Below are 70,563 nucleotides of genomic sequence, written 5' to 3'. Positions count from 1 at the left end.
TGACTTGGTCGATGACGAGCTGCGAGTCATCGCGAGCGTCGAGGCGTCGGACCCCTAGCTCGATGGCGATGCGCAACCCGTTGACCAGAGCCTCGTACTCAGCCACATTGTTGGACGTCGGGAAGTGGAGGCGTAGCACGTAGCGTAGGTGCTTCCCGAGGGGCGAGATGAAGAGCAGGCCCGCGCCTGCCCCTGTCTTCATCAGCGACCCGTCGAAAAACATGGTCCAGAGTTCTGGTTGGATCGGAGCTGTTGGGAGCTGGGTGTCGACCCATTCAGCCACAAAGTCCGCCAAGACTTGGGACTTGACGGCCTTCCGAGGGGCGAACGAGATTGTCTCGCCCATGATTTCCACTGCCCACTTTGCAATCCTACCCGAGGCCTCTCGGCACTGGATGATCTCCCCCAGGGGGAAGGATGACACCACAGTCACCGGATGAGACTCGAAGTAGTGTCGCAACTTCCGTCGCGTCAGGATCACCGCGTACAGCAGCTTCTGAATTTGTGGGTAGCGGATCTTGGTCTCGGACAGTACCTCACTGATGAAGTAGACCGGCCTCTGGACGGGCAATGCATGTCCCTCTTCTCGTCTCTCAACCACGATCGCGGCGCTGACCACCTGAGTGGTAGCGGCGACGTAGATCAAGAGGGCTTCTCCGGCCGCGGGGGGCACCAAGATGGGCGCGTTCGTTAGGAGCGCCTTCAAGTTCACGTGGGCTTCCTCGGCCTCGAGAGTCCAAGTGAAGCACTCGGCCTTTCTTAAGAGGCGGTACAGAGGCAGGCCTCTTTCGCCGAGGTGCGAGATGAAACGGCTCAGAGCCGCAAGGCATCCCGTGACCCTCTGTACGCCTTTCAAGTCTTTGATGGGCCCCATGTTGGTGATGGCCGTGATTTTCTCTGGGTTGGCCTCGATGCCCCGCTCGGAGACGATGAACCCCAAGAGCATGCCTCGGGGGACCCCGAAGACGCACTTCTCAGGATTGAGTTTTACGCCTTTCGCCTTGAGACACCGGAATGTCGCTTCAAGGTCGGAAAGGAGGTCGGAGGCTTTCATCGTCTTGACTACGATGTCATCGACGTAAGCCTCGACCGTTCGACCAATGTGTTCGCCGAACACGTGGTTCATGCACCTTTGGTATGTCGCACCCGCATTCCTCAAACCAAACGGCATGGTAACGTAGCAGTACATGCCAAATGGTGTGATGAAAGAAGTCGCGAGCTGATCGGACTCTTTCATCCTGATTTGGTGATACCCTGAGTAGGCATCGAGGAAAGACAGGGTTTCGCACCCAGCAGTGGAATCCACGATTTGATCGATGCGAGGCAGAGGGTAGGGAACTTTTGGACATGCTTTGTTTAGACCAGTGTAGTCTACACACATCCGTCATTTCCCTCCTTTCTTTCTCACAAGCACAGGGTTGGCAAGCCATTCGGGATGGAATACCTCTTTGATGAACCCTGTCGCCATTAGCTTGTGGATCTCCTCGCCTATGGCTCTGTGCTTTTCTTCGTCGAATCGGCACAGAGGCTGCTTCACGGGTCGGGCCCCAGCTCGGATATCCAGCAAGTGCTCGGCGACATCCCCCGGTATGACGGGCATGTCCGAGGGACTCCACGCGAAAATGTCGGCGTTTGCGCGGAGAAAGTCGACGAGCACTGCTTCCTATTTGGGATCGAGCTCGGAGCCGATCCGGATCTGCTTGGAGGTGTCGTTGCTGGGGTCGAGAGGGATGGACTTAACCGTCTCCGCTGGCTCGAAGTTGTCGGCATGGCGCTTCACGTCTGGCGCCTCCTTGGAGAGGCTCTCCAGGTCGGCGATGAGGGCCTTGGATTCGGCGAGGGCCTCGGCGTACTCCACGCACTCCATGTCGCATTCGTACGCGTGTCGGTACGTGGGGCCGACGGTGATGACCCCGTTGGGGCCCGACATCTTGAGCTTGAGGTAGGTGTAGTTGGGGACGACCATGAACTTGGCGTAGCATAGCCTCCCAAACACTGCGTGGTAGGTTCCTCGGAACCCGACCACCTCGAACGTGAGGGTTTCCCTTCAGAAGTTGGAGGGAGTCCCGAAGCAGACGGGTAGATCGAGTTGTCCGAGGGGCTAGACGCGTTTCCCGGGGATGATCCCGTGGAAAGGCTCCGCGCCTGCCCGGACCAAGGACAGATCGATCCGCAGGAGCCCGAGGGTCTTGGTGTAGATAATGTTGAGGCTGCTGCCTCCGTCCATGAGGACCTTGGTGAGCCTGACGTTGCCGACGACGGGGTCGACAACGAGCGGGTACTTCCCCGGGCTCGGCACGCGGTCGGGGTGGTCGCCCCGGTCGAAGGTGATGGGCTTGTCGGACTAGTCTAGGTAGACTGGCGCCGCCACCTTTACCGAGCAGACCTCCCGACGCTCTTGCTTGCGGCGCCGAGTCGAGGCGTTCGCCACTTGCCCACCGTAGATCATGAAGCAGTCGTGGACCTCGGGGAACTCTCCTGCCTTGTGATCCTCCTTCTTATCGTCGTCGCGGGCCCTACCACCCTCCGCAGGTGGCCCGGCCTTGTGAAAGTGGTGCCGAAGCATGGCGCACTCCTCAAGGGTGTGCTTGACGAGCCCCTGATGATAGGGGCACGGCTCCTTGAGCATCTTGTCGAAGAGGTTGGCACCTCCGGGAGGTTTCCGAGGGTTCTTGTACTCGGCGGCGGCGACAAGGTCCGCGTCGACGGCGTCGCGTTTTGCTTGCGACTTCTTCTTGCCTTTCTTCTTGGTGCCGCGCTAAGTGTACGCATCGGGGACATCTTCCGGCTGGCGGCCCTGGGGCTGCTTGTCCTTCCGGAAGATGGCCTCAACTGCCTCCTGGCCAGAGGCGAACTTGGTGGCGATGTCCATCAGCTCGCTCGCCCTGGTGGGGGTCTTGCGACCCAGCTTGCTCACCAGGTCACGGCAGGTGGTGCCGGCGAGGAACGCGCCGATGACATCTGAGTCGGTGACGTTGGGCAGCTCGGTGCGCTGCTTCGAGAATCGCCGGATGTAGTCCCGGAGATACTCTCCCGGCTGCTGGCGGTAGCTTCGGAGATCCCAGGAGTTCCCAGGTGAAAGGGAAATGTGCCCTTGGGCCATTTCTAAGTATTTTGGTGATTGAATGCAAACACAAGTGCTTAAATGTGAATCTATGCCCATGGATGAACAAAGTGCAAATCACAAGTAAAGGTATGTTTCTAAGCCTTAGTACATTGGTTTTGTGTACTAATATACTTATCTAAGTGCTAGAAACAGAAAGAAGAAAGAAGAGAAGAGTTGGTTGTTTCGGTCTGGGGCACCGGACAGTGTCCGGTGCGCCAGGCTGCCTCGGGCGAAGAGGCCGCTCTCGGGAATTTGCCGACGGCGTATGGCTATAATTCACCGGACTGTCCGGTGAGCCAACGGTCGGCCGCGCGATCTGCGCGAGACACGTGGCCGAGCCAACGGTCGGAATGGGGCACCGGACTGTCCGGTGTGCACCGGACATGTCCGGTGCGCCAACGGCTCCCAGATCTTCAACGGTCGGCAACGGTCAGCTGTGCTGTTTATGGAAATAAATCGGGCACCGGACAGTGTCCGGTGTGCACCGGACTGTCCGGTGCGCCCGACGACAGAAGGCAAGGATGGCCTTCCAGATTTGTTCTCAACGGCTCCTAGCTGCCTTGGGGCTATAAAAGGGACCCCTAGGCGCATGGAGGAGGACACCAAGCATTCCTACAACATTCCTAAGCACCAAGACATTGATCTCACGCATTCGTTTCATTGTGATAGCATATAGAGCCCTTGTGGAGTTGTGAACTCTTTGAGTTGTGTTGCGAGCTCTTGTTGCTGCTTGTGTGCGTGCTGTTGCTCTGATCTTTTGAAGTCTTGTGTGCGTTGCTCATTCCCTCCCTTACTCCGTATTTCTTTGTGAATCTCAAGTGTAAGGGCGAGAGACTCCAAGTTGTGGAGATTCCTCGCAGACGGGATATTGAAAGGCAAAACAAAACACCGTGGTATTCAAGTTGGTCTTTGGACCGCTTGAGAGGGGTTGATTGCAACCCTCATCCGTTGGGACGCCACAACGTGGAGTAGGCAAGCATTGGTCTTGGCCGAACCACGGGATAAACCACTGTGTCATCTCTGTGTTTGATCTCTTGTGGTATTGTGTTTTGTTGAGACTCCTTTCTAGCCACTTGGCAATTATTGTGCTAACACTTAACAAGTTTTTGTGGCTATAAGTTTAAGTTTTACAGGATCACCTATTCACCCCCCCTCTAGGTGCTCTCAATTGGTATCGGAGCCGTTCTCTTCAAGAAAGGGACTAACCGCCCGAAGAGATGGATCCTAAGGGAAAGGGAATCGTGATCAACGACAAGGAGAAGGAGTCCTTCGTCAACGAGCCCAAAGATGACAAGCCTACCGACTCCGGCTCGGGCCATAGACGGAAGGAAGGGAAGAAGAAGAAGACAAGGCGCATCAAGGAGATCGTCTACTACGACGACAGCGACGAATCTTCCTCTTCCCAAAAGGACAACGACAACCACGACTATGATAAACAAAAGACGGTTAACTCAAACTTTTCTTTTGATTATTCGCGTATTCCGCATAGCTCAAATGCTCATTTGCTCCCCATTCCACTTGGCAAGCCTCCTCACTTTGATGGAGAGGACTACGGATTTTGGAGTCACAAAATGCGTACTCACCTATTTTCTCTCCATCCAAGCATTTGGGAGATTGTGGAAAGTGGAATGAAATTTGATAGCTCGGATAGCCCTTCGTTTATTAATGAACAGATCCATAAAAATGCACAAGCTACTACTGTGTTGCTAGCCTCTTTGTGCAGGGACGAGTATCACAAGGTGAGCGGCTTGGACAATGCCAAACAGATTTGGGACACCCTCAAGATCTCTCATGAGGGGAATGATGTCACCTTACTCACCAAGATGGAGTTGGTGGAGGGCGAGCTCAGACGATTCGCGATGATAAGGGGCGAGGAGCCGACACAAACATACAACCGGCTCAAGATCCTTATCAACAAAATAAGGAGCTACGGAAGCACGCGATGGACGGATCACGACGTCGTCCGCCTAATGCTAAGGTCATTTACCGTTCTTGATCCTCACTTGGTGAACAATATTCGTGAAAATCCTAGGTACATCAAGATGTCGCCCGAAGAAATTCTTGGAAAATTTGTAAGCGGGCGAATGATGATCAAGGAGGCGAGGTACGTGGACGACGCGTTGAATGGCCCAATCCATGAGCCTCAACCCATTGCTCTCAAGGCAACAAGGAGCAAGGAGGCGCTACCCAGCAAGGTGGCACAAATTGAGGCGGTCGGTCTTAATAATGAAGAGATGGCCCTCATCATCAAAAGATTCAAGACGGCACTAAAGGGTCGCAAGGGACAGCCAAGCAAGACTAAGACCAAGGGAAAGCGATCATGCTTCAAATGCGGTAAGCTTGGTCATTTTATTGCTAACTGTCCCGACAATGATAGTGACCAGGAACACGGGAACAAGAGGGAAAAGAAGAAACATCACAAGAAGGCCAAGGGCGAGGCACATATCGGAAAGGAGTGGGATTCGGATTGCTCCTCCTCCGACTCCGACAATGAAGGACTCGCCGCCACTGCCTTCAACAAGTCATCCCTCTTCCCCAACAAGCGTCACACATGCCTTATGGCAAGGGAGAAGAAGGTATGTAATCAAAACAATGTCACTTATGATTCTTCCAGTGATGATGAGTCTAGTGATGATGAAATAGATTACTCTTAGAAAAACAAGAGGACCTTTTGTATGAAGAGCATGACAAATTTGTAGAGGCACAAAAATCTTATGCTTTAGAAGTTAAAAGAAATGAAGTGCTCTCTAGTGAACTATCTTCTTGTCATGAAACCATTGCTACTTTAAAAAGTGTTAATGATAACTTAAGTGCTAAACTAGAAGTAGCTAGTAAATCTAATTCTTGTGTAGAACATGTTGAGATTTGCACTAGGTGTAAAGATTTCGATGTTGATGCTTGTAGTGATCATTTAGTTTCAATTTCCAAATTAACTGAGGAATTGGCTAGTCTTAATGCCCAACTTAAGACTAGCAAAAATGAATTTGATAAACTAAAATTTGCAAGGGATGCCTACACGATCGGTAGACACCCCTCAATTAAGGATGGACTTGGCTTCAAGAGGGAAGCCAAGAACTTAACAAGCCATAAGGCTCCCATTCCCGCTAAGGAGAAAGGGAAGGCCCCTATGGCTACTAGTGCTAAAAAGAACCATGCCTTTTTGTATCATGATAGGAGACAAACTAGACATGCTTATAGGAGTTATCATGCTATGTTTGCTTCTAGTTCTTCATATGTGCATAATAGAAATGTTGGTAGAAGGGATGTTGTTCACAATTTGCCTAGGAGAGATGTTGTTAATATTCCTAGGAAAGTTAATGAGCCTTCTACAATATATCATGCTTTGAATGCTTCCTTTGCAATTTATAGAAAGGATAGAAAGGTAATTGCTAGGAAGTTAGGGGCAAGATGCAAGGGAGACAAAACTTGCATTTGGGTCCCTAAGAATATTTGTACTAACCTTGTAGGACCCAACATGAGTTGGGTACCTAAAACCCAAGCCTAAATTTGCCTTGCAGGTTTATGCATCCGGAGGTTCAAGCTGGATTATTGACAGCGGATGCACAAACCATATGACGGGGGAGAAGAAGATGTTCACCTCCTACGTCAAGAATAAGGATTCCCAAGATTCAATCACATTCGGTGATGGGAATCAAGGCAAGGTAAAAGGGTTAGGTAAAATTGCAATTTCTAATGAGCACTCTATCTCTAATGTGTTTTTAGTAGAGTCTCTAGGATATAATTTGCTATCGGTTAGTCAATTATGCAATATGGGATATAACTGTCTTTTTACAAATGTAGATGTGTCTGTCTTTAGAAGAAGTGATGGTTCACTAGCTTTTAAGGGTGTATTAGACGGCAAACTTTATTTAGTTGATTTTGCAAAAGAAGAAGCCGGTCTAGATGCATGCTTAATAGCTAAGACTAGCATGGGCTGGCTGTGGCATCGCCGCTTAGCACATGTGGGAATGAAGAACCTTCACAAGCTTCTAAAGGGAGAACACGTGATAGGTTTGACTAACGTTCAATTCGAAAAAGATAGACCTTGTGCAGCTTGTCAAGCAGGTAAACAAGTGGGAGGAGCACATCACAGCAAGAATGTGATGACCACTTCAAGACCTCTGGAGCTGCTGCATATGGACCTCTTCGGACCCGTCGCATATCTGAGCATAGGAGGAAGTAAGTATGGTCTAGTTATTGTTGATGACTTTTCCCGCTTCACTTGGGTGTTCTTCTTGCAGGATAAGTCTGAAACCCAAGGGACCCTCAAGCGCTTCCTCAGGAGAGCTCAAAATGAGTTTGAGCTCAAGGTGAAGAAGATAAGGAGCGACAACGGGTCCGAGTTCAAGAACCTTCAAGTGGAGGAGTTCCTTGAGGAGGAAGGGATCAAGCACGAGTTCTCCGCTCCCTACACACCACAGCAAAATGGTGTGGTAGAGAGGAAGAACAGGACGCTCATCGACATGGCGAGGACGATGCTAGGAGAGTTCAAGACCCCCGAGTGCTTTTGGACGGAAGCCGTGAATACGGCTTGCCACGCCATCAACAGGGTCTACCTTCATCGCCTCCTCAAGAAGACGTCGTATGAGCTACTAACCGGTAACAAACCCAATGTATCTTACTTTCGTGTATTTGGGAGCAAGTGCTACATTCTAGTGAAGAAGGGTAGAAATTCTAAATTTGCTCCCAAAGCTGTAGAAGGATTTTTGTTAGGTTATGACTCAAATACAAAGGCGTATAGAGTCTTCAACAAATCATCGGGTTTGGTTGATGTCTCTAGAGACGTTGTATTTGATGAGACTAATGGCTCTCCAAGAGAGCAAGTTTTTGATTGTGATGATGTAGATGAAGAAGATGTTCCAACGGCCGCTATACGAACCATGGCGATTGGAGAAGTTCGTCCACAGGAACAAGATGAACGAGATCAACCTTCTTCCTCAACTATGGTGTATCCCCCAACTCAAGACGATGAACAGGTTCATCAACAGGAGGCGTGTGATCAAGGGGGAGCACAAGATGATCATGTGATGGAGGAAGAAGCGGAACCGGCACCTCCAACCCAAGTTCGAGCAATGATTCAAAGGGATCATCCCGTCGACCAAATTCTGGGTGACATTAGCAAGGGAGTAACTACTCGGTCTCGATTAGTTAATTTTTGTGGACATTACTCTTTTGTCTCTTCTATTGAGCCTTTCAGGGTAGAAGAGGCCTTGCTAGATCCGGACTGGGTGTTGGCCATGCAAGAGGAGCTCAACAACTTCAAGAGGAATGAAGTTTGGACGCTGGTGCCTCGTCCCAAGCAGAATGTTGTGGGAACCAAGTGGGTGTTCCGCAACAAACAAGACGAGCACGGAGTGGTGACGAGAAACAAGGCTCGACTTGTGGCAAAAGGTTATGCCCAAGTCGCAGGTTTGGATTTCGAGGAGACTTTTGCTCCTGTGGCTAGGCTAGAATCAATTCGTATCTTGCTAGCATATGCCGCTCATCATTCTTTCAGGTTGTTCCAAATGGATGTGAAGAGCGCTTTCCTCAACGGGCCAATCAAGGAGGAGGTGTATGTGGAGCAACCCCCTGGTTTCGAGGATGAACGGTACCCCGACCACGTGTGTAAGCTCTCTAAGGCGCTCTATGGACTTAAGCAAGCCCCAAGAGCATGGTATGAATGCCTTAGAGACTTTCTAATTGCTAATGCTTTCAAGGTTGGGAAAGCCGATCCAACTCTTTTTACAAAGACATGTGATGGTGATTTGTTTGTGTGCCAAATTTATGTCGATGACATAATATTTGGTTCTACTAACCAAAAGTCTTGTGAAGAGTTTAGCAGGGTAATGACGCAGAAATTCGAGATGTCGATGATGGGTGAGTTGAACTACTTCCTTGGGTTCCAAGTGAAGCAACTCAAGGACGACACCTTCATCTCCCAAACGAAGTACACGCAAGATCTGCTAAAGCGGTTTGGGATGAAGGACGCCAAGCCCGCAAGGACTCCGATGGGAACCGACGGACACACCGACCTTAACAAAGGAGGTAAGTCCGTTGATCAAAAAGCATACCGGTCAATGATAGGGTCATTACTTTACTTATGTGCTAGTAGACCGGATATTATGCTTAGCGTATGCATGTGTGCTAGATTTCAATCCGATCCTAAGGAGTGTCACTTAGTGGCAGTGAAGTGAATCCTTAGATATTTAGTTGCTACGCCTTGCTTCGGGATCTGGTATCCAAAGGGGTCTACCTTTGACTTAATTGGATATTCAGATTCCGATTATGCTGGATGTAAGGTCGATATGAAGAGTACATCGGGGACGTGCCAATTCTTAGGAAGGTCCCTGGTGTCGTGGAACTCTAAGAAACAAACCTCCGTTGCCCTATCCACCGCTGAGGCCGAGTACGTTGCCGCAGGACAGTGTTGCGCGCAACTACTTTGGATGAGGCAAACCCTCAGGGACTTTGGCTACAATCTGAGCAAAGTCCCACTCCTATGTGATAATGAGAGTGCTATCCGCATGGCGGAAAATCCTGTTGAGCACAGCCGCACAAAGCACATAGACATCCGGCATCACTTTTTGAGAGACCACCAGCAAAAGGGAGATATCGAAGTGTTTCATGTTAGCACCGAGAACCAGCTAGCCGATATCTTTACCAAGCCTCTAGATGAGAAGACCTTTTGTAGGCTGCGTAGTGAGCTAAATGTCTTAGATTCGCGGAACTTGGATTGAATTGTAGCATACATGTGTTTATGCCTTTGATCATGTTCATTCTGCATTTCGTTGCTTATTGTGGTGCTCAAAGTTGTACAAACACTCCCTGGACCTCACAAGTCCGTTGCAAAGTGATGCACATGTTTAGGGGGAGATGTGTTACAACTTGACCCTTTTGAGACTAACCATATGCTTGAGTTTGCTTGATTTAGTCTCGAAAGAGAATTGAAAGGGAAAAGGTGGACTTGGACCATGAAAGACTTCCACTGCACTCCGATGAGAGGGTAACTTATTCCAAGTTCATCTCATGAACTCTTATTGCCATTTGCTCTTAATTGAAGATTTTGGTGAGGCAATGGGGTTATAGGGCCAAAATTGATCCCGTTTTGGTGCTTGATGCCAAAGGGGGAGAAAATAAAGGCCAAAGCAATAAATGGATCAGCTACCACTTGAGAGATTTGAAAATAGTAGAGTAGAGCTTTTGGTTTTGGTTTGTCAAAACTCTTTTATTGTCTCTCTTGTCAAAAGTTGGCTTCTTGTGGGGAGAAATAGCATTATGGGAAAAAGGGGGAGTTTTTGAAAAACTCTTTTATTGTCTCTCTTGTCAAAAGTTGGCTTCTTGTGGGGAGAAATAACATTATGGGAAAAAGGGGGAGTTTTTGAAATCTTTGATCAATCTCTTTTGGAATGACTCTCTTTATGCTTCAACATGTGTGTTTGACTTAGAGATAGAGATTTGAGTTTGATTTGCAAAAACAAACCAAGTGGTGGCAAAGGATGATCCATATATGCCAAAATTGAATAAAACTCAAATTGAGGTTTATTTGAAGTGATTTTGCACTTGTTCTAGTTGCTTTATGTTGTGTTGGCATAAATCACCAAAAAGGGGGAGATTGAAAGGGAAATGTGCCCTTGGGCCATTTCTAAGTATTTTGGTGATTGAATGCAAACACAAGTGCTTAAATGTGAATCTATGCCCATGGATGAACAAAGTGCAAATCACAAGTAAAGGTATGTTTCTAAGCCTTAGTACATTGGTTTTGTGTACTAATATACTTATCTAAGTGCTAGAAACAGAAAGAAGAAAGAAGAGAAGAGTTGGCTGTTTCGGTCTGGGGCACCGGACTGTCCGGTGGTGCACCGGACAGTGTCCGGTGCGCCAGGCTGCCTCGGGCGAAGAGGCCGCTCTCGGGAATTTGCCGACGGCGTATGGCTATAATTCACCGGACTGTCCGGTGTACACCGGACTGTCCGGTGAGCCAACGGTCGGCCGGGCCAACGGTCGGCCGCGCGATCTGCGCGAGACACGTGGCCGAGCCAACGGTCGGAATGGGGCACCGGACATGTCCGGTGCACACCGGACAGTCCGGTGCGCCAACGGCTCCCAGATCTTCAACGGTCGGCAACGGTCAGCTGTGCTGTTTATGGAAATAAATCGGGCACCGGACAGTGTCCGGTGTGCACCGGACTGTCCGGTGCGCCCGACGACAGAAGGCAAGGATGGCCTTCCAGATTTGTTCTCAACGGCTCCTAGCTGCCTTGGGGCTATAAAAGGGACCCCTAGGCGCATGGAGGAGGACACCAAGCATTCCTACAACATTCCTAAGCACCAAGACATTGATCTCACGCATTCGTTTCATTGTGATAGCATATAGAGCCCTTGTGGAGTTGTGAACTCTTTGAGTTGTGTTGCGAGCTCTTGTTGCTGCTTGTGTGCGTGCTGTTGCTCTGATCTTTTGAAGTCTTGTGTGCGTTGCTCATTCCCTCCCTTACTCCGTATTTCTTTGTGAATCTCAAGTGTAAGGGCGAGAGACTCCAAGTTGTGGAGATTCCTCGCAAACGGGATATTGAAAGGCAAAACAAAACACCGTGGTATTCAAGTTGGTCTTTGGACCGCTTGAGAGGGGTTGATTGCAACCCTCGTCCGTTGGGACGCCACAACGTGGAGTAGGCAAGCGTTGGTCTTGGCCGAACCACGGGATAAACCACTGTGTCATCTCTGTGTTTGATCTCTTGTGGTATTGTGTTTTGTTGAGACTCCTTTCTAGCCACTTGGCAATTATTGTTCTAACACTTAACAAGTTTTTGTGGCTATAAGTTTAAGTTTTACAGGATCACCTATTCACCCCCCCTCTAGGTGCTCTCACCAGGGCGCACGTACGTGCCCTGGAAGTTGCCGGCGAAGGCTTGGACCAGGTCGTCCCAGTTGGAGATCTGCCCCAGAGGCAGATGCTCCAGCCAGGCCCGAGCGGTTTCAGGGAGGAACAGGGAGAGGTTGCGGATGATGAGGTTGTCGTCATCCGTTCCACCCAGGTGGCAGGCCAGCCGGTAGTCCGCGAGCCACAGTTCTGGCCTCGTCTCCCCCGAGTACTTTGTGATAGTAGTCGGGGTTCGGAACTGGGTCGGGAACGACGCCCGTCGTATGGCCTGGCTAAAAGCCTGCGGACCGGGTGGTTCGGGCGAGGGGCTCCGATCTTCCCCGCTGTCATAGCGTCCCCCACGCCTGGGGTGGTAGCCTCGGCGCACCTTCTCGTCGAGGTGGGCTCGACGGTTGCGGTGATGGTGCTCGTTGCCGAGGCGACCCGGGGCCGCAGGCGCTGTGTTGCGCGTGCGCCCGGTGTGGACCGAGGCATCCCGCATGAATTGGGAAGTCGTGGTGCGATGTTCCGAGGGGTACCCCTGCCTTCGGGAGGTAGAGCTTTTGGCCCGCCGGACCGCGACATCCTCCAGGAGATTCTTGAGCTCTCCCTGGATACGCCGCCCCTCGATGGTTGATAGCTCCGGCATCACGCGGAGAAGTATTGCCGCTGCAGCCAGGTTCTGGCCGACCCCACTGGAAGCCGGTGGTGGCCTTGCCCTGACATCGTCGGCGATGCGGTGCTGGATGCCCTGGGGTAGATGACGCGTTTCTCCGGCCGGAGGTTGGCCTGCCCATTCCTGCCCAATGTCCCGGCGGAACGACTCAAGCGTTCCTGCTCCCTCGTCGAGCCTGGCCTGCATCTCACGGATTTGCTCGAGCTGTGAGTCCTAACCCCCCGCAGGGACTGGGACCACAGCTAGCTCCCGAAGCATGTCAACGCGAGGCGCAGGCCTAGGGGGATCACCGTTCTCCGGTATACCAAGATGGTTGCCTTCGCCGGGACCCCCTAGATCGACGTGGAAACATTCACGACTTGGGCCGCAGTCCTCGTCGTCGAAGCTGCAGCTACCGTCGGAACAATCGGAGAGGCAGTAGTCGCATGCGGTCATGAAGTCCCGCATGGCACTGGGGTTACCAAGTCCGGAGAAATCCCAACAAAAGTCAAACTCGTCATCTCCCTCGGAACCCGAGGGCCCGTAGGTCGAGACGGCTGTCAGCCGGTCCCAGGGTGACCGCATACCGTACCCCGGAGGGTTTGGACTCGCCTCTATGAAAGCGTCCACTGAAGCGAAGTTGCTTGGTGGGTCGAGGCTGAATCCAAAAGGCACGAGATGGGAATCGGTCGGTACCTCTTGGTCGACGGGCGGTGACGAAGTCACGTCAGGGGCAGACTGCACCGTCGTCTCAGGTACGGGGGTGACGCCCAGCAAGTCCTTTGCGAGCGTGTTGGCGCCGTCCGTCCACTTGGAGTTGGCGTGTTGCGGGGAAACGGCGCTCGTCTTCGTCTCAGACGTGAAGTCGATGCCCGACGTGTCCCCCGTTGGGGCGCCGGCGCCGTCGACTCGCTCGACAGCCGACGAGGTGCCGCCTCCCGCTTGGCCTTGGTTGCGCCGCCTCCTCCTCCGTCGGCGGGGGAGGTGACGGGACAAACCCAAATGTTGTTCTTCCGCCACGTGGGGAAGACGTCGTCGATTCCGCCGCCGGCGGGCGGGTTGTCGGTCGCCATTGTCGCTGTCGCGCGACGGGGGAAGGAGTATCATGTCGTAGCCGCCGTCGAGGGACATGAACTCAAGACTCCCGAAACAGAGCACCGTCCCGGGCTGGAAAGGTTGCTGGAGACTACCCATCTGGAGCTTGACGGGAAGCTGTTCGTCAACACGCAGCAGGCCCCTACCTGGCGCGCCAACTGTCGGCGTTTCAACCCCGAGGGGTCCCTGGACCGACGAGTAAATTGTCGCCGCGTGCCCCAGTCCAGATGGGTCGGCGCGAGACGGAGCGCGAAGGGGGGAGAAGCCGGAGGGAGATAGGCGTAAAAGGGGAAACCCACGACCTTCGTGTTTGTCCTGCGCCCAGGTCGGGTGCGCTTGCAGTAGGGGGTTACAAGCATCCGCGCGGGAGGGAGCGAGAGGCCTATGCGCGCGCCGTCCCGTCCTTCCCCGCGCGGCCAACTGATAGTCGCCTAGAGGGGGGGTGAATAGGGCGAAACTGAAATTTACAAATATAAACACAACTACAAGTCGGGTTAGCGTTAGAAATAAAAACGAGTCCGCGAGAGAGGGCACAAAACAAATCGCAAGCAAATGAAGAGTGTGACACGTGGATTTGTTTTACCGAGGTTCGGTTCTCGCAAACCTACTCCCCGTTGAGGAGGCCACAAAGGCCGGGTCTCTTTCAACCCTTCCCTCTCTCAAACGGTCCCTCGGACCGAGTGAGCTTCTCTTCTCTAATCAAAGTCGGGAACAAAACTTCCCCACAAGGGCCACCACACAATTGGTGCCTCTTGCCTTGATTACAATGGAGTTTTGATCACAAGAACAAGTGAGAAAGAAAAGAAGCAATCCAAGCGCAAGAGCTCAAAAAGAACACGGCAAATCTCTCTCTCTAATCACTAAAGCCTTTTGTGGAATTGGAGAGGATTTGATCTCTTTTGGTGTGTCTAGAATTGAATGCTAGAGCTCTTGTAGTGGTTGAGAAGTGGAAAACTTGGATGCAATGAATGGTGGGGTGGTTGGGGTATTTATAGCCCCAACCACCAAATGTGGCCGTTGGGAGGCTGTCTGTTCGATGGCGCACCGGACAGTCCGGTGCACACCGGACAGTCCGGTGCCCCTGCCACGTCATCACTGCCGTTGGATTCTGACCGTTGGAGCTTCTGTCTTGTGGGCCCGCCTGGGTGTCCGGTGCACACCGGACACGTACTGTTTGCTGTCCGGTGTGCCAGTATGGGCGCGCCCTGACCTCTGCGCGCGCAGAGCGCGCATTAAATGCGCGGCAGAGAGTCGTTGGCGCGGAGATAGCCGTTGCTCCGGAGTCGCACCGGACAGTCCGGTGCACACCGGACAGTCCGGTGAATTTTAGCGGACTAGCCGTTGGAGTTTTCCCGAAGCTGGCGAGTTCCTGAGGCTGACCTTCCTTGGCGCACCGGACACTGTCCGGTGTACACCGGACAGTCCGGTGAATTATAGCGGAGTTGCCTCTAGAAATTCCCGAAGGTAGCGAGTTCGTGTTGGAGTCCTCTGGTGCACCGGACATGTCCGGTGGTGCACCGGACACTGTCCGGTGTACACCGGACAGTCTGGTGCTCCCAGACCAGAGGGCCTTCGGTTCCCACTTTGCTCCTTTGTTGAATCCAAAACTTGGTCTTTTTATTGGCTGAGTGTGAACCTTTTACACCTGTGTAATCTGTACACTTGGGCAAACTTAGTTAGTCCAATTGTTTGTGTTGGGCAATTCAACCACCAAAATTATATAGGAACTAGGTGTAAGCCTAATTCCCTTTCACCAACCCTCTGTAAGAGGGCCCTGGACCTTCCTTTTATAGGCGTAAGGAGAGGGTCCAGGTGTACAATGGGAGGTGTAGCAGTGTGCTAACGTGTCTAGCAGAGAAGAGCTAGTGCCCTAAGTACATGCCGTCGTGACAGACGGAGAGGTTTTGGCACCCTGTTCATGTGGTGTCGTGGCCGTCGGAGGAGCGCTGGAGCCTGGCGGAAGGACAGCTGTCGGGGCTGTCGAGTCCTTGCTGACGTCTCCTTGCTTCCGTAAGGGGGCTGAGAGCCACCGTCGTCATGGAGCATGCGGGGCGCCATCATTACTTGTTTACCGGGGCGAGCCAGATGGGACGCCGGTCTTGTTCCCCGTAGCCTGAGTTAGCTTGGGGTAGGGTAATGATGGCGCCTCCTGTGACGTGGTCGGTCCGAGCCCTGGGTTGGGCGAGGCGGAGGCTCCTCCGAGGTCGAGGTCGAGTCTGTCTTCCGAGGCCGAGGTCGAGTCCGAGCCCCTAGGTCGGGCGATGCGGAGACCGTCGGCTGAGGCCAGGGCTGAGTCCGAGCCCTAGGGTCGGGCGAGGCGGAGTTCGTCGTCTTCCGGGGCCGAGCCTGAGTCCGAGCCCTGGGGTCGGGCGAGGCGGAGGTCGTCGTCTTCCGGGGCCGAGCCCGAGTCCGAGCCTTGGGGTCGGGCGAGGCGGAGTTCGTCGTCTTCCCGGGCCGAGCCCGAGTTCGAGCCCTAGGATCGGGCGAGGCGGAGTTCGTCGTCTTCCGGGGCTGAGCCCGAGTCCGAGCCCTGGGGTCGGGCGAGGCGGAGTTCGTCGTCTTCCGGGGCTGAGCCCGAGTCCGAGCCCTAGGGTCGGGTGAGGCGGAGCTTCCTATGGCGCCCGAGGCCGGACTTGGCCGCTGTCAGCCTCACTCTGTCGAGTGGCACAGCAGTCGGAGCGGCGTAGGCGGCGCTGTCCTCTTGTCAGGTCGGTCACTTCGGCTCTGTCGACTGAAGGGCGCGCGTCAGGATAAGGTGTCAGGCCATCCTTGCATTAAATGCCCCTGCGATACGGTCGGTCGTCGTGGCGATTTGGCCAAGGTTGCTTCTTGGCGAAGACTGGGCCTCGGGCGAGCCGAAGGTGTGTCCGTTGCTTGAGGGGGCCCTCGGGCGAGACGTGAATCCTCCGGGGTCGGCTGCCCTTGCCCGAGGCTGGGCTCGGGCCAGGCGAGATCGTGTCCCTTGAGCGGACCGAGCCTTGACTTAATCGCACCCATCAGGCCTTTGCAGCTTTGTGCTGATGGGGGTTACTAGCTGAGATTAGGAGTCTTGGGGGTACCCCTAATTATGGTCCCCGACAACTATTTTAGTAACATACCGAAAGTTTAAGGGACAATTCAATCAACTTAAATAAGTGGACCATTGGTGCATCTATTGAGAAGTTAAGAACATAGTGAAGGACTGCCACACGCGCGCGCCGCCGGGCGGGGCAAGGCCGTGGTCGTGGTAGATTAGAACTTGGTCTGAATATTCCTTCCTAACGGTTGCACATTTTGTCTGGAGTGATGATCGTCCATTACTTTCGTCGGTTACTGTTAGTTTCCTGTGTTATAGCTAGTAATGGACGGGTTGTAACCGTCCATTACTGTCGTCCGTTATTGTTAGTTTCCTGTGTTATGGCTAGTAACGGACGGGTTGTAATGGCTGTCAGCTATTAACAGACGTCACTGATGACATCAGTTTCTAGATGGCTGTAACGGTAGCTCTGATGGCAACAGTTACTGTATGTTCGCCTCCCTCTACGTGTGTACATATACGGAGGAGGGGAGGTTGCTTCTAGTTACAACACAGTGAACCGTCTCAGACGCGTTGCACACAGCCATTCTCGTCCCACCTTCTGCGAGCACAGAGAGTGTGGGAGAGCAGGCCTCCGAAATCACCGTCCGTAGAGCTACACTTGCATGGGTATGCGGACAATCAGGTTTTTGGGGAGCGTACTCGCGACTGCTCGCTCCGTTCGCTCGACCAACGATGATCCAGTTCTTCGTTGTCAGCGTCATTCGTGGGACCGCACTGCATACATCTACCTGCGTCGACTGCGTACGACTACATCGAACATACACATAAGATGTCTCGTGTGAATAGAGCCACTGATGTCTTGAGCATCGGCCCCTCCGCGGGGTACACTCTGTTCTTAGTATTTATGCATATTTTACTGTTGTTTACTACTCATGTGATTAGTGATACACATATGCACATACATGTAGTCACATCATTGTGGTTTTCTGAATTAAGTTAAAACTAAAAATGGCTATTTCTCTAACAACTATCGGAAACAAAAAAAATATGCTCACACTCACTATACATATACCTAATGGGTATACGAAATGACCATAACATACTGGTGAACATTAAAATTTGTCGTACCTATGGTTTATGGGTGTATTCAGCACCGTCATATCTCTCATTGATAGTCGCCTAGAGGGGGGGTGAATAGGGCGAAACTGAAATTTACAAAATTAATCACAACTACAAGCCGGGTTAGCGTTAGAAATATAATTGAGTCCGCGAGAGAGGGTGGAAAACAAATCGCAAGCAAATAAGAAGTGTGACACGTGGATTTGTTTTACCGAGGTTCGGTTCTCGCAAACCTACTCCCCGTTGAGGAGGCCACAAAGGCCGGGTCTCTTTCAACCCTTCCCTCTCTCAAACGGTCCCTCGGACCGAGTGAGCTCTCTTTTCACAATCACTTGGAACACAAAGTTCCTACAAGGATCACCAAAGGATTGGTGTCTCTTGCCTCAATTACAAGTGAGTTCGATCGCAATGAAAGAATCAAGAAAGCACGATTGAAAAATCCAAGCGACAAGAGCGACAAATAACACACGGATCACTTTCTCTCACAAGTCACTAATCACTAATGATCTCTTTTCTCAATTGTGAAACTTGGAGAAATGGAGGCTTTGAATGTGTCTTGGAATGGATTGCTAGCTCTTGTATTGAATGTTGAAGATTGGAATGCTTGGATGTGTTGAATGGAGGTGGTTGGGGTTGTATTTATAGCCACCAACCACTTCCTAGCCGTTGCACCATTCTGCCGAGCGCGGACGGTCCGCGAGCCAGGTCCGGACGGTCCGCCCCTGTAGATCAACGGCTGAAAACGCAACGGTCAGCAGTAACGGCTATATCAACGGCTATATTGCATTTAATGCGGCGTCAGATGTCAGATAGAGTCGGGCGCGGACGGTCCGGTCGTGCACCCCGGACGGTCCGCGCGGACGCTATAATTCATTTTTCCGAACCCGTCACCTTCGGGTTTTTTGGTTTCTTACCGATCGGACGGTCCGCGCCTGAGGCCGGACGGTCCGCGCGAGGGCTCAGACGGTCTTTGCTTTTCCTCCGGACAGTCTGTAGTGGAAACTTGTGTTTTTGCATTGGTTCTGTCCGAGGGTCATTCTTGTGTCGCGGACGGTCCGCCGCAGGGGCCCAGACGGTCCGCGCTTGGCCTGTTTTTCCAAAACCTTCTCCTGTCCGGAATAATCTACGGTATTCCGGTCAGTCGAATTAGTATAGTTGTAGATGAACCTTTGGCACCTGTAGAACATACAATCTAGAGCAAACTAGTTAGTCCAATTATTTGTGTTGGGCAATTCAACCACCAAAATTATTTAGGAACTAGGTCTAATTCCCTTTCACTCATCATATCTTATATTTTAAATTTTATTCTATAAATTATGCAGTCTATGTCACACCCGAGTTTCGGGGCACCAAGACCCGGGCGCGAACATAATCACTTGGTGTGCTCAGACCAAGTCTCACACATATGATGCATCATGGTACAGAAACAAATGTCACATATTTATTATATAATAGAAGTTCTGTACAAAATAAATAAATAATTACATCATAAGGAGAACGATCCAACAACTCAAAGTTGAATGGGAGACGACGACCTAGACCTCTCACAAAATCATCACAACATCCTCCATGTGCCTTATCCCGCGGTACCTGTTCTTGACCTATGGGGGTGTGAGACAGTAAGAGTGAGCCCACATGCGTTCATCGCTCAACAAGTTGTGGGGAATAATGTGTATGAACTCAGCAAAGGTGGGAGCTCATGTGAAGTGTAAAGCTTACTAAAGATAGTTTTGCAAGGAAAATTACTTAGTAGGCAAACAGATACACTAGTAGCTGGTCATAAACGGAAGGTTCTTTGGCAGGGCTTTGAGCTGTTGTTTTATGTCAATATTGGGATAAGTATTCATATAAGGTGAATGTCCAAAGGTAAGATAAAATATGTCGAGATGAGATAGATATGTGATACTAGTTGTATTCTAATAGAGAGATAATATAGGTTGACTAGCTATTTTATAAACATTTTTTGCCTATGTGTATGTGCAGATGCAATTGTGGACATTACTCCACAACTCAACCAAAGATCCAAATCAGACAAGTATCATAAGAACAAACATTCAAGTACATGGATACCTATAAAAACAGTTTTGTTTTTGTTCCTAAGAGTATGTCTCCTATTCCGAAAGGTCACTTTAGGTACATGATTTCAAAGTGTGAAATCCACTTTTGTCTTTAGAAGTGAAAAGGTAAGAGTAATCAGAGTAAAGCAGCAGTGGATGAGAAGAGATTAAGAAAAATTTAGAAAGAATCAGAGCAGCAAAGGCAAGTAGGTAAGGGTTATCCGGTTATATCTAGGTTTCGTCCTACAGTCAACAAGCTCTGATACCACTTCTGTCACACCCGGGTTTTGGGCCACCAAGACCCGGGCACGAACATAATCACCAGGTGTCCTAGGACCAAGTCTCACACATATGATGAATCATGGTACAGAAACAAATGTCACATTTTCTGAATTATTTTATCCCTTTTATTCATCTCCTGGGCTGCCACCACCATTTACAAGAAGCACGGGGTTGATTCTGCAAATTCCAGGACTACCTTGTGATAGTTTTATAACAGACTGAGGATGCAGGTTGATTGTTTAAGAACTTGAGGACTCATATGCAAAACTCACAGGCCGAAAGAGTATGTTCATATCTCGACCGCTAGATCGGGTTTCAACGGTCCTGATTAGATGCGCCAAGGCACGAACCAGTACGCTCTTACTACCCTTAGATCCGTGATGGACGCCCTGGATTTAAAACGACCGGATTTGAGTCCTGAGCGCTAGATCCGAATCGGACGACCGTGATTCCCCCAACGAAGGGGTACTTGATCTTCTAATCCAGCTCGCACGCATATGATCCAACGGTGCAGATCAATCACACCAAATGGTACCGACTGTTCTAATCAGGGTCGTTCCCTTCCGGACTAACGACCAGCGCTCCTCCTCCCAATACACCACCATACCACAGACCGTACGCGGCGGCGCCGCCCTGGCCTGCGACGGAGGGGGCGCCGACGACATGCCAAACTATGAGCTGATGCCCTAAGCCTTGTTCCTACCGGCGAAACGCGATGAGGAGGCCGATGCAAACTCAGATGAGAACTTATTACCGGTGATGTGGGCGTAGGCCAACCTGTCCTCGAGTCGGGGCGGAATCTGTGGCAGGCGATGACGGTGATCAATTTTGACGAAGGTGGTCGAGGCTCCACAAAAAAATGCTACGCTCAGCACCACCACGCAGCTACGAAGCTCCAGCACCGCCCTCCCGAGTGTTTTGACGGTGCAGGCCGGGCTTCCTCGGCGGCGCACGTCCGGAACGATGATGTCACACTACTTCCTTCTCTCGGTACCAGGGGTATGATTGATGAGAGGAACACGAGGGGGACGAGCTTCGACACATGAATTTATGGCCACAAAAGGGGGGTCGACAGGGACGCCCGCGAAATTCGCACGCCGGTCGTCGGTGAACTGCGGGTGTTTGTTACGCGAGCTGGGGGATGACAACATGGGTCCACTTGTCGGCGTGCGGCTTGGTTAAGCGCGGAGTTGAGCAGGTGAGGCCACACGACAGAGGCAGTCGGCCAGCACGCGCACGCGGAATGGCCGACCCATGGGGCCCACATGGCGGTGTTTAGACGGGCGGGCGCGGTGCGCGCAATGGGCCAATGAGGCAAGGAAGGAGAGATGGGCCAGAATCTGGTTTTGCGACCCAAAACAGAGTTTTACCCCTTTTCTTTTTTTCTATTCTTTTATCTTTTCTATTTCAAATTTCAACTATCCAATTCAAATTTAAATCCCTATTTGGATTTTTTTTAGATTTCAACTCTCAAGTATAATTCTAATGTGAATATTGATTCTAGTACTTTTAATATTATTTTCCCCCCATTTTCTCATTTTAGAAGCAACAATTTACTATTACAATTTCTGTTATCATTTTCTATTTTTCATTTACAAACTGAGGTCAAATTCAGGTTTTCAATAAATGCATGATAACCACATCATCAACAAGAGATGTGCCATTCTTTATTTGTTTATTAGTTACTTAACTAATTTAATACTCTTTGTTGGTTATAAATAGGAAGGGTCCTAATGAAGTTTCAAAGGTTTCAACAATTCTCCTAACTTCATTATAAATATATTTATTTATTTATTTATTTATTTTATATATTTTTGTCACTTCTACCAATTTTGACCTTTAGAGTTTATAATACAAAACAGTGTTTTGTAAGTAAATACACGTTTTTGTTGAACCTAATAGGGTTTTTACCATCGAGTATCAGACTATCCACACTCATATAACTCTAAATTTCTACCATATGAGAATATATTGTACTTGTCAGCAAAAAACTTTACTTATACCACAATTTTCCGTAGTCATATCTGCTATATATCTCAACTCTATACCAACCGCAACATATTATATCATTTTTGTCTCTTTCCTCTCACCTACTCGCCCAACTCCTCCTGGCTTGGTGACTTCTGTGCCTGCACGTCCAATGCCATATGGAGAACATAGAAGAGATGGAGTAAGCCTCTCCCTACCACCCATACCTTTTAGGGTAGATCGCTACAACGTTTCAGTTGCTGCAAAGAAGACCCAATATCATCAGGTCGCTCAATGCGGATAGCCTCAATCTATCCACATTCATCCTACTCTAAAAAGAATACTCCATCTTAGTCATTAATATTTTAAAATACAATAGAGTCCTACATCTACAACTATTCTATATCTCAACTCGATATAACTACTACATTTTGATGAATATATATCGAACACATCCGGTTAATTGTGGGCTTGTGGCGTTGTGTTCATGTCGCCGCCCCACAACCACAAGCTCGGCGGGTCGGCCTCATTGCTGCATAGCGTTCGAACTTCGAACCGTACAAACAGTATCTGACCGTTTCCTGTCGGTTGCTGTAAAGTAGCGTCACGTATAGAGTAGCTGCAGCACATTTCGTACATACCTCGAGTAGCGTAGCGCACCCTAGTGTGTCACTGTGGACAGCCTCAGGGTCTGTTTGGTTGGGCTGTGGCTGTGAAAAAAGTTGCTGTGGGCTGTGAGCTGTGGAAAAAGCTGCTGTAGGCTGTAAGCTGTTAAAAAGCTAAAAACCGTTTGGTAGAAACCACTAAAAGTCGTTAAAAATCCTTCGATATATGTTTTCATAGTTCCATCCGAAAAGCCACTAAAAGCAGGTCCAGAGGTGCTTTCAGATTTGCACTACAAGAAAATCGGTTTTTAGAAAAAGCTGCTTCCTGGATCCAGCCCTTTGGTTGGCTTTTGGCTTTTAGGGGGGCAAAAGCCAAAGTCAAAAGTTAAACCAAACACACCCTCAGTCACCCATTCACATCTCTACCCTAGTGCGCTTCCCTTATAAAACCTAGCTCCTCAAGCTCCAGACGCAGTCGACCGCCGCAGACCGGGAGTAGTCGACGCGCCGTCACTGAATCCTCAGATCACGGCTAGCCGTAATCACGCCACTCTGCTGACTCCCGGCGAGGTACTCTGACGCATGCGCGAGCGCTTCTCTTCTTCTCTTTTCGCTGTGCTTTTAGTCTGTTCGTTTGATGCCCAGATCTACTAGGTTTGTGTGATGAGCCGAGCCGATTTATGCACTGGATTTTTAGTCAAGTGTTGTTTCCGCCTCCGCTATCTTTAGTGTCTATGTCTGAATTTGGGTTCAGTGATTATCGAGCTATAAATTATAGTTGTTGCGCTGTTCTATACTAGATCCAGTTACCGATCTATGATATTACGGGGTTGAGCGATTCATGTGCTGGAGTACTAGTCCAAGATTTGCTTCCGTCTCCTCATCTACCTTTAGTATGTACTCTGTATATAAACTTAATTGCAGTTTGCAACTGATTCTCGGCCATATATTACTTCCGTTGCGTTGTTCATTAGATCCATTTCCGATCCCTGATATTACGTGGGTGGGGGGTACTTCGACTTTGTTTTTTCCGGATTGTTTGATTACTGGTCTATTCCCATACATATTTGTTTCTCATTGATTTTATATAATTTTGATGTAAGCAGCAGTGTAACATTTTCCTTCAGCCATGGGCAAGGAGAAGACTCACATCAACATTGTGGTCATTGGACATGTCGACTCTGGCAAGTCGACCACCACTGGCCACCTGATCTACAAGCTCGGCGGTATTGACAAGCGTGTGATTGAGAGGTTCGAGAAAGAGGCCGCGGAGATGAACAAGCGGTCATTCAAGTATGCCTGGGTGCTTGACAAGCTCAAGGCCGAGCGTGAGAGAGGTATCACAATTGATATTGCTTTGTGGAAGTTCGAGACCACCAAGTACTACTGCACTGTCATTGATGCCCCTGGACACCGTGACTTCATCAAGAATATGATTACTGGCACTTCCCAAGCTGACTGCGCTGTTCTTATCATTGACTCCACTACTGGTGGTTTTGAGGCTGGTATCTCCAAGGATGGACAGACCCGCGAGCATGCTCTCCTTGCTTTCACGCTTGGAGTGAAGCAGATGATTTGCTGTTGCAACAAGGTATGGTTCCAGGAATTCCTATCTAGTCTGGTTCATTATCTGAGATGCCTGTAAATATGTGTTATCTGATTTCACGGTGTAGGCGTGCCTCCCCCTCTACCACACTATGCATTGCAGTAATGATAGATATTCCAATTTCTCTAGTCCATGTGTTCTCGCTTTTGTAAACCATCGATTTCTCAAGTCGTCCATGTGCTCTCTTTTGTAAACCTCCTCTTATGGTCTTGGTGGGAGGCTGGGAAAACATATTCAATATTGTGGCGGGGAATGCATGTGACTTTCTTTTTAACTCCACACAGTTTGAATTAGAACTGGTTGGGTTGTAATTTGGGAACAAGAGAAACCATTGCTTCTAAGTTTAGGGCTCAATTTTCTTTGGTGGTATTCTTTTCTTTTCTCTTATACTGCCTTCAAGTTGAATGCTGTATTTGTGTTCTGATTGAATAACTAATGTTATTTGTACTAAATTTTACAATGAAACACGGATTGCTTGCACTGAATACAAGCCATCTGTTTCCTACATGTTTATGTATGGTAGCAATTCATCTTCGTTAGTTTACATAATCTAATATTATTTTTCTAGGGAAATTTTCCCAATAAGTGATTAAAGCATAAGGGAATACTTGCACTGCATATGTAATTAAAGCATAAGGGTTTGCATAGTTTATAACTGTATTTGATTGCAATTGTTACTTAGTTTACTGTGTCAATTAGTAGAAATTGTTGGAATGCACCTGATCAGTTCTGTACTTTTTGTGTACTTGCTTTGTACAGCCTGCACTAGTTAGCATGAATAAATTTGTCTGCCTGGTTGTTATTGCTGTTGATACCTCAAGAAATTTTGTGCCTTAACAAGTTTGGTGGGCCAGTTGTTTTTGGTTATTATGGTATTGCATTTTTACTGTTTGCATGCTGTTGTTTAGGTCACTAATCTCATTCAACTAATGGTACTGTTTGGGTTTTGCTGTTTAACAGATGGATGCCACCACACCCAAGTACTCCAAGGCCCGTTATGATGAGATTGTGAAGGAAGTCTCTTCCTACCTGAAGAAGGTTGGATACAACCCTGACAAGATCCACTTTGTTCCCATCTCTGGTTTCGAAGGTGACAACATGATTGAGAGGTCCACCAACCTTGACTGGTACAAGGGCCCAACCCTACTTGAGGCTTTGGACTTGATCAATGAGCCGAAGAGGCCTTCAGACAAGCCCCTGCGTCTCCCCCTACAGGATGTGTACAAGATTGGTGGTATTGGAACTGTTCCTGTTGGGCGTGTTGAGACTGGTATCATCAAGCCTGGTATGGTTGTTACCTTTGGTCCTAGTGGCCTTACTACTGAGGTGAAGTCTGTTGAAATGCACCATGAGGCTCTCCAGGAGGCCCTTCCTGGTGACAATGTTGGCTTCAATGTTAAGAATGTTGCTGTGAAGGATCTGAAGCGTGGGTATGTGGCCTCCAACTCCAAGGATGACCCTGCCAAGGAGGCTGCTAGCTTCACGTCCCAGGTCATCATCATGAACCACCCTGGGCAGATTGGCAACGGCTATGCCCCAGTGCTGGACTGCCACACCTCGCACATTGCTGTCAAGTTTGCGGAGCTCATTACCAAGATTGATAGGCGGTCTGGCAAAGAGCTTGAGAAGGAGCCCAAATTCCTCAAGAATGGTGATGCTGGTATGGTGAAGATGGTTCCCACTAAGCCCATGGTAGTGGAGACCTTTTCTGAATATCCTCCTCTTGGTCGCTTTGCTGTCCGTGACATGAGGCAAACGGTGGCTGTCGGAGTCATCAAGAGTGTGGAGAAGAAGGATCCAACTGGAGCCAAGGTGACCAAGGCTGCCGCAAAGAAGAAATGATGTGTCTGGCTGGTTCTGTGTTTGCTTGAGGGATACCTAGTGGAAACGTAAAATATCTCGTCTTGTTCACGTCATTGTCTGAACTATGCTCGCAACGTTTGCCTGGTCGATTTAGAACTGTTATTTTCGTTAAAACCAGAGTGTTATTTAAGACTTATCCGAACATCTGGTGAGCCATATATGGTTACTAGTTTTGTTACTACCCTTGTTGGTGTTGTGTGCTTCTTTAGCAAATGTGCTGTTTCTAAATTGCTCATTATTTGCTCGTCCATACCTGTCTGCTGCGATCAAATTTCTCTTGCGCTTAAATCTTTTAAACAAAAAAGCTGCCAAATCGCATATCAAGGATTTAGAAATTATGATTCTTCCGAAATGTTTTTTTGATAAATACTGTAGTCCTGAAAACATAGTTTTGACTATTGTATTTTCAATGAAGTTTTGAAAGCATTTGAGGGAGTACTGTTTTGCATTTTGGAGGCGAGATTACGTAGTTGAGAATGGTTTGGCCTTTTCTTTTTGGAACATAGGAATAGGAAAATATATAGAAATGTTACATGAGTCCAATTACAAAACATGGGATTAAAAAATGTAGAAAAATTGCACATTGTGGTCGTGGATCTTACTGGGCACTTCGTAGCATCAAAGTTCTGAATATACTTTATATCCTAGATTTGGAATATAATCTATGTGCTAGTATACTTTTTTAATCTAAAATATATTCTTTCATGACAGGAATGTGTGGGGTACAATATTAGTTAATTGATAGAGTGAGCTATAAAGATAGAAAAAAAATACATCTGTGATTGGGTTTGCTTTTTTCTGGCAAGGACGAAGCCATAGAGTGAGGATTGGATGAGCGTGCTTTCACTGCTCGTGGTGGAGTGCTCTTTTAATTATTCGCTCTATTATTGTCTCATAATGTGGTATTAATAAGGAACCCTAATAATAAAGGGGGAGGGCACTCAAGGGATTTTTTTTTGCATTAATGGAGGATATGAATTCTGGGCAAATTTTTTGTGTTACAGTCTATTAAAAAAGACTTCAACTATAATTTTTGGGCAAATTATCTATGCTATACTCTATTAAAAAAAGACTTAATAAGAAATTCTCGGCCCGCGTATAAATAAAAGCTTCGACACACTCTGTTTTACGAGACAAGAAAGAAAGAGTCAAAGCCATGGTTATCCTTGCAAGATTAGAGCAACTCCAAGACACCAGGTATATAATTTTGTAAAGATAAATTTAGCTATATTAAAAGAAAATTGTATTCAATAGACTCTGCAAATGACTCTTCAAATTTAGTTGCTCTCTATTTATCCATCTTCGCTCTCCAATTTTGAATAGCCTGCTTCACTCTCTATTCAGTCCGTAGGTTTACCGAGTATGTTGGATTAGCCTACACTTTTTCTCTAAAATCTATTTTAGAGAGTAGCTAAATTAATAAATTTGGCTAGTCTTTTTAGCTAATCACTTGGAATTGCTCTTAGCAACCATTGCTCAAGAAGTTCTAAATATAGGAAACACGTAGGGTTCACCAAACCGGATTATGACATGCTCGCTTGGCTTTAATCCATACCGACTTTTACTATTTTTCAATGTTTTTTCTCTATGCGTTACAGCTGCAACAGTCCAAACAACCGACTTTAATCCATAGAACCCGGTGCCCACCAATAACCGATTAATCACTATTGTTGGGCGGAGACCGAACACAACCTCGATCATACATCAAAGACCTCACATTTTGTTTCATGTTAACTAACTACGCAAGTCCACGGTTGAAGGGACCTTCGATCCAACGGTCGACCAATAGTAAGAGATAACAACGGTGGAGGCCTCGGAGCAGTCTGTAGCAACCAAGGACCTCGCCGCTTTGTCATCCCTGAGTCTCCGTCACCACTCATCCGTCTAAGTGTAGTGAAGGGTACCGTATCGCGAAGGCTCCAACGGCAGCGACCGCTCTCCCGTCTAAGTGCAGCGATGTGTAGCATAGCGCGAAGGCTCAAGGGCAGCGGAAGCTACACGTCAACCCGTTACGTCATCAGTCCACCACGAGGCACCTCCGAGGGCCCACTTGTCAGCGTAGTTAGCGGGTGTGTTATTCGGTGTGCACTGGCCGCTGCGCGTGCGATGCTGCAATTATTCCGTTACATGTAATATTCTCCGGATATAGTTGGTGACCAGGATATGACCGAACTTTGGACCACCTACCCCTAGATGGTCATATAAATACCCCCATCCTGTAGCGGGATGAGACACATATAACGAGAAGCTTCTGTTCCCTGTCGTTTGTCTTGTCGTGCAGTTGAGCTCTCCCCCACCGTCTGAGTGTTTGGGTCCGCCTGACAACGTGTTAGCGCATGTCAGTGCCCAATATTTGACGCCCATCGTTTGTACGACGAAGACTATTCCCACGATGCCTTCCAAAAAGACCGTTCTAGCTCACCACTAAACGACGATGACGCTAGAGCAGCCCTCGCCGCCAAGAAGGGCAAGCTTGCCCTCGCTACTGACCACTCACCACCACACAACCCGAAGGCCACCAACGATTCACATGCCGAGGGTCACGCCACAAAACAAAAACAACCAACCACCTCCACCGAACAAGAGTGCGAGGTCCACACCACCAGTTTAGAAAACTTGGGGGACCCCCTCCCAAACCCCAAAAGCCAACCCTACCAAGCTAAAGTTTGTCTGGATTTGATGAAGAACCTGCCTCTGGCCCCTTAGGTTTCAATGCCATAGCAGGCCACCAACATCACCCATTTGAAATGCCTCCGGAATACAATGATGCAGACCTCCACGACGGCCCGGACCTTGGTGTCAACACCGAAGAGCAACTCTTACTCAAGAGCCTTTGCATGTGCAACTCCAACCTTCAGAAGCAGAGAGATGCTCAAGCGGCCAAGCAGCAACGTAGTAAGGCACAGGCCATAATACGTCTCCTTATCTAGCAAGAAAAAGAGCACCTCCAAGCCCTTGAGCAGGAAATCTCGCTGTTGCAGGCCCAGTAGGATCCGACGCACCCCTCGCATGGCCATGTGAGATTGAGCAGTTTTGACAAAGTTAGATAGACTCATCAGAGCAACACCTTCCATGCCTTCAATTTCACTGATAACAGATGCCCACTCTCCGCCAGACTACAGGCAACGCCATGGCCAAGCAACTATAGGGACGGGAATTGGCCAAAGTACAACGGAAGGTTGATCCAGTTTATCATGAGCTATCAAGTCACGGTGGCCTCATTCGAAGGAGACGACAACACAATGGTGAAGTCTCTTATCATTGCCCTCGCCTTAACATGGTACACCATGCTACCTATACTATCGTAGCCACTGGAGGAACAACACTGTGAAACCAATCTCAAAGCAAGCATTTGTAACGTTGGAGTGTCTACACCAAACATGGCCCACCATGATGCTGCAAAAAGTAGCACATTCACACGACGAACAAAAGCCTTAATGTACTAAAGACAACGGGTAATTACTTACCAAGCAAAGTGTTGTGATCGTACGCCATTTTTTCAGCCAAAGGTCTGTCAAACTCCCCTTGCTTTCTTCTGTACAACTCAACTCCTGCAGTGCTTGGACTGCTGCATCCACATCAGTCATATATTCGAATGCCTGCCGAAGATCACTCATAACTGAAACACTAGTGCCATACGCATAGTGTGTCCGAGGGTTCAAAGCAGCATCTGTGTGACATGTAGTTAGTACTGATTCATGATAGGAACATTTAAATAAACCGTGCTACCACCATTTACGTAGTCTAATCTGATTTGTAAGATCCGTCATTCTTTTCTTTATCACCTCCATGTATTTTTTTGAACTCGCAGATTCCACTAAGGCGTTGTCTCCAGAATTCGATTTGTAGAAATGGATGGGGTCAGCACTGAGGAAGGAGTCTGTCCAAGAGGCCTTTACTACTAGATATGTGCACAAAGCCTTTACTACTATGCTTTTGGTTCTCTAGTGCCCAGAGCATCAGCAGCCACCTCTAACGCACTGCAACTGCAAATGCGGTCAGCACTGAGGAAGGAGTCTGTCCAAGAGGCCTTGCAAGGGCATGCCTTCCATGCAAAGTTGCAAACTGATATTGATTTGTACATCCCCGATCCTTGGTGCTCTGCTGCAACCAATTACGTGTAAGGCAAAAACAGAAAAGGAACCTAAGGTACATGAACTGTAGGTGAACACTGAAACAATACAAGGTCATTGTGATGACACGAAGCCAGGAACATGTGCAGGTTCAATTGGAAGTAAAGAGATCCAAGGTACATCGTCATACACCACATACAAACTTTTCACTTGCTTGCTCATCAGAACTACCGGGGCCTACCGCTTCACTTCTGAAAATATGTGATTGCCTGTCCAGCAAAGTTGAAGGGCAGCTGGCTTTGCACAAAGTAAGGTGGCAAAATAAGTCTCAGTCTCTCCTGGCGCATATTTCACCAAGAACACCGGCTACAATATCTGGATTACAAAACACTAGAACAGTAAAAAGGTATGCATCATATGCATAAGACGACTGGCAAATTACTGTACAGATAACCTGCAACTTTTCCTTGATGCAAGGCCAAACTATGTAATCCCAACAATTTTGTGTCTACATAGAAGTCGGCTGCAAGTCAGGAAAATCTAAGTTTCACGGCAGCCTGAGGTTGTCCTTCATTCTCCAGATGAGTCACAGTTGGGCATTCTGCTTCTTTAATTCCTCGAGTTCAATCAAGGCAGCGTCATGCTCAGTCAGTGTTCAGGGCAGCGGTATATTTGAGTAGTCTCCATACGAATATTGTCTTCAGCCACACCTGAGTTGATGATTGTGAGATTTTGTCCTTACCCAATCCGGTTGCGGGACGAGCTCAGGCATTGTATTTCCTTGTGGGGGACCCTCTGAAGCAAGAGCTACTGGCGCAGGGGCTTCTGGTACAGGAATCTCCGGTGCTCGAGTCTTCGGATTAGGAACAACAGGAATAAATGGATCTGGCGCCCATGGCTCATCATCGATAACAATGAGCTCCTCTGAATCTTTCTCATCTTCTTTCGGCTCGATATCTTCAATATCCTCATCAGCCGGGTCCTGATTATCTGCCAAAATATCATCATCGGACGCGTCCGTCCCTTCCACGGAGACGTCCTCATCCGAGAGGTCATACTTAGAGTGGTTTTCGTCTTGAATCATACTTAGTTCAGCAGGCAGCTCAGTTTGAACCTCCTATTGTAGCTCAGCCACCCAGTTCCAGTTAGCCGGGCCTTCAGGTTGCGCATCAAATGTAAGTTCATCGTCTGACTCGAGAAGTCAATCGTCATATCCCTCGAAGTCATCCTCAGATCGGGCGTGCGAGGGTCTTGCTTCTAGGTTGTGGGAGGGTCCTACCTCTAATGACGATGGTGGAAACACTCCGGTGCTGGAAAGAGGAAACACTCCGGTGCTGATACAGATGTTCCCTCAAGTGCTCTTCTGGACAGTCAAACGGGTGCATGCCATCTACAAAAAAAGATGTCACCTTAGTTGAAGCAAAAGAGACTAGCTTTTATAAATTAAGTTTATTATAAAAGCCACAAGACATGTTTTAAACAGACTTGACTTTTCATTTCTATCTAGTCTAGCGACCTACGGTTAGCATAGCTCTGGTACTTATGTTACCCCTAGTTTTAGAAGCAAAACTGAATGTGCAACATGTGTGTCATGATGCATTTCTACACATATGTTGATGTCACAAGTGTAATATATAAAAAAAACAATGCTCAAATTGTAAAAAAGAGTATACAGACTTTATTACGACTCAAATGACATAAGTGTCTTAAACAGTACAAGGTCCTCAGGACTTTTGTGAAGAAGGCAAGTGGACTCCCCCCCCTGCATTTTCTGTTTGATCCTCAAACAACACATGATAACTAAGTTTACTTTTTGACGAGTTGAAGGAATAGTCCTCATCGATCCTTAAATACACATATGACACAATACTTTTTATGGATCATGACTTGGATAAAGCTCGTAACGTGAAGCTAGTTCTATATGCGTTCGAGCAAGCGGGCTTAAAATCAATTTCCATAAAAGTGAATTATTCAGCTTTGGAGAAGCTCATGCGCATCTACGCACTACACTGAGCTTTTTGGATGCAAAGCTAGTAACTTTCCAAGAAACAATGCCTAGCAAAAGATCAAAGAGCGTTTAAAAAAAGAGTTAGTGGGTGGAAGGGGAAACATCTCTCAATTGGAGGGTGTCCAGTATTAATCATTTCGATGCTTAGTAGCCTCCCTATGTATATGATGTCATTCATCTCCATACCCAAAGGGGTCCTTAAGCAATTTGAATTTTTTCGTTCGAGATTTTACTAGCAATGGGGTGGGCACAAGAAGAAATATAGACAGACCAAGTGGAATATCATGTGTTCGCCCAAAGATCAAGACGACCTTGGGATTCAAGACTTAAACTTAAAGAACATTGCCCTACTTAACAAATGGTTGTTTAAGCTTCTCACTTCTAATGGGCTATGGCAACAAATCTTGCTTAACAAATACCTTGGTTCAAAACCAATCTCAAGTGGAGTGGAAAACTGGTGATTCACACCTTTTGTCTTGTCTAATGAAGGTAAAACGAGAGTTCTTTCGCTTTGGTGCCTTTATTGTGAAAGATGGATCTCAAATGCATTTCTAGGACATCTGGTTAGGTGGTTCAACCTTAAACACCCAATACCCTTGTTTGTATAACATCGCTAGGCACAAATATATAACAATTGTGGACGCTCTTAATGTGTCACCTAATCTCTCATGTTGGCGAAGTCTAGTTGGCCCAAAGCTAGTAGCTTGGACCGAATTGTGCTCTCGCATAGACAATATTATTTTAACACGTGAGCAGGATGGTTTCTACTAGAAGTTAACCTCAAATTGCCTTTTTTAGTAAAATCCCTATATGCTGCTCTAATATTCAGAGACACCACGAATCTAAATAAGAACCTGCGGAAATTAAAAGCTCCCTGAAAATCAAGATTTTCCATTGGTACCTATGACGTGGGGTGGTGCTCACAAAGGATAATTTGGCAAAGCGCAACTGGAACGATGACTTATCATATTGTTTCTGCCACAAAACCGAAACAACTAATCACTTGTTTTTTGAGTGCTGCCTGGTTCACTCTATATGGACCATTTTTATTTAGCTTCATGAAAACAAAAACCAGATAGCATGAAACATATGTTTGGGGATTGGCTACATGGTTCTGACATTAGTTTGAAAGATCTTTTTCTGCTAGGGGCAACCACCTTACTGGTCACTTTGACCATGCAAAAATGACTTGAATCTTTAAAAAAAGAATGTGTTTTTGTCTATTAAGGTTATCCATTCCATGGGGCACTGGCTCTTGAACTGGGCTATCCTTCAACGAGCGAACTAGCAGGAATGGGCCGTAGAGGGATCATAACTTTTGTTGCGAGTGGCCAAGGAGTTTTTTTCCAGACACATGGGTGGCGATTTAGTCTCCGGATTGAAGACCACTAGAGTGTGTTTGGTGCTCTCTTTTGTAACATGGCTATGTATTATTTGTTTAACAGAGGCTAGAAGTTGAACCAAGATTTGGTATCTCCCTTGATGTATTGCCCTTGGTTATTAACACAAACAGTTCCTTTATTAAAAAATCAACTTATCCATGAGCCAAAATGAACCACACGATTCTTGTTTGAAACAAAGCCAAAAATCGTGGTTATTAAAGCCAGGTTAATACAGTGTGCTCATAAAGCCAAAAACTGTTCATGATTGTCCTTGGCAATAACCACGTGATTATTAAAATCTTGTAAACAAATAGATTAGTACTACATATCCCAGACTGAGTATCTGTCTGCAATGGGGATATAAAAACTCGACCTGCGGGAGGTACCCCCAAGTATTGTATTAAGAAGACCTTCTCACACAGGTCGAGAAAACCCCCGAACCCCTGTCCCACCCATACAAAGCGGCATCAAAGCCCATGTGAGAACGACCGCGACCGGGGCCGAGCCTTAGACCTGTGCTTTGGCGTGGGACAGACGATGTGTTACTCAGACCACCTAACCAATTCAGCTAGAGGCCCTTTCGCTGCAGATGGAACACATTAGAAGAACAATGGGGATATAATAGAGACAACAACTGTTGTGCAAGCAATCTTTAAGTGCAAACGTGCAAGCGAGTCTCCTAAACCGTTAGATCAATGATCCAACCATAGATAGAATTGTGGTTTGTTAGGCTTTTTAATAAAAGTACACGAGATAGTGATAGAAGGGTTTAAATATTAGTATGACATACGGCTGAATCATGTTCTAACGGACCATGAGGCTTGCTTGCACATAAGGACCGTTTGCACAACAGTCATTGCCGATAATGGAAGCAATGATCTAGCACATAAGAATATGCACCAATTTCTAATTGGACGCATTTTTTTCTCGAACGCGCAAGAGACATGCGCATCATTTCATTAAAAAGAGAGGAAAAAAAATCCAAAACGGATCAATACAGGGAGACACAAAAATCCCCCATTACGGCGTCTGAAAACAAAGAAACAAAAAGACATCCATAGGGGAAAAAACCAGGAACTACTCCGATCTAAAGACCTGGGATTGGGGTTGTTAGGAGATCTAGTTTTTTAGCCCCTCCTAACACCCATAGATCCCTCTGCTCCTCGGTCCTCTTGATGGCTGCATTAAGACAGAGAGAAAGACCGTCAAAGACACAGACATTTCGATGGATCCACAAAATCCAGAGACCGATACTGATAAGCGAGTTTAGCCCTTTTCTGGCAATTCCATGCAGCTGATCACTGCATCTTTTCCACCAGAGCATGGTATTCTCTTCATGTACTTGAGGAGTGAAATCCTGGAGGTTAACCTGTCCCAGCAGCCTGAACCAGTAGCTTCTTGCAAACACAACTTACAAGGAGATGGTCAATGTTTTCTGTTTCCTGGTCACAAAGAGGACACTGATCTGGGTGATCTAGCCCCCTCCTTTGAAGTCTATCAGCTGTCCAACACCTCTGAAGCGCCACAATCCATAAGAAAAATTTGCATTTGATGGGGACCAGGAATGCCAAACCCTGTCGCAGTGCTCAAAGTATGTTGATCCAATGAAGAAACTTTCGTAGGCTACTTTAGTAGAATATTTTCCATTATGAGCAAAACTGAAGATGTGTTTGTCCTCCCGTTTGTGGATTTATGTTTACTGTGAGAATTGCATCCCAAAGATTAAGGAAATCGCAAGGACTTCCACTGTGAGAGCTCCTTTGATGTCATTCAGCCAACTTCTATTTGCTAGAGTTGTATGGACAGTTCTAATTGGACGTATTGCTTGATGCAGTTGAGCTCCAACCTGGAATAAGGGATCGCCACTTATGGAAATTCAGCACTTCAGGGGAGTATACAACTAGTTCTGCTTATAAAGCTCTCTTCCTTGGTTCGGTTCAGTTCGAACCAGCAGAACGTGTGTGGAAATCTTGGGCTCCTGGCAAGTGCAAGTTCTTTATATGGCTTGTGGAACATAATAGGTGCTGGACTGCTGACAGGCTTATAAAAAGAGGACTAGACCGACCTGAGCAGTGCCCCCTGTGCGACCAAGAGGCTGAAACCATGAATCATTTGCTGGTCAAATGTGTTTTTGCCAAGCAGTTCTGGTTTCAGTTCCTTAGTTTAGTGGGGCTGCAGGTTCTATGTCCAACTCATGAGGATTCCTTTGAGTCGTGGTGGAAGTCTAGCAGCTCTCGGGCATCTGATTTTTTGAGAAAAGGTTTTAATTCTCTAGTGATCCTAGGTGCTTGGACCATTTGGAAACATAGGAATAGATGCGTTTTTGATGGTTGTAATCCCAGCCTGGTCACTGCCCTTAGAGTGGCCAGGGAAGAGGCGGTGCTATGGTCCTTGACTGGAGCCAAGGCTCTGTCCTTCCTCCAAGTTGATGAGTTGCTAGCTTAGATCAGTGTTGTGGGTCGTGTTTCCTCCATGATAGTCGGTGATCCTTAGTTAGTTTATAAGTGGTGTGTGTGTGTGTTCTGTACCGGGATTCTATCCCCCCTTCTATTCTTTCTATTAATGCAATGATACGCAGCTCTCCTGCGTATTCCAGAAAAACTTGCACACTGTAAAGCATTTTCCCCAATTGTCTAAGACTCCATCAATGCTTGGAGTATTCTATTTAAGCATGTGTATATAACAATTTTAGGCAGGAAAAGGTATTTTTTAAAAGTAAATAAGCAGTAAACAGTTCTTAAAACGCCTTGATGTGGAACACGAAGTCATTGTGGATGTGGCCACTTACAAAGATCTTCAAATTTAATTTTCAATAACATCTGGGATATTATTATTCCATTATCTAACAAAGATTTTAATCATAATGTGTATTCATGGAACAGCACCCTTGTCTTGATGCAAGATTTCTTAGGTGAACATCCATAAGCACAAGATAGCTAGTTGAGATATCAAGGGGCTGGCAGTTTCGTTTCTCAGTCACCTCCCCTTGCTTAGCTAGCACAAGTCATGACGATCTTGTCCATCCACGCGATCCAAATTGGCTCAATCACAAGAACATGGAAAATCTTAACAGCGCATAAATCAATATGTCCTTTTCAGACAAACAATTAGTGTGCACCGAGTCCTTGCTTGGCAAGGCTACACAGTAGCCAGCAATGGTACCAAACAACCCCTAAGTTCTAGTCCCTACTCCATATTTACCTATATAACTTTTAGCTCATGCACTCCTTAACATATATCTTGAATATTCCTTAACTTTAACACAATGAATCTGTAAAGTCATGCAATCAATCTACAATTGATTACCTAAACTACTTTTGTTTTTTGTGCTGAAGGGTACGTATCAATTGCGATTTAACTTACTGATATTTTGAGAGCTGTTTGCCACAAATCCATATAAAAATAATATGAAAATGCAGCTAAGACTGTCGTTTGCTTTATTACATGGAAAAATGTGTATCAGTGATCACAATATATTTTAGTTTACCTTGTCACTATCATTCAAATCTACCACCTCAAAAAAGATATAAATAAAACCATGAGTTCTAGGAGCACTTACCATAGAAGAAATATGCTTGTTCTGTGAAAAATCACACAACAAGCAGATCACCTTTTTGTCTTTGGATGATAAACCAATCTAATTTGACCATTTTATCCAGCAACCAGTATTAATCTGGAACCAGTCTTGACCCAGCTTGACCTTAATTTCGAAGAAAAAGATCAAAATAAATCTTTGATACAAGTTTGAGGTAAGCATATGCTAGTAGCCACACGGGGCAGCCCTTTTGTATCATTATACTCATTTTATAAGTTTATAACTAAATCAAACTGAGTGCTCCCTAGGCCTTTGTTCTATTATTTGCAAGCTTAAGGTATGCCAGCTCACATGGAAACTACTATCCACTAATGTTGCAGTGAAGTATCTTGGCAACTTAAAAAGCAAGGCACGAGAGAATCCTATCCTACAAGAAAAATATAATGATCCTAAAAGCAAAAAAAATATTGAAATTAAATTTAGTACCAATGGAAGTTCATTGGAAATGTTGCCACATTTATCGCACTGCAAAACATGTGGCAGACTCCTCCATTTACAAGAACCTATGGAAGGATGCTTTACAAGCCTCCAACCTTGGCCCTGGAAAGTTCATGAGAAGTATCAGCCCATGCACAACAAACTGCTACTAAATTAACAGCAAAATGCATTACGCATTAGTGAGCCCACTAGGCAACCACAATGTCAAGAGGAGACATACAGATATTTGATATTTCACAATACATATCGCAATTTCTCCCATCCTTTGGAGACAAAGATAGCACGACTATAGTAAAAGCATTGACACTACAAAGAGAATCATTTACAAAACTAAACTTCCTCAAGGATATTCATACTTATATTATATCTTTGAGAATTGAGATAGTAGCAGTAGCTTGTACATCCTTTGGTCAAAATATTGTAAGTTCAGTCATCAATCATAACAAACACAATAAAGGAGACAAGGACTACTGGTGTAGTACAGTGTTAAACGTCCACATAAGCTAATGCAAAGATTAAAAAAACAGAGGTGTTTCAGTAAAAAACATTAATACTTCGAGACTCTGTCGCAAAATTTCAGAAATCTTGAGATTTCTATAGTACAAACATTCCCAACTGACTCTTTTCACAAGTAAAATGAAATTCTACAAATGAAGTACTCCAACACCTCAAACCCTTAATGAGATTTCCTAACTTACAATAATTTGAAAGATATGAAATGCCACCAGGAAAGTAACAACAAAAGCTATCTGGAAGTAACAGCACGGGTAACCAAACTCCTCAATTCAGCTAGATGTTCATCAATTGAGATGTTCAGTGTTAACCTTAGGTTAGTCAACAAAGCCTCTTGCTCCCAGCTAATTGACCCACAAGCATGCAAGGCTAACATTGTTGCGCGATAAGCATGTAATTCCAGCACATGGGTTTCTTCCCTCGACCCATTGTTATCATGTTCTGATGTTTCTCTTTCAGATGTAGAAGCTTCATCATCATCAGTTCTACTACAGCTATCTCCACTTTGGTAGACCAAATTATAATGTTGTGATCTATGAGGGGTACTGTTAGGACTAGAACTGCCAACAGAAGATGATATACTCTCTGTATCACTAAATTCTTCAGTTGTTCCAGTATGCCATTTATGACCAGCATGGATGCATTTCCCGCGTAGAATAATGCATGGGGAATCAACATCATCTACCTTTTCAGCCAAAGGGGAAAAACTTCTATCAACCAGCTTTGAGTACCTTCCATCTCTATTTGGTGTCCGCAATCTCTTAGTGATTTCACTGCATTGAGGATGTGTTGATATAGCAGACGATTTTCTCTTGATGCCTCTAGATGTATCACCCTCAAAGGCATTCTGGTTCTCAAGTTGACGACTGTCCATTCTGAAGTTATGGTCTAAATTTTTATCTTTTGATTGACCTCGGAATGCACCACCATCCAAGCATCTTGCAGAATACTGAAAATGGTAGAAAGACAAGTCTCATTAGGATCTAGGGCATTCCCATTAATACTTGCAACAAAATCTAACTGCTCACGGGTGAACATCAAAGGACCTCAAAATTATGGTAATATATTTTATTAAAAATACAACAGTTAGACCATGTTAACTGCTTGATTGAGCTAATGTAATAAACAAGTAAAAACATATTTCTATTGATCACCTTATGTCATATATAAATCTAATCTAATTTGAGAATGGAAGGAACAGAGCATTACCTTCTGAGTCACAATCCATATGTCATCTAGCCAAAGCTTCCTCATTCGAAGAACCGATGCATGTGCACTCAACTCCAGCGAGGACCCAAGGAGCCTGACTAGATATTGATTCTTTCCAAGCACTCTCACCACCTCGGCAACCTTCCACGAGTAGCTGTCAAAGGCCTCAATGATACTACCCAAACTCCAGCGTACAGGATCATCCGCAGGAGGGCGAGGCCTCATCAACCTTCTTGGCACCCTTTCAACAGCCACGCTGGAGTCAACGGGACTTTCATCATATCTCACAAAGTAGGCGTGTCCATTGCCGGAGACGATCTCACCAGGCCTCCAAGAACCAAACGGCACATCTGCCTCCTGCAATACCTCCACCTTGCTCCCCTTGAGGAATCTCATCAGGTCGTTTTGCTTCGAGAACTCTGTCGCGGACAAGAAACCAAAGATATTGTCAACAGCCGACACGATAGATTAACTGGCGTCGAAACAGAGCGAATAAATCAGAATAACACAGGAGCACCCAGAAGATTTTGAATGAAAGAAATCGCATCATTGACTCAAACCGAGTATTCACAACAGAATAACAGATATGAACGAGCGAAGGAGCCATTGCGGCGCAGAAGAACAGAAGAACGAAATCGAGGCGAATCGGTCGGGGGTGTGACATGAAAAACATGGCCTCGCATATCCACCAGGGGGGCGGGCTTCCCGATTCTTTCCTCTTCTTTTCGATCTGACTGTGATCATAGAAGAGAGTAAAGAGATCGATCTACCGAACAAATAAGTCTCCGAGGAAAAAGAAAAGAAAAAAAACATCAAGCGAAGTTAGGGTCCCTTACCAACAAACGGAAAGGCCAATACAATGCCAATCGAGTCGCCGGCGTGATGAGCGCGGCTGGCTACCTGCCGTTCTTCGGCGGGACCACCGGAGCCCGACGGCTGTCGTTCTTCTTCAGACGAGGAGGCTGGCGGCGGGCTCAGAGCGGCCGGGGCCAAGCACGTCGATTCAACGATTTGCCAACGGAGAGATTGAGAGAGATAGAGAGAGAGAGGGAGAGGAGGCCGCGATGATGCGCCGACGCAAGGAATTGCTACGAGGGCACGGCGAGGATTTGGCGAGCGGAGGAATCGGGTGGCGGTTTCAACAAGAGCCGGAAATAAGCAAATTCAGTCGGTTTTTATTTTATTTATTTGAATATAAGATAATGAATATTTCTGCAGGACAGGGTCACAGGGGTGGGCCTGCGTCGCGTCGCGTCGCGTTCTGGGTTCGAGGCGAGTCTCATCACTGCCATTGGCCTTAGATATCCTTGTTTGGGCCTCGGCCAGCCCGTCGCTTGTCGACCGTCGGTCTGGCGTTTGACGGCTGAGATCCCAGGACGAGGTTATCGGTGGCTATCTTGTTCCCATGGTTTTGGTTTGTCGTCTCGTTTTTTTGGGTTACATTTTCTCCGGAGCGTAGCATGGTTTTTTTGAACCATCTTAGAGCTAGTTTGTGAACCTTATTTTTCCAAGGGTTTTTCGTTTTTCCAAGTGAAAAATGTAAAACAATTAAACGCTGTTCTAGACATCGACGCATTTGTGTACGAGCCATCCATTCTCTGCAGTCGTGAGAAACGCTTAAAACATACTATAATTCATAGAAGTTTTCAAAATATTATACTGTATGATTTTGTCCTCTAGTGTATATATATGCATATCGAATATGCCGTTTCCATATAAATTTCTAGAAAACGACCTTTCATTTTGGATGTGCATATTTTGTTATATGTTTCAAGGGAGTTTATACCATTGTACCGAAGCAGTGGGTTTTTTTTTTGCTTGCTACTATAGACCGGGTCAAATTCGATATCTACCAAAGGTCGAAGGATTTATTTGTCACGTCCAAAAAGTACAGGGGAGTATAGGATGGCAATAGGTTGGGTTTGGACTAGATGCAGTAAAAACAATAAGTATCAACAATAATTAAGTTATATCTATGGTTTTATGTATTCTCGCGTTGAGTTGCAACAAAATATTACATGAACAATTAGCCAAGTTAGTTATCGAAAATAACTATTATTATATTTTAATCATTTTTGCGTAAAATAAAGAACGAACTAAATTTCAGATCGTGTGCGAGCCATCCCACGGATTGAAATAGAAACTCACAACGTCGGGTTAGTGTGCACCAGCTAATCAAAATGTGTTTTCTTCTCTAGTTTTCGTGGGCATGAAGCTGTGGCAAGTTGTTCGTCTGCCCCAGACGACCGCCCCAAGCATACTTTCTCCGTCATCCTGCGGCAGCGTTGATGATGGCTTGGCAGTCACGTTTAAGCCGCTGTCTCTCAAAATTAGCTGATCGCTTTGCTTGTTTACCTAGCTTTCATATTCCTTGCGTGCCGGAAAGATGACCCAACAAAGCAATGCAAACACAATCTAAACAACCAGCACGTATACAAGAAGGATAACCTCTTTTCATCAATTAATAATAAACTAATACTGTATTCTTGAAAAAGGAAGGGGGAGGGGGGGTGCAGGTCATGGTTTGGTTGGGCGCGACGACTGACGAGTGGCCGCACTGCGTATTGCGTTAATGGAGGCCGTTGTCCATGATGATCATGAGCCATGAACAGAGGCCAGCGGAGACACCTCGATCTCGATCTGCATAGCTGAAAATGAGGCATGAAAATCCAGCAGGGATCTACCGCATGTGTCCCGGGCTCAGCGGAGACACCTCGATCTCGATCTGCATAGCTGAAAATGAGGCATGAAAATCCAGCAGGGATCTACCGCATGCGTCCCGGGCTCAGAAATCTCCGCGATCACATGTCCAGGGGAGGGGCGCAGATTTGCTTGCTTCACGCATGCAACAGGCCAGGCTTATCAAGAATTTCGTATGTGATCTTGGAGAAGGGACAAGGGGCGTTTGGAATGTACAACAATCCAAGCTCTGAGTCAGCAACGCAACACCAGACCAGCTGGAAGAGGACGGGAGCGAAGGCGGGGAAACAGCGGCCTTTCCAAGCGCGCGTAGGGCTGGGCATTCGGTTTTTTTTGAAATTTCGGTTCGGTTTTTCGGTTTTAAAAAACTTCGGTTTTTTAGACATTAGAAACCAATCGGTTTTCTAGAAAATGAAAACCGAGAACTTCGATTTCGGTTTTTTACTTCGGTTTTTCGGTAAAAACCGAATACCAAACTTATACTCGAAACAACACATGCAACAAGTTTATATGATAGATTACACATAATTTTAAAAAGTAAAAATTATATAGGTACAAATATTTAGAGATACATCATACATCACATATAAATAAGTGAATAACAATTTAATTGCTTCACACATTTAGTTCACATAATCGAAAAATCAAATTTTACAATTGATAAAGTTTGGTATTCGGTTTTTTTGGTATTTCGGTTCGGTATACGGTGAAAACCGATTACGATACCGAAAACCGAACTTCTCAGATATAAAAACCGAAACCGAACCGAACTACCGAAAAAACCGAAATTTCGGTTCGGTTCGGTACGGTTCGGTTCGGTTTTCGGTTTATGGTAAAAAAGTGCCCACCCCTAAGCGCGCGCGTCGAGCGGGCCGATGTGGGCCAAGTAGGCATAGTGGGCCGACTCGAGTGAAGATATATACTTCTGTTTTGTAATAAGGTTACAACTTTGATGAGATTAATGAGAAACTCCCGAGACGCCGCCGGCTCTCGTCTCCCACCTCTCCCCCTAATTCTTACTCCTTCCCCAATATAGTTTCTCTACTCGTTTCCCCTATCTCAGTGCTAACACTCTGCCACTTCATGAGACTATGACATCCACATGTATGCTTGTATAGAAATAGAATGTCCAAAAAAAAAACAAGGACATGTACAGAAAGAATATCAGAACAGCATTGTGTTGGGAAAGGTTACATTGGGCATTCGTTGTATACAGTATGTAACGCTGAGCCAAACCAGTCCAACTCAGTATGGCCTTAAGACTTCCAAAAAATTGCCTGCTAGTAAATGAGCTACTTTCCATGCTAATCCGCACCTATGTATTGCCAGCTGATGATCATGTCTAGCCTGCTTTACCTTTCTCTTTCTCTTTTGGAACTCGGAACTCTTCAGTGGTACAAGTGTAACAGAACCAGACTCTACCCGCCAGGTTCACTTAAGATCCCCGCTGGTACTCTCAATCTGCACAGCAAAAATCACCAACATCAGAAAGTATTTCAGCAGCACAAAGAACATTGGTATGCACAACTGTATCGTGTCAGTGGTGAGTGGGCACCGTCAGATGCACCGTGGAGCCTGAAAGTTGATAGGCCATAACTGTGAAGTGCGTGGGAGTGGACATTGTATCCAAATTGGAATTATGGTATTCAAGTGGGTTGATGTGCATTTCAAAGACACTTTCAGCAATGTTTTTTTCTCTCCTGCGTCTTTGAAAAATGCCAATACGATCGGGAATCCTAAACCAAACCGATGGTTTCCAGTCGGTTCATGAGTTCAGGACAAGGTGGCGATAACACGAACACGTTCTGTGGTCTTGCAGCGTTGGCATACACAACAATACTATTTCAAGAAAACGTTCAATCAGCGTCCTCTTGTAAGCTTATGAGTGATTTAGTCAAGTTATATCGCTATAGCGGTTCAATTCAGCCCCTACTAATTTTTTTTCCTGGCTCCGTCGTCCCTGAATACAGCTCTGCAAAAATGCATGTTCGGTGGAGGTACTGTGCAAGAAGCAAACGTGCGGAGCAGAGGAAATGGTGCAAGCCAAGGCGGAAGGAAAGAATGACCCCAGTATAATTGATATATAGGAAAAGGGATTGGAGACTGATTGCTGGAAATAGGACAGTGCCCTGCATTTAACAATGTCGACAGACAGACCTGAAGATGCCCATCTACCATACGCTAGCCCATGTTCTGAGGGCAGTGGTGCCTGATACTTTCCCTCTTGGCGACAGCTAGAAATTATGGTTATGTATGTCTCGACAATTTTTTTTAGTGCATCCAGGTCACAAAGCAGAAGGAGCACTTTTAAAACTGTAATTAGTTTAATTACGAATCAAAAATATTTTCCTGTGTCTTCAGAACTTGCAAGACTGAAACAGAACAGGGCATTCTCATCTTCTTTTATTCTCATTTTTAGCTTAGATTTCTCATTAGTTTCGCGTTGTTAGTATTCCAGGTATGAAACTGAGATGTCTATCTCATCGTCCTCGAGCTGAAGGATCTCACTTCATAAAAACCTCCCAGGCACAATCGAGTTCAGCTGACGAGTTACCGGTTACCGCCCCCTAGGGAATCGCCAATTCACCATCGCAGCAGCAAGCAGACTGCAGAGAGGAACATTCTAGGGCAAGGCGGGGTCTGAACCTTACCGAGGTGGGTGTGGGAGGAGGCGGAGAGCCAGAGGAGGAGGGCGCAGACGAGAAGCACGACAGGGATGCAGTGCACGGCGCGTCCCAGCGCCTGCGTCCGCGCCGCCTCCCGCCGCCCCGCCGCCGACAGAGGGTCATACGTCGGCAGCGCCGCCTCGCTCCCGCTCACGCCGCCGCCGCTGTCCGACACGCGCGCCCCGCTCGACGATCGCCTCATCCCCGCGGCCGGCTAGATGAGACGGACGGTGGCCTCGGCGAGGAGAGAGAGAGAGAGAGACGCGGCCGGCCGCGGCCTCCGTGGTTGTTTAGACGGGTGGGGGCGGCGCCGACGCGGTGGGCTCGGGCTGATCCGAGGCGGCGCGCAGGAGGAAACGTGCGGCGGTGGGTGGGTGGGCGGGCGGACACCGCCGTCGCCGCGGACGGTGCGCTACGCTAGGCAGAGGGTGGGGGTGGGTGGGGGAAGGCCGAAACGGGAACGCGCGCGCTTTGACGACGCGAGGCGAGGCGGTGCTTCTGGTGCCGCGTCAGCGTTTAGGCAAGCGCGCAGCTTCCCTCTGGCTCGACTTTGACTAGGGCACGCCGGCACGGCACGGGTGGCTCCCTCCTCCTCCTGTCATGTCGTGTCGTGGAAGCAGTCGTCTATCTGCTCGTGCTCGGTTAAACATTCCCTCCGCGTCGCGGCCATGGACCGTGTTTCTTTCAAAAAGTCTTTTACACGTTCATGAAGACATGAAATAGTATGTTGATGTGGTATAGTTTTTCTCTTCAAACTTTTTTTTTCCCGAACAAAACTTCTCCTCGAAATTTAAGATATCTTACCCTTTAACTCGTAAGACCATTCAAAAAATTAGCTCCCTATCCGGTTAAAAAATCGTTTCAGTCTTTTCAGCCACTGGTCATGTTTAAGGGCTTTCCACCCATTTTCCATCTATAACAAGGCGATTCTACAGATGGGTTCGTTCCGAGAAGACGACGCTATCCTAGTTGCACGGTGGATCAGCAGCGCCTCGAACCAACACGGACATCTAGGCATGTCGTCTACTAGACTACTACTCTTGCATGGACTAGACAAATGATGCACTGAACCGGACGAAGACCACATGGGGTCAACAAGTACCCTGCCAAGCTAAAATATGCGTGAGGATGCCTTGCACGGTCCGGACTCGAGGCCCCCACATGATTCAGTCAGTGTGAAAATATATACGAAGTACAGTACATTTCAGACGTCTGTCACCGTTTACAGGGTGGAGGTCGTTTCTGTCACAGAGGAGGTGTCCACCAAACGCTAGTGTATCTAAAACAGGTGTATACTATCTCTAGGATTCTCTACCATCATTCTCAACATGTGGTTCAGTGCGGTGTGATATCTAAACATGTGTATAGTATCTCTATGAATTCAGAAACTTTGACAGCTCTCCCCCCGGCCCCAACAAACGCTACAAAGTGGAATGTATTGTTTCGGTAAAAGTGGAATGTATTGTTTAGGTAGCTTTTGGTTCCGGACTTTCTGGAGTATGGTGTGGAACAGAGCCCGTTCCACTCTCAAATTTGTTGTTGTTTGGATTGATTCCATATAGAACGAAGTGGTTCTAAAATAGAAAATTATGTTTAAATGTTGAACCATTTAGCCCATCAAAATCTTCTGGACGGAGCTGCTCCCGGGAACGGGGTCGTTCTATTCCAACTGGTTCTGGAATCCAACGCTACTTTAGCCAGTGACAGAAGTGAGTCTACAGGAAACCTTGTACTGACACATAAAAACGCTACCTTAGTGTCAGAATCAATCGAAGGTGTCAGTGGTATTGATGAATCAGCAGGGAATTTGCTGCTGAGCTCTGGGGACTATGGTATTGATGAGCAGAGCTCGAAACTTGGCAACTCCAGAGATCGGCTCGTGCACTGAAAATAGGTTGGCCTAAAACTAGTGTAATCATCTATATTAGCGCTTGAGTTCCCTCTTTTACTTTCCCTGTTGGAAATCAAAATCAGTATGGTATACATTATACTTGGTCACTGTTTTGGAATGTGTAAAGCTCTGAAATAAACTATTGATGCTGTGCATTTTCTCATCCATGTGCTCTTTTACATTGCAGATAAAGAAAGCTAGGCTTAAATAGGGGTTTGGTCATCCCCACAATCCACCACCTAAACTTGTACACATGTGACATGTCTGGTTCTTTGCCTGACGAAGCTCCTTCTAAACCTGAAGTGAAGGACATAGAACTCCCTAGTTCGACCGCTGTTGACGAGGTTGATACCACCGAAAATCAAACCACGGTTGGAGCTTCCAGTGTATATCATGAGCGCAGAACGGTCTGCACGAAGAAAAGGCTGAAAAAGGTCCACGGTAACTAACAACATTATATTTCGATCAAGATCCTCCAGACTGCTCATTTGCTTACCATTCACTTACTTTATTGCATTTTTTTCATGCAGAATGCGACGATCAGCAGCGTAGTTCAAGCGACAAACCTTTCGCGAAAGACCATTGTTAAGTGGTTGTTTGATGATAGAAGGGAACGAGATGGGCTCCCTGTGACCATCGTGTTGCATTTGCATTCAAGAGATCCCTATCTGAGACTGGTGCTAGCTCATAACTTCTTCAGATAAGCCTTTGTTATACAGTGTTCACTCGGAACCCTTAAAAACATGTAACTTTGAGCTTAAAGTGTGGCGGATTTTGCAAGCTCGGCATGGAGTATCTTTTTGTAGCAATACTACTATCAGATCAGCCTACCCCCTAACTTGTTTGGGACGGAAAGTCTTTGTGGTTTTAATACTGTCAGATCAGCCGATGTGACAGGTACAACTCCTAACTGTCACACATGATCTTTGTCGTAGCCTGGTTTCTGTAGGACATATGTGCCTGGTATTTTCGTTCGTTATTTTTAGGGTATGCAAGGGAGCTAGAGTGCAAGATATCCCAGCCATTAGTCTTTAGGTGAACCAAAAGTGAAGTCGTGTGACAGGACAATCAATATATAGCAGTTGTTAGGAAGAAGCGAGGCACTGCAGGCACTGACAGCGTAACTGATATATATATATATATATATATATATATATATATATATATATATATATATATATATATATATATATATATATCATGCACAAAGAATTAAGCATGACGTAGCGTTATATATGGCCTAACCAACCAATTATGTGGTCCAAGTAGCTAGCTTTTGTGCTGGCATAATAGTGATTGTGCTGGCAGTTGGGTAACTTTTTGTTTGTATATATGGTTAATTGACCTGTTTCCATAGCTGTGATTGCTTGAGTCTTGGGTTTTGGTTAGGTCAGTTATATAGTCTGTAGTACTTTTCTGCCTCCGCTACCTCAAAATCCATGCTGCGCTGCACCTAACTTTGATAGATATGTCTTGCTGTTTTCAATAAAAGAGTTTTATTAGTTGGGTCTGCACTAAGGACTGCAGGTCATGCATGGCATTAACTGGGCTCAGATGGTAGGCAATAATTTCCATTGAACAGGTGGTAGGCGCGCGCATCCAGAGACCATACATACCTGCTCTATCTCTGTGATGGATATTTTTGTTGTCGTTAATTTCCATTGATTTGGGTATACCACAAGTGAGACTAGCAGAGACATGGAGAGATGCAATGAAAAGAACAAGACGATAATAATTGGTACTAACTTTTATATGTCAAACCTTTATGTACCACACGGTAGTCTTTGTTTTCCTCTGACCTAAGTTGTGTTTGGCTGTCAACTGAGACAGTATGGCACCAAGAGCCTAGTACACAATTGCCATCTGCCTTTGTTTCTCCCCCTGGGCCCTCTCGAGTCTGGACTTTTTCTCCGCTCGTACTAGCCCATCATCAACCGAATTTGGGTGAAGACGGTCGGTCGGCGTCAGAGAGGTTTATTTGTAACCAATCTTTGGTAGATACGTTTAGCGGTTCCATGCCGACGCGTGTTCCATCAAATAATTATCGTCATATCATTGTCAAACTTTACAGTGGAATGTAAAAAAAAATTACTGTTGAAGAATGCATGCATATTTTCTGGTGATGCGCATGTAACTCTGCTTGTATGCATGCACTTGTCTTCTCTTCCTCCACCACATGCTCACGGCGTGAAGTAAACCCCATGGCATGTGCCGCAGAAATAGATGGGAAAAAAAGGATGTGTTTAATATTCTAATCTGATGAGTTCTTTCTTGTATACTGTTCTACACGCACAGATAAAATAAATATAACCTATGCAGAAGAAACTCCAGTTAGTTACTGGAAAACAGACAGCCCCAGCGCCGGCCCCAGGCTCCATTCCATGGACCATGGCACCGGTTGTTGACTGCTCTGCTGTCTGCACACTAATGGCAGTCTCTGTCAGTCTACATATATATATAACACAGAGTGAGCCTGCAGAAGCGGGCAAGTTGAGCAGCAACTCAGCAGAAGCACACCACTACGGCCGGTTCGTCGTCCCTAGATAAGCTGGTGCGTCTCGCGGCGTGGTGGATCGGAGGAGAGGTGGGACAGGCAGGCACCCATGGCGGGGCTACAGAGGTCGGCGACCACGTTCAGAAGGTCCGGGTCCTCGGGCCTGGTCTGGGACGAGCGGTTCCTGACCGAGGCCGAGGCCGAGGCGAAGGCGAAGGCCGGCGGTGGCGCCGCCGCCGCCGAGGACCCCCAGCCGGAGCTCCGGCACTCCAGGAGCGTCGGGAGCATCGGCATGCTGCTCCGTGGTGGAGACAGCGACGACGGCAATAAGAAGGCGAAGGAGGTGGAGAAGGCGCGCGGCGGGCAGCAGCAGCGGGTGTTCCGGACCAAGGACGTGGCCCCCGACATGGACCCGCCCTCGCCGAGGGTGTCCGGCTGCATCCTCTGCGCCATCCTGGGCGGGGGCTCTGGCGGCGGCAAGGCACGCCGCCGGTCCAAGCCCAAGCCCAAGCCCAAGCCTAAGCCTAAGCCCAGGAAGGATGTAGCGACGACGGCGGCGTAGGCGCGTAGCAGCACGTACGTACGTCGCGTTGTCTTTCCGCTGTAAAAAAACAAGTTTGGGGGTCATGGTTGTGTGAGAGTGCACATGTTTATACATACTGGTAGCGGTAGGCAGCGTCATATGAGCTTGCTACTCGATGTAATGTATGTACACCATTTTTAGTCAGGTTAGTTTCCTCTCTTTAATTTGGGTCGGTTGTGGTTTTCTGCTCGAACCAGATCCATGCAGCAGCTACTGAGATCTGAATTGGTCTTGTTGCTAGCTTGGTGCGACTCTGTTCTGGCGCGCGCTGGTCTTTCCGATCTCTGATGGTTCGCTGTTCGCATGTGGTGTCGCGTGCCTTTTTGCCGGTGCAGACGGCGGGGCATATGGGCGCACACCGCGTGCCCATGTGAAGCCTGGGCAGGCCTTGGCCTTGCGGTTTTGTTGGGGACTGTGATGAGGGGGGGTGGACCGATGATTTGGTCGGTCTGCTCTCCGTGTGCCCATGATGGGTGGGCGCGGCGGGGCGCAGATCAGATGCCATGGTCGTCCGTCCTCTGGGCGGCTGAGCTTCAGGACAGGATCCTCATCTGAAATGACATGGAAGCACCGAGTCACCGACAGGAGGAAGTAGCTCGAGTCTGTCCAGTGGTCGCAGCTAGCTGTTGGTGGAGTGGAGGATGCAGGCTAGGGGCATTGAATGGCGAGGAGAAGAATTGGGGCGGGCACAGGGCATGACAGAGACGACGACGACGACGACGCAGGCTGGTTGGCGGTGCTGGCATGGCATGGCATTGGCATCTTCAGTGTTGACACTGCAGATGAGATGGGTGGCGGATGATTGAGAGTAGTAGCAGTGTGTTAATTTACAAGTTGGTGGGCGACTTGATTGCGCTGTGGAGGCCGAGAGGGACGGCCATCCACGCCGACGTCGATGTGAATGTGAGTGTACACTGTACACCCCCAGGACTGTGATGAGGAGTCCGCCGACGCTCATCGTCTAATGCCCCCTATATGTGACGACTGCTGGACGCCGTCTCTTTCCCCGGCACCTTCTGGGCCAAACCCTTATTACGTCTCTGTTGGACCACAGACGACTCGTCGATTGATGAACCACTCGTTCTCCGGTACGGTATTTAACAGCTTAATCTGACGAACAGTCTCCAGCTATCGCATCATCAACTGTTTCTTAACGTTCACAGTCCAGTGGCGTCCTCGTGCGCAACTGGTAGTCGGCACCGCACTGGTCTCGATCGGCATGTGGTTGTGTAAAACACCCCGTAAATTAAGATGATGCCACTCATGTGGTCATCAGGTTGTTTAGAAAGAGGCGAAGAAAGCACGATTAAAAACCAAACAACAAGAGCAACAAATGAAATACAGTGGAGAGACACCAAAACGGTTCTCCAAACACCGGAGACAACTAAGAGACTCTATTGTACAATAGAGTGTTTATAAACGTAGTCTATTAATAAATACAGAATTAAATGTATTTGTATTAGCATCAGATCGATAGAACAGACGACAAATTCGTACAGTGGGAAGTGAGGCGTCTGTTGTTACTTGGTTTACGAGCTAGAGGCGTCTCTTCACGGAAAGACGGCTCTAAGATTTTTTTGCAAATAACCCCCTTAAACACCTTAAGAGCCTCCACATTAAACACCACTGTATATGCCTAAGTCACACTATCTCAAGTCACTAATCTCTTTTGATCACTTGTCTCAATTAGTGGCACTTGGAGAGGATTTGGAGGCTTTGATTGTGTCTTGGAATTGATTCTTTGCTCTTGTATTGAATGTGTGAGAGTGGAAAGCTTGGATGTATTGAATGGTGGTGGTTGGAGGTATTTATATGCCCAACCACAATTATAACCGTTGGCAGCAACTTCTTTGTCGACGGGCGCACCGGACAGTTCGATGCACACCAGATATGACATTGTTTATTGTCCGGTGCCTGCAACGTCAGCCGACCGTTGAAGTTTGTAGCAGTAGACCATTGGATTCGCCTGCCACTGTGGCGCACCGGACAGTCCGGTGGTGTATCGGACAGTCCGGTGGCGCATCGGACAGTCCGGTGCGACCTGACGTCGCTGACTTTCTCTGACTGTTTCTGACATTCTAACCGTTGGCAGTCACGGTGGCAGATGACCATTGGTTGTGGGCGCACCGGATAGTCTAGTGAATTATAGCCGCTTAGCGCTGAGTTTTCTCGAGAGCAGCATATTCGTCGGGCGTGCCAGTCTGGGCACCGGACATTGTCCGGTGCACCACAGACTGGTGTAAGTCTAATTCGCTCCATATTTATAAAAACGGCCCAAGGGTCCATTCTCCTTACAGATATATATGAACTTTATGCACCTGAGAAAAGATCAACTAGACAAACTAGTTAGTCCATGAGTTTGTAATGGTCGTAAAACACCAAAATCGATTATAAGAGATGATTGAGGCCATTTCACTTTCAGCGGATTTCTGGAGTTTTGGAATCCAATGAACAACATCTACCTGCTGGCATGGGCAGGTGCATCGGAGCTATAGATGTCCAAACGGGCCACCCGACACGGACCCGGTCCGAACCCGTTTCGGCCTGGTACGAATAGGGTCGGGCCAGGCACGGCCTGTTGATGCTTCGGGCCGGGTCGTGCTGGCCCACGTGCCTAGAGACATGCCTAAAACCGGCACGCACAGGGAAAAATCGTGTCGAGCCGACCCGTTTACCCGGTGGGCCCGAACATGACGGACCGGTCACTGGCCCGAACCAATAGTAGTACCGGCTGTTGGTGGTGCCGATGCGCACCGACTGGCTCGGCGCCTGCAGGAGCAGCATCTCCAGGTTGTACAGCTCGATGTAGCCCAGGTTCCCCGGGTCCAGCTCCTCCATGATCAGCCGGGCGTACTCCTCCGCCTGATCCGTGATCTTCGAAAGCTTGTTCGCTGACGCGCTCAGCGTGATGATCTGCGGGAGAGGAAGAAGCATTTGGTTATTTGGATTTCTCTTCTTGGGGCGACGGCGATGGCTAAACCAACTGGAGAAAGGCTGGCTGTTGTGTTGACGGAGTTACCTCTTTGACCTCCTCCTCGGTGATCCTTCCGTCGGCGTCCTTGTCCACCCTACAGGGGCAAATCGATCGATGATATTATTACTTGCTGTGTGTGGTGGAGAAAGGCTAGTAGCAACATGCAGTGAATCAATCGTACATGTCGAAGAACGTCTGCAGCCGGCCGTCGAAGCTGGTGTCGGAGATTTGGTCCCAGGACTCGAGCAGCTCCGCCTTGCTGATGCTGTCGCCAGAGATGTATGGGTCGGCTCTGGCTCAATTACGCGGGCCGACGCATATATCGTGCCGGGCCGGGCCAAGGCCCACGGGCCGCCGTATCTGTCCATACCCGGCACGCTAAACGGGCCGTACCGCCCGGCCCCGTAATCGACTGTGCCGGGCCGTGTTTAGACCGGACTAAATTTGTGTCGTGCCACGGGCCAAACGGGTGGCTCGCACTGTTTGGACATCTATAATCGAAGCACAGCGGTACTGTTGACGCCTTTTCGGAGCGCCAAATACTCAAGAAGAACCGTGGCGGTGCCCTCTGCACAGGGGCGGACGGTCCGCGCGCAGGGGCCGGACGGTCCGCGGCCTGGTGCGAGGCGCGGTGGTGCTCTCTGCGCAAGGGCGGACTGTCCGCGGCCTGGGGCCGGACGGTCCGCGGCCTGGTGCGCGGCTGGGGCTTCTGCCTGACGGCCGGACGGTCCGCGCCCTGGGGCCGGACGGTCCGCACGTACGCAGGGACGGCGGAAGATCGCCGACGGCGCCTGGATCTCGCTCCCGGGAGGGACCCCGTCGGGGAGTAGAGATCCTAGGTGGTGTCTAGGCTCGGGCTGGCCGACCTAGACTCCTCTAATCGACGTAGAGCCGAAGAGAGACGAAGAATTTGGGGGATTGGATAGCTAAACCTAAACTAGACTAGAACTACTCCTAGGATAAAATGCGAATAAAAGTTGTATTGATTCGATTGTTGATGATTACAAATCGGCCGTAGACCTCTCTATTTATAGAGGAGGGGGGCTGGACCCTTTACACAACTGATTCCGAGCTAATCCCGCGAATATAGCTAACAACCGTAGCACAAAACTCGGAACCCTAATTTGTTTTGCGCACGCGCGGACCGTCCGGCCCACAGGCGCGGACCGTCCGGACCGCGGACCGTCCGGCCTCAGGGCCGGACCGTCCGGACCGCGGACCGTCCGGCCTCAGGGCCGGACCGTCCGCGCGCTCAAATTTGGTTCGAACATATGCCCCCCTGCCTTTTGGTGGAGCTGGGCGAACCAAAAGCAACTAACTCGATGTGATCACATCGGTTCTCTTAGGCATCTTGCCACATACTAGGATGGTACTGTTTGAGGAAACGCCCATTCAAAGCCTTTGATAAATCCTTGCCTTGTAATGTTTGTAGCAAATAGGCGTTACCAGACATTACCTGTTTTACTTTATAAGGACCCTCCCAGCTTGGCGACCATTTTCCAAACTTCCGGTCTTTATTCCTTAGAGGCAAGATGGTCTTCCACACCAGATCCCCTACTTGAAATGACTTTGCTTTGACCTTCTTATTGTAGGCCCTGGCTACTATGATCTTGTCCTTTTCTATCGCTCCCAAAGCTATCATCCTCTTGTCGGTCACCTCATCAATATTATCCATCATTGAATTATAATAATCAGTAGCAGTTAGATCATTTTGTCTGGCAAACCTGACAGCATTCAAACTTATTTCCACAGGTAACACTGCTTCCTGCCCATAGACAAGCTCAAAAGGAGATACTTTAGTAGCACTATGTTTAGATATTCTATGAGCCCATAAAGCTTCAGACAAAATCTTATGCCAATGTTTAGGATTATCAGATACCTTCTTCTTTATCAAATTAATCAACGTCCTATTACTAGACTCGGCCTGTCCATTGGCCTGAGCATAATATGGAGATGAATTAAGCAGCTTAATTCTGTATAATTCAGCAAATTCACGTACCTCCTTTGACATAAAAGAAGTACCTTGATCTGTAGTCAAGGTCTGGGGAATGCCGAATCTATGAATAATATGCTCAGTTATGAACTCAATTACCTCCTTGTGTGTCATGTTCTTTAGAGCAACGGCTTCAGTCCATTTGGTGAAATAGTCAGTGGCAACTAACACAAACCGATGCCCCTTTGATGATGAAGGATGAATTTCTCCAATAAAGTCTAATCCCCATCCTCTGAATGGCCAAGGCTTGATGATAGGATGTAATTCGGCTGCAGGGACCAACTGTAGGTCGCCGAATTTTTGACACACTTGGGACCCCTTGTAGTACTTGAAACAATCAGCTGTCATACTAGGCCAATAAAAACCAGACCTTCGCAACAACCACTTCATCTTTGGAGCTGATTGATGGGTACCACAAATTCCTTCATGTACTTCGGCCATGGCTAATATAGCATCATCTGGGCCCAAGCACTTAAGCAGGACATCATTAACCGTTCGGCGGTAAAGTTCATCACTCATCAAAACATACTTGAAAGTTGTTCGCCGAATGTTCTTATCTGTCCTGATATTGGGATTTTGCAAATAATTAAGTATAGGTGTCCTCCAATCACTTGCATCGGCTTCATTGTCAGCCGAACCAATTAAGAGAACCTTTCTGGTAACCTCGGACGGTCCGGCGTCAACACGCGGACGGTCCGTGACCTGGGAATTTGGCTTTGCACTGGTTATCAGATTTTCAGTTTTGTGAAATTTCCCTCTCTTTATCCGATAACCCGATGCATCTTGTGCCAAGTCGTTAGCTCTATGATTCTCAACTCTAGAGATATGCTGAATACTGAATTCGTCAAAAGAATAGATTATGCTCCAACATTTCTCAAGATAACTATTTAGAGTACCATCAAGACATTGATATTCTTCTAACACTTGTTGGACAACCAGCTGAGAATCACCAAATACCTTCACATGTTTTACTCCCATACCATTTAAAAGTTCTAAACCGAATAGGAGGGCCTCATATTCAGCTTGATTATTAGTGCAATACGTTTTCAATCGGCTAGAGAAGTCAAAGGAGACATTACTTGGTGAAACAAGCACAATGCCAATTCCTTGCCCTTCATTGCAAACCGATCCATCAAAATATAAAGTCCAAGGAGTAATAGTGAGGTATGATATGTCTAGTTCATGAATATCATTAACCCGATGTTCTACAATAAAATCCGCTACGACTTGGCCTCTCATAGATTTCAATGGTTCATAAGCCAAGTCATATTCTATGAGTGCATAAGCCCACTTACCAATTCTACCACTCATAATTGGGTTATGCAACATGTACTTGATTACATCGGCTTGACCAGAAACAGTGCAATGACTAGACAGTAAATAACATCTACATTTGGTGCATGCATAAAACAAGCATAAGCATAACTTTTCAATAAAAGTGTACCTTGTTTCAGCATCCACCAACCTTCGGCTTAGATATATCACCACATGCTCCTTCCCCTCAGTTTCTTGTGTCAGAACAGCCCCAATAACCTTGTCTTCAGCTGCAATGTATAATCTGAATGGTGCTCCTACTTGTGGTGCTTTTAACACGGGAGCCGAAGACAAGTATTTTTTTAATGAGATCAAATGCTTCATGCTGCTCTGCCCCCCAAGTGAATTCAGCATCATTCTTAAGCCGAAGGATAGGGGTGAAGGCATCAATCTTCCCGGCTAAGTTAGAAATAAACCTTCGTAAATAATTCACCTTGCCGAGAAACCTCTGCACTTCGACCTTACACGTCGGAGGCCCCACATTCCGAATAGAATTGATTCGGTCAGGGTCTATTTCTATACCATGTTCATGGATGACAAATCCTAAAAACTTACCAGCCGACACTCCAAAAGCACATTTACGTGGGTTCATTTTTAAACCATACCGGCGCATTTTATCAAAGGCTTTGCGCAAATCAGCTATATGAGAACTAAACTCAGCCGATTTGACTACAATATCATCAATGTAGACTTCCACAGTGTTTCCTAACAACTCATGGAAGATCAGATTCATAGCCCTCTGATAAGTAGCACCAGCATTTTTAAGACCGAATGTCATGACAACCCATTCAAAAAAACCAATGAAGCCTGGACATATAAAGGCCGTTTTAGACGCATCTTCTTCGGCCATGAAAATCTGATTATATCCGGCATTACCATCAAGGAAGCTAATAATTCTATTTCCTGATGCATTATTGATTAATGTGTCGGCTATGGGCATGGGATATTCATCTTTAGGAGTTGCTTTATTTAAATTACGAAAATCAATGCATACTCTAAGCTTACCTGACTCCTTCTTCTCCACCGGCACAATATTGGAGACCCACTCTGCGTATCTGCAAGGTCTAATAAAATTAGCTTCTAGCAGCCGGTGGATTTCGTCCTTGATTCGTGGGAGAAGATCTGGACGAAATATTCTAGCTTTCTGCTTGAAAGGTCTGAAACCAGGCTTAATAGGCAGCCGATGTTCGACAATTTCTCGGCTTAGTCCAGGCATTTCAGTGTAATTCCAAGCAAAACAATCTGAATATTCCTTCAATAGACCGATCATCTCATTTCTAGAATCGGTCTCCAGGGTCTTGTTTACAAAAGTCGGCCTTGGAGTTTTACCATCTCCTATGTCAATCTCCTCCAAAGGATCGGCCGATGTAAACCCCTGTCCTAGTTTATCAAGATCTCTGAATTCCTCTATCATGTCCCCCACAGAGGAATCAGATGATCTTTGTGTGATGGCGGACTTTCCGGTCTCGGGGACCGGATCATCCGTAATACTGTCTTTTCGCTGTGGTAGATGTTCGGTCTTAAAGTCCGAACTCTTTTGTGAAAGACCAGACCATCCGGCCTTAGCGGCCGAACTATCCGTGACCAAAGACTCATGAACTTTGTGTGTATTCATCATTTAACTTTATTTAGGATTTAGCCGATTCTCCATCGGCTCTAGCATTACAGGAATGAAACCTTTCTTATCTATACTTATGAATTGATAATCAGAAAAGTCTACTCCTGTGAGACATGTAGCAGTCTCATAAGTCCAGAGTACAGGGGCATCGGCCACAGCGATGCAGGCCGATACATCAGCATGTACTTGTTCTATGTCATCGCCTACCCATTGTACCAGCATTTGATGTAATGTAGAAGGTATACATTGATTGGCGTGAATCCAATCTCTGCCTAGGATTAAACTGTAATTTCCTTCTACATCAGCGACGAAGAATGCAGCAGCAAGGGTCTTAGTCCCGATGGTTAATTCAACGGACGTGACTCCCCTGGCTTTGATCGAACTATCAGTTCCAACACCGCTGAGGGTCATGTTGGTCTTGACAAGTTCGTCATCTTGTTTACCTAACTTTCTGTACAATGAATAAGGCATTAGATTTACAGCCGCCCCTCCATCTACCAACATCCTAGCAATCGGTATCCCATCAATGTGGCCGCGCACGAAGAGCGGCTTTAAATGGTTTACCGATTCCTTTGGTTTAGTAAAGGTGACTTCTTTAGGACCAAAATCAAACTGGGCAACAACAGGTTCATCGTCGCCGATAATAGTACAATCAGCAGAAAATGTAATGATATTTACATCCATACCTGGGCGTTCTGGAGAAGCCTCGTAGTCGACTAGGTCTTCTCCCAGCAGGTCGTCCTCCTCCATTGATGTTGTCGTGTCGTCGGAGGCCTCCTGGTGAACGGCGGACGGTCCGCGCGCGGAGGCCGGACGGTCCGCGCCTGGTGCAGGTTGTCCAGACGCTTCCTGGTGAAAGCCGGACGGTCCGTGCGCAGGGGCCGGACGGTCCGCGCCTGGTGCAGGTTGACTTTCTATTTCCGTGGCCGTTTGTTTTTTCTCGACGGCCTTTGGTCTCCATTTCTTTTGCGGTGGCGGGTATAGTGGATGCGTGTCATTGAATATCTTTTCCGCCTCTTTCTCCTGGCTCTCCTTCACTCTTAGGCGCTGTAATTTTCTCTTTTGGGATCGTGTCAATCCCGCCGGGCACCATCGAGGCATGGAGTATTTTGGATCGGCTGTTTTGACGATAGCCGTATCCGTTTTGGTTGTGTTATCCTTTTTGGTTGTGTTGGCCGATTCACCAAAAATCATCGGCCCTTTATTGTCCCCCTGTATGACAACATCTGCAGTGCCTATTTTGATGATGTCTTTTTTCGTTGTTCTTTGAGTTGCTACAGGCATATGCCCCCCTGCCGGATTGGTCGGCCTAGGAGGTCGAGTAGTCCGGCAATCTTGTTGGGCCTGTGCCTGGTGACCAGATTCAGCAGCGCTTAATCGGTCTTGCACTGGCGGCGCCAACCTATCAAAAACGGATGTTTGGGGTGCCCCCCAGGCGGGGTACTGAGGCATCCCAAATGGATATGGTGGCATGCCCCACATCTGATTTGGGACATATGGTGGAGGTAAGTATGTGTATGGATATGGCATAGATGGATAAGGGGGTGGAGGGGTCCATGTCGGTATGTTAGGTCTCAATTGTACGATAGGACCTTTCATTTCTTCCGATTGGTGAGGTGGTCCAATCGGCCTGACCTGACGTTGCTCATGAATGGGTGAGCGGGGTCGCTTTGGTGGCCGGTCACTGGGGCCGGCCTTCTTTTTCACGTATTTAGACAACAATTGATCGAAAGTCGGGCCAGGCTTGATCAACCGACCAGCTGCTTTAAATGTATTTGTTTTCCACGTACCTATCTCGGGTCGTCGTGGTTTGAAGGTACGTGGTTGCTGCGGGTCCTGAGCACGGCCGGACCGTCCGCTGGAGTTCTCCGGACCGTCCGGAGAAGCGTCGGACCGTCCGCGTCTGGATGGCGGACCGTCCGCGATGCGCAGAATGGGTTCTTGCGCCTGTCTCCCTGTCTGTGTTTGCCCCCCAATGCCAGAGGCTGTGATGGTCACCTTCAAGGTCTCCCCTCCATCAGGAGTCTTCTCGGCCACCACTTTTCTGCAAGAAGTTTTATGATTCCCACCGGCCTCTCTTGCATCGCCGATGACTATTTCTTTGCCTTTGCCTTCATCGGCTGTGTTTGGCCGAGTCAGGACTTTCTTGCCCTCAAAGTCGATCATGTTCATTGGAAAGGGCTCCGTGTCCACCTGCATTTCCTGAAATTTCAATCGTCCTTCGTTAATGGCCGATTGAATCTGTCGACGGAATACATTACAATCATTAGTGGCATGAGAAAACGAGTTATGCCACTTGCAATATGCACGACGTTTTAGCTCGTCGGCGGATGGAACAGTGTGATTTATTTTAATGTTGCCATTTTTAAGTAATTCATCAAATATTCTATCACACTTACCAACATTAAATGTAAACTTAACCTCCTCTTGCCGTTTCTTTTGAACCGGCTGTAAGGAGGCACAAGCCGAAGATTTGGCCTGCTTTGGCCAAACCATTTCAGCAGCATACACTTCTGTTGATTCGTCTTCTGAGCTACTTTGGTCGCATTCTACTACATGTACGTTGTGACGAATTGTTTTAGCAGTTTCTTTGCTTCGGCTTTCACAAGCCAAAGCTCTCTGGTGTAATTGTGCTAGTGTAAAGAATTGGATGCCTTCTAATCTTTCTTTTAAATAATATCGCAGACCATTAAAGGCTAATCCTACTAGCTGTTTCTCTGCTAAATGAATTTGAAAGCATCGGTTTCTTGTATCTCGGAATCTCCGGATGTAATCATTAACCGATTCATCTTTTGTTTGTCGCAACGACACTAAATCTACCAAATCCAACTCATAGTCACCGGAGAAAAAATGATCATGAAATTTTTGTTCTAGATCCCCCCATGATGAAATGGAATTAGGAGGTAAAGTGGCATACCATGCAAACGCGGTTCCTGTTAGCGATAATGAAAATAAACGTACGCGAAATGCCTCTGTGTCGGCCAATTCTCCCAATTGTGCTAAGAACTGGCCTATATGTTCGCGTGTGTTTTTCCCTTGATCACCCGAAAACTTTGCGAATTCGGGTATCCTGGTTCCCTGTGGGTATGGGTGGTGATCAAATCGGCTGTCATAAGGTTTCCGATATGATTGCCCCCCAGGGACCATGCTTACTCCGAGCTTATCTCGGAACGCCCCGGCTATTTCTTCCCTTACTATATCAATGGCAGCCGGTGCGAGACCACCGGCTCTCTGGTCAAACATAGGTGGGGTTGGCTGGATATTAGCATGTTGTCTTTCCCCCCATTGGTTCGAGTTACGTGGTGCATTTTCATTTGCCCTATATGGGTCATAGGTTTGATCGTTTCTTTCCAGCCTCCTGGGTGGGGCCGGAAAGCTTTCTTGGGCTCTGGATCTTGAATTAATGGGTTGATGCATTGTATAGTGCGATGGGAAGTGCTGCTGGGACGGGTGAGGATTCCGGTAACAATCCTCCTCAAAAAGGTCATGTGCGGACTGTCCGGACATTGACCCGGACCGTCCGTGATTATGTGCGGACCGTCCGTTGTTGTACGCGGACGGTCCGACTGGGTAGTTTAGGTTCTGTGCCGTGTGTGGTGGCTCGGGCGCATATCTAGGTAACTCATTAAAAATAGGCCCGACTGTTGCTGGCCCGGACGGTCCGTGCTCACGTGCGGACGGTCCGGGCATGTGCAGATCGGCTGGTTTGCTGCCGATTTGCGGTTGCTTAGGGTATGTGTCCATCGGCATCCCATAAAGGGGTTGTGACTGGTCGTGACAACCTGTAGCCGATGTGTTACACGCGTTATCTCCTAACTCAACCTCGTGCGAAGGAAAATTTGCGGTACTAGATTTATCAAATGCACGTACTAGTCTCTTAAGATCGCTTTGCATACCCCCTATGATGTTATGCATTTGTTCACGCTGATCTTCTACATAATTTCTAAGAGATTGCAGATCGTTGGTATTACTTACATTGGGGATATCTGGCGTGGGTTGGAGCGAAGCCGGATCCGTCGCCCGATGTCGGACAACCTTGTTGTTCCTGTCCACTTTGAAGTTGGCCAAGAACTTTGCTTTCGCCTCCTGGATCATCCGCTCCTTGTGCTCCTCGAACTGGAGCTGCTCGTCAGCCGGCAAGGTTTCCCAAGTCGGCTCTATGATGTTGCTTGGAGAAATATCAGAGCTATCCCTTGAACCGGCCATTGAGGGCCGATTTGATGAGCTTAGATATGTCGTCCCCAGCGGAGTCGCCAAAAAGTATGTTGACGCCTTTTCGGAGCGCCAAATACTCAAGAAGAACCGTGGCGGTGCCCTCTGCACAGGGGCGGACGGTCCGCGGCCTGGTGCGAGGCGCGGTGGTGCTCTCTGCGCAAGGGCGGACTGTCCGCGGCCTGGGGCCGGACGGTCCGCGGCCTGGTGCGCGGCTGGGGCTTCTGCCTGACGGCCGGACGGTCCGCGCCCTGGGGCCGGACGGTCCGCACGTACGCAGGGACGGCGGAAGATCGCCGACGGCGCCTGGATCTCGCTCCCGGGAGGGACCCCGTCGGGGAGTAGAGATCCTAGGTGGTGTCTAGGCTTGGGCTGGCCGACCTAGACTCCTCTAATGGACGTAGAGCCGAAGAGAGACGAAGAATTTGGGGGATTGGATAGCTAAACCTAAACTAGACTAGAACTACTCCTAGGATAAAATGCGAATAAAAGTTGTATTGATTCGATTGTTGATGATTACAAATCGGCCGTAGACCTCTCTATTTATAGAGGAGGGGGGCTGGACCCTTTACACAACTGATTCCGAGCTAATCCCGCGAATATAGCTAACAACCGTAGCACAAAACTCGGAACCCTAATTTGTTCTGCGCACGCGCGGACCGTCCGGCCCACAGGCGCGGACCGTCCGGACCGCGGACCGTCCGGCCTCAGGGCCGGACCGTCCGCGCGCTCAAATTTGGTTCGAACAGGTACGCATAGTCCGACGGGATCTGAGACACTGACGAGGAGGGCACTCGCAGGGAGTAACGGCGAAGCTCCGACAGCCACGCACACGTCGTCCTGACGAAGATCCAGCCGCCCGCAAGAGCCGTCGTCCCCAATCCGCCCCGTCTATCTCGTGGCACGACGGACGACGGGGCGAACGGAACAACCCCTCCTCCGACGCCAGCGACGACCATCGCAGCGCGCACAAGCCGCGCGTGTACATCAGGAGGCCCGTCGCCGACGCGGCCGTGGACGAGACCACGCCCCTGTTTGTTTCGGCTTTTTGCAGCTTCTGGCCACCAAAAGCTGCTGCGGACTGCCAAACACTCAGCTTTTCAGCCAGCTTCTATAAAATTCGTTTGGATAAAAACCATTCAAAATCAACATAAACATATCATCAGTTGAGTCATCGCAATAGTAGTAATCCGTCACTTTATAGATCCTGAGCCCCATGGACAACTTTATCTTCCTCCGCACGTAATTCTAATGATACCCAGATTCTCAACACAGCCAGATTCTGCTCACAGCTAGATTCTCGGAAAAGCTGGTCAGAAAAAAGCTGAACCAAACAGGCCAACGCTGCTCGTGGCGTGACCCCACTGTTGCGGGCCCTAACACACTCGTGGCGTGACGCTGAGGCTGAGCTTGCGGCGTGACCCCTCCTGTACGACCCCCACACACTGTGAGCCACGGCCAAATGGACCCCACCACGGCACGCGTCACCGCGCAACACGTTGAATCCTTGTGAATCGCTAAGAAGCCCGCAAAACCGTGTATCTTTTAACTAGAAGTAATGATAGATGTACACCATCAACTTAAAACTCCACCACAAAGCAGCATCACTCACACGTACGTGTGGTAAAACACCAAAAGGAGGTAAATGAACAATACGCGGAACAATATGTCTAGTATAATTATAATCATACATACATTGTTTATTTTATGCCCAATTGCATAGCACACAGCAATACTCGTCACCTCACCTCCCGTTGGAAAGATCGGTTATAGTAGTGAGTGGACAAGACATGGGCAGCTCATCATCGTCATGACACTCACACCAATGGTGTGGAAAGTATCAGCATCTCGCAAGTGTGCTGCCGGTAACGGCGCATGCCCATGTAGATACTGCATGACGAGTCGCATGCGAGGCCTCACATGCGGCGAGGGGTGAGGAGAACAGAGCAAGCCAAGTTTCAGCACCAGGTCTACCTCCTCCTCCATGTAACCATCCAGTCTCGGGTCGACGGCGGCGTCGGCGATGGATCCATCTCGCCATGCGGCGAGCACCCAGTCTGCCAGGGCATGGGGCTCTCGACTGGCCTTGTCCACCCAGATTGGTCGCCTGCCACAGACAGCCTCCATCATGAGCACACCGAACGCAAACACATCGGTTGCTTTGGTTGCCTTGCCAAGCCTCTTGCTATCTCGGGAGCAATGTAACCCCATGTCCCCGCCACACGTGTGGTGTGGGCGTCGCGGCAGCTCCATGATCATGTGACCTCGCAATGCAAGGCCAAAGTCGCCTATCCTCGCGTTCATCTCGCTATCAAGCAGGACATTGCTCGTCTTGATGTCTCGGTGGATGACGACCTGCTCCCAGTCCTCGTGCAGGTAGAAATAAAAGGCCGGACGCGATGCCTCTGACGATGTGCATCTCCTTTGAGCCCACTGCAGATCGATCCGGTTATTCTTGTGCCGAGGAGGGGTAGTATGCAAGTGGTAGTCAAGGCTTCCGTTGGGCATGTAGTCGTACACCAAGAGGGAGTTCTCCCTTGTGGCGGCAGTAGCCAATCAGTGGAACAAGATTGCGGTGGCGAAGGTGCCCGAGGATGATAACGATCTCGGCGATGAACTCCTTCATCCCCTGCTTCTTCGACTCTGGCGACACCCGCTTAATAGCAACCATCATCTGCTCGGAGTGGTGGAGCACTCCTCTGAAGACACTCCCGAAGCCTCCTCTTCCAAGGAGCATCTTGTCCTCGAATCCTCTCGTGGCGGCCGACAGATCTTTGTACGTGAACGACGGAGGCCCATACTCCTTCTCCCATTCTATTTCAGCCTTCCTAGAACTCGCCACCGCGTCCATAAGGAGCTTCATGATAATTGCACAGACACCCATGGTGATTACAAGAGCTGGCACAACAAGTGCACGCAGTACTGTCTTGTAGCTGTGACTGAAGCTTGACTATCCATGGATAGATCGGCGCCGGAAAAACCATTGTAAATGAACTCGTCAGCATCGGCGCCGGCAGCAGCAGCAGCAGCAGCGCAGAGAGCAGGGAGCAACCCAAGTAGGAGACGACGACGCAGCTGCAGGTGCATTTTTCTTTTATGTCTATCGCTAGACTAGATGCATGAGCTAGCTAGGGCTAGCAAATAGCAAAAATTTTGCTCAGATCAAAGGCGAACACCCGCATATGATTATATATATGTTAATGAAGTCCATGCATCCTATATATAATACAGTAGTCCATGGCGCGGAGCGGAGACTGTCACACCCAAGTCGTGCTTGCCATTTTAATTTGGACGTATATGCTTAGCTTGACTTGGACTTTAGAGACCGACGACGACGAGGACTGTAGCTATTTGGGCAACTTCGCACGCAGACCTGGGTGCCGGTCAACATTGGTTGATCGGGATGCACAAGTTTATCTGTGACACATGAAGGACTTAAGAATTTAGAATTGAATCTGGATCATATATACATGTTGGCTGTGGCTGAGTGCAACGGATCCACTTAATCACGCCTACGTACGTGTACTCCTTTTCAAAAATAGTTCAAACGGATAGAATCTTAATTAGCAAATCCAAATCTTGGGACATATACTTTAAATCGTATTTTATAACGACAGCGTTGATAATTTAAATATAAAGTTAGATATTATATTTTTTTATTCTTTTTTCAACAATGGGGCAGACAAATTAAGTTAAATGCACATTCAGTGGTTACTTTGAAGACCCATGATGGACCTATTTAAGTACAGCTGCACTTGGACTGATACTCACCTATATTCAGTTATTTATTGGAAAACGACACATTCCACTAGTCTCGACAACGGCTGGAAATTGGATCGGGTCGAACCGTCCGATTCAAGTCTATCGTGCTTCTGGCTAAATGAGCTTGATCTAAAAGTTCAAAAAAAGTCATATCGTGCCGTGGTAGTCCAAAGAGTAGAAATAATGGTCTAGTCCGACCCTAAAACATGTCGTGTCTTTAAAAGTCGCCTACAAGGTTGAATAGGCGAAACGTGAAAATTATAAACTTTAAACATGAACTTCATCCGGGGTTAGGATTACAAATAAGGGCCTGCTCGGTTGTCCAGGATTGGACCCAGAATTATTCCACATGATGAAATCTTATATAAAATAGGTAAACAATCCAGGCAGGAATAGTTCCAGGCCACCGTTCCTGAGCAACCGAACAACCCCTAAGTAATAACGAATTCGGAGTACGGAAGAGAGTTCTTCTTGCTATGAGTTGCTCAATTGAAGCGGATGACTTTGGGAGCTAACTCAAAAAGATTGCAATCAAGAGAACTTAGAGAGAGGGGAGAGGAAAAATCAAATCGTAAGGTAATGATCAACACAAATGAACACAACGATTTGTTTCCCGAGATTCGGTTCTCAAAGGGAAATGGTCTCAACCATCTCCTATAATCGATTTTGGTGTTTGACGACCATCACAAACTTATGGACAAACTAGTTTGCCTAGTTGATCTTTTCTCAGGTGTATAAAGTTCATATACATCTGTAAGAAAAATGGACCTTGGGTCGTTTCTATAAATATGGGGCAAATCAGACTTGCACCAGCCTGCGGTGCATCGGACAGTGTCCGGTGCCCAGGATGGCGTGCCCGACGAACAGGCCGCTCTCGGGAAAACTCAGCGCTCCATGGCTATAATTCACCCGACTGTCCAGTGAGCCCATGGCCAACGGTCATCTTCGCCAACGGTCGACTGCCACCGCGACTGCCAGCGGTCAGAAAGTCAGAAACGGTCAGAGAAAGTCAACGACGTCAGGTCACACCGGATTGTCCGGTGCGCCACGGTGGCAGGCGAATCCAACGGTCGACTGCTACAAACCCCAAAGGTCGGCTGACTTGGCAGGCACCGGATAGTGAACAACGTCATGTCCGGTGTGCTCCGGACCAGTGCACTCGTCGACAGGAAGCTGCTGCCAACGACTATAATTGTGGTTGGACCTATAAATATCCCCTAACCACCACCATTCAATACATCCAAGCTTTTCACTCTCACACATTCAATACAAGAGCAAATAATCAATTCCAAGACACAATCAAAGCCTCCAAATCCTCTCCAAGTGCCACAATTAAGACAAGTGATCAATAGTGATTAGTGACTTGAGAGAGTGCGACTTATGTTTCATTTGTTGCTTGGTTTTTAATCGTGCTTTCTTCACCTTTTTCTAAACTCTAGTGACTTGTTAAGCTAGCAAGAGACACCTAAGTGTGTGGTGATCCTTGCGGGGTCTTTGCGATCCGTGAGAGTAAGAAGAAGCACTCAATCGGTTTAGGTGATCGATTGAGGGAGGGAAAGGGTTGAAAAAGACTCGGCCTCCGTGGCCTCCTCAACGGGGAGTAGGTTCATTGGAACCAAACCTCGGGAAACAAATCATTGTGTTCATTTGTGTTGATCATTAAATTGCGATTTGATTCCTCCCTCCCCTCTCTCTAAAGTTCTCTTGCTCACAATCTTTTGAGTTAGCTCCCAAAGTTATCTGCATTGATTGAGCTACTCATAGCAAGAAGAACTTACTTCTGCACTCTGTATTCATCATTATTTGTTTTTATCCCTAACCCCTGGTAAATTTGTGTTCAAAGTTTATAATTTACAGGTTTCTCTTATTCACCCCCCTCTAGGCGACTTTCATCCATGTTTTGTCGTGCCTCCATGTGTGCTTGTTGTCCATCGCATCGCTGTGTTGTCGTCCTTCTGACATACCGCCATGTTGTTGCTTTCTACCGCTTATATGTAGTCCCTCCGCCAATGTCTTTTTTTGTCCTCGACCTAGTTCCTGCCAGGGGCTTCTTTCTCCTCCTCGACTCCACTGTTGTCGTTCGTTCCTTTTCTTCGGATCCTGGTTCCTTTTGCATTGTTTCCTTGCAGTCTCTGCACCCGATCCATGTGCGCTGACTCATTATTTGTGTTGTTCTTGTAGATCTGCCATGTTGCAGGTTTGGGCCATCGTGCGCAGGTCCTGAAACCGTCCTCTTAGCCCCTTATGTTGGGATATGAGGTAAGCCACTACTTGCACCGTTCCTCGGTTTGTCGTGTTGCTTTGGTGTCTTGGTTTATTGTGTTCTTCGCGTTTTCACACTGCTTTCTATGTCATCTATGTGGATACATATTTGTTCCCCGTTTCATTGGATCCATACATAAGGTACATGCATAGATGAATAGAGTGCTTGCATTTTTAAAGTAGTCGAAGGCTTTCACAGCTAGCTTTGTTTTAGGTTCCGTAGCTTCATATCTGAGAAGTTGAAGCAGGAACCAGGGATTACGCATACATATAGTCATGCATTAGCAGTGGTTGTTGTAGTTTGGTCAGTAATGGAACACTTGTGCAGCTAATTTTGATTTAGGGCCCATAACTTCCTCTCTGAGAGATTGTATTGGCCCTTGTAGAACTACGACAACCCTTAAATGTCGCTAAGAAATGAGTGTTCCTCTGCCCTGGATCCCCATTCTTGTGTTGAGCCTTTATATGGTTATAATTTTCCAACCTAGGCAATAACACCGCTTTAGAAGAAATAGGCTAGCTTTTGTTAGCAACAAAGAAAGGGTATAGATTGCCTTCGTGTTCATCCCTGCTAGCACATTTTTGCTTGGATTTTTCAATACCCTAAATTGAGGACTTCCCCAAATTGGATGGAGCAGACCTGAGCCTTGTCTTCATTTGTTGTTTCCCACTCACATTTCAAAAACAAGCTTTGAGCTTGACACTAAGCATTTCCCACTCTATAGAACAAACAACCATACTGACGTTGAGTATCTGTCGGCGTTTCGACCTCGGGGGGGGGGGGGGTCCCTGGACCGACGAGTAAATTGTTGTCGTGTGCCCTAGCCTAGATGGGTCGGCACGAGACGGAGCACGAAGGGGGAAGAAAACAGGCAAAGGGGGAACCCGCGGCCTTCGTGTTGCCCTACGCCCAGGTCGGGTGCGCTTGCAGTAGGGGGTTACAAGCGTTCACGTGGGAGAGCCTTATGCGTCGGCCCGTTCTCCCGCGCGGCCAACCTCCTCGTACGAGAGCCCTAGACCTTCCTTTTATAGGCGTAAGGAGAGGGTCCAGGTGTACAATGGGGGGTGTAGCAGTGTGCTAACGTGTCTAGCACAGAGGAGCTATAGCCCTAAGTACATGCCGTCGTGGCAGTCGGAGAGGTTTTGGCACCTTGTTCATGTGATGTCGTGGCCGTCGGAGGAGAGCTGGAGCCCTGCGGAAGGACAACTGTCGGGGCTGTCGAATCCTTGCTGACGTCTCCTTGCTTCCGTAAGGGGCTGAGAGCCGCCGTCGTCATGGAGCACGCGGGGCGCCATCATTATATGTTTACCAGGGCGAGCCAGATGGGACGTCGGTCTTGTTCCCCGTAGCCTGAGCTAGCTAGGGGTAAGGTAATGATGCCCCCCCTGTGACGTGGTCGGTCCGAGCCCTAGGTCGGGCGAGGCGGAGGCTCCTCCGAGGTCGAGGTTGAGTCCGAGCCCTGGGGTCGGGCGAGACGGAGTTCGTCGTCTTCCAGAGCCGAGGCTGAGTCCGAGCCCTGGGGTCGGGCGAGGCGGAGTTCGTCGTCTTCCGGAGCCAAGGCTGAGTCCGAGCCCTGGGGTCGAGCGAGGCAGAGTTCGTCGTCTTCCGGAGCCGAGGCTGAGTCCGAGCCCTAGGGTCGGGCGAGGCGGAGTCCGTCGTCCAGCGTCGAGGTTGAGCCCGAGCCCTGGGGTCGGGCGAGGCGGAGACCGTCTTCTGAGGCCGAGGCTGAGTCCGAGCCCTGGGGTCGAGCGAGGCGGAGCATCCTATGGCGCCAGAGGCTGGACTTAGCTGCTGTCAGCCTCACTCTGTCGAGTGGCACAGCAGTCGGAGCGACGCAGGCGGCGCTGTCTTCTTGTCAGGTCGGTCAGTGGAGCGGCGAAGTGACTGCGGTCACTTCGGCTCTATCGACTAAAGAGCACGCGTCAGGATAAGGTGTCAGGCGATCCTTGCATTAAATGCTCCTGCGATACGGTCGGTTGGCATGGCGATCTGGCCAAGGTTGCTTCTCTGCGAAGACTGGGCCTCGGGCGAGCCGAAGGTGTGTCCGTTGCTTGAGGGGGCCCTCGGGCGAGACGTGAATCCTCCGGGGTCGGCTACCTTTGCCCGAGGCTGGGCTCGGGCGAGGCGAGATCGTGTCCCTTGAGTGGACTGAGCCTTGACCTTAATCGCGCCCATCAGGCCTTTGCAACTTTGTGCTGATGGGGTTTACCAGCTGAGATTAGGAGTCTTGGGGGTACCCCTAATTATGGTCCCCGACAGTAGCCCCCGAGCCTCGAAGGGAGTGTTGATACTCGCTTGGAGGCTTTTGTCGCACTTTTTTGCAAGGGGACCGACCTTTCTCGGTTGTGTTTCGTTCCGGTGGGTGCGCGCGAGCGCACCCGCCGGGTGTAGCCCCCGAGGTCTCGGAGGAGTGGTTTGACTCCTTCGAGGTCTTAGCACGTTTCGTGATGCTTCGGCCGGTCTGGTTGTTCCCTCATGCGAACTGGCCGTAGCCCGGGTGCATAGTCGAGTCCCAAGTTCTCGAGCTGGTATGTTGACGCTGTCAACGGTTTGGCCGGAGCCGGGTTTGCGAGAGCAGCCCCCGAGCCTCCGCACGGAGCGAGAGGACGGTTAAGGACAGACTCAGCTTTTTTCATACGCCCCTGCATCGCCTTTCCGCAA

General features: G+C 48.0%; 4 protein-coding genes and 2 pseudogenes across 16 annotated transcripts; 2 read left to right on the top strand and 4 right to left on the bottom strand.

Annotated features, from left to right (window-relative positions):
* Positions 1–23,144: 23,144 nt before the first annotated feature.
* LOC100286309 (uncharacterized) lies at positions 23,145–26,449 on the top strand. Of its 3 annotated transcripts, none has more exons than XM_020539033.2 (3): positions 23,145–23,315; positions 23,873–24,336; positions 25,312–26,449. In XM_020539033.2, the coding sequence occupies exons 2-3, from the start codon at positions 23,875–23,877 to the stop codon at positions 26,191–26,193; spliced, it is 1,344 nt and encodes a 447-aa protein (XP_020394622.1). In that variant the 5' UTR covers positions 23,145–23,315; positions 23,873–23,874; the 3' UTR covers positions 26,194–26,449.
* A 3,955-nt stretch (positions 26,450–30,404) lies between these two features.
* Positions 30,405–40,701, bottom strand: LOC103629786 (Plant Tudor-like RNA-binding protein). Of its 10 annotated transcripts, none has more exons than XM_008650888.4 (6): positions 40,269–40,701; positions 39,433–40,166; positions 38,409–39,172; positions 37,699–37,812; positions 37,237–37,377; positions 30,405–31,677 (listed from the first exon to the last, which is right to left on the bottom strand). In XM_008650888.4, the coding sequence occupies exons 2-3, from the start codon at positions 39,826–39,828 to the stop codon at positions 38,456–38,458; spliced, it is 1,113 nt and encodes a 370-aa protein (XP_008649110.1). In that variant the 5' UTR covers positions 39,829–40,166; positions 40,269–40,701; the 3' UTR covers positions 30,405–31,677; positions 37,237–37,377; positions 37,699–37,812; positions 38,409–38,455. The 10 variants fall into 10 exon arrangements, with proteins under 10 accessions (XP_008649110.1, XP_020394990.1, XP_008649115.1 ...); XM_020539401.3 differs by having other exon boundaries at positions 38,535–39,172; XM_008650893.3 differs by having other exon boundaries at positions 38,909–39,172.
* A 2,593-nt stretch (positions 40,702–43,294) lies between these two features.
* Positions 43,295–45,238, bottom strand: LOC100278353 (uncharacterized; annotated as a pseudogene). Its single transcript, NR_157156.1, has 2 exons — positions 44,784–45,238; positions 43,295–43,593 (listed from the first exon to the last, which is right to left on the bottom strand). The product of NR_157156.1 is annotated as an uncharacterized protein (transcript).
* A 3,938-nt stretch (positions 45,239–49,176) lies between these two features.
* Positions 49,177–49,930, top strand: LOC100278073 (uncharacterized). Its single transcript, NM_001151470.2, has one exon. It carries the CDS (start codon positions 49,293–49,295, stop codon positions 49,743–49,745), a length of 453 nt encoding a protein of 150 aa, NP_001144942.2. The 5' UTR covers positions 49,177–49,292; the 3' UTR covers positions 49,746–49,930.
* A 2,198-nt stretch (positions 49,931–52,128) lies between these two features.
* On the bottom strand, positions 52,129–53,018 carry LOC103631294 (uncharacterized). Its single transcript, XM_020539851.3, has 3 exons — positions 52,922–53,018; positions 52,786–52,834; positions 52,129–52,679 (listed from the first exon to the last, which is right to left on the bottom strand). Coding segments are annotated over exons 1-3 (546 nt in total). The 5' UTR covers positions 52,924–53,018; the 3' UTR covers positions 52,129–52,184.
* Positions 53,019–63,411: 10,393 nt separating this feature from the next.
* On the bottom strand, positions 63,412–65,050 carry LOC118472236 (L-type lectin-domain containing receptor kinase IV.1-like; annotated as a pseudogene).
* Between the last annotated feature and the right edge of the window lie 5,513 nt (positions 65,051–70,563).

Source organism: Zea mays, chromosome 6, assembly GCF_902167145.1.
Source record: "Zea mays cultivar B73 chromosome 6, Zm-B73-REFERENCE-NAM-5.0, whole genome shotgun sequence".
Taxonomy (NCBI): domain Eukaryota; kingdom Viridiplantae; phylum Streptophyta; class Magnoliopsida; order Poales; family Poaceae; genus Zea; species Zea mays.
Note: the sequence above shows the minus strand (reverse complement) of the source record. Positions and strands in the feature narration are given on the sequence as shown.

What these genes read in the sequence shown, in the direction of transcription:
- LOC100286309 (XM_020539033.2), top strand. Translation starts at nt 23,875, where the DNA reads ATGGGCAAGGAGAAGACTCACATCAACATTGTGGTCATTGGACATGTC. An exon ending in TGATTTGCTGTTGCAACAAG is followed by an intron (nt 24,337 to 25,311) that starts GTATGGTTCCAG and finishes GCTGTTTAACAG; the next exon opens with ATGGATGCCACCACACCCAA.
- LOC103629786 (XM_008650888.4), bottom strand. Translation starts at nt 39,828, where the DNA reads ATGAGATTCCTCAAGGGGAGCAAGGTGGAGGTATTGCAGGAGGCAGAT. An exon ending in TATGGATTGTGACTCAGAAG is followed by an intron (nt 39,173 to 39,432) that starts GTAATGCTCTGT and finishes TACCATTTTCAG; the next exon opens with TATTCTGCAAGATGCTTGGA.
- LOC100278073 (NM_001151470.2), top strand. Translation starts at nt 49,293, where the DNA reads ATGGCGGGGCTACAGAGGTCGGCGACCACGTTCAGAAGGTCCGGGTCC.
- LOC103631294 (XM_020539851.3), bottom strand. An exon ending in CCGAGGAGGAGGTCAAAGAG is followed by an intron (nt 52,680 to 52,785) that starts GTAACTCCGTCA and finishes CCTCTCCCGCAG; the next exon opens with ATCATCACGCTGAGCGCGTC.